This window comes from Primulina huaijiensis, chromosome 7 (assembly GCF_012295235.1).
Source record: "Primulina huaijiensis isolate GDHJ02 chromosome 7, ASM1229523v2, whole genome shotgun sequence".
Lineage (NCBI taxonomy): Eukaryota > Viridiplantae > Streptophyta > Magnoliopsida > Lamiales > Gesneriaceae > Primulina > Primulina huaijiensis.
In genome coordinates, this window is record NC_133312.1 from 15,385,909 (window position 1) to 15,457,997 (window position 72,089).

Consider the following 72,089-nt stretch of genomic DNA (forward strand, 5'->3'; position numbering starts at 1 on the left):
TTCACGAAGACATGGTCGCCGACTGCGAACTCTAGATCTCTCCTCCGCTGATCCGCATAACTCTTCTGTCGACTCTGAGCAGTCCTCATCCTCTCACGGATTTGGGCTACTAAATCGACAGTCTGCTGAATAATTTCTGGACCCAACTCTGCTCTCTCTCCTACTTCATCCCAAGGAACCGGAGATCTACACTTACGGCCATACAATGCTTCATACGGAGCCATACCTATAGACGACTGAAAGCTGTTGTTATAGGTGAACTCTACCAATGGCAAGTTAGACTCCCAACTCCCTGAGAAGTCAATAACACAAGCACGGAGAAGATCCTCCAAGATCTGAATAACTCGCTCTGACTGCCCATCTGTCTGCGGATGGAAAGCTGTACTAAACAGCAACTTCGTACCCATGGTCGAATGCAAACTCTTCCAAAACGTGGAAGTGAATTTGGGGTCTCTGTCAGATACGATAGAAACGGGAATACCATGAAGTCGGAATATCTCCCGGATATACAACTGTGCATACTGAATCATGGTGAAAGTTGTCTTAATAGGCAAGAAGTGTGCTGATTTGGTAAGACGATCTACAATCACCCAGATGGCATTTGATCCTCTGATTGACTTCGGCAACCCAGTCACGAAGTCCATGGTAACATTCTACCACTTCCACTCGGGAATGGGAAGAGGCTTGAGCAAACCTGCTGGTCTCTGATGCTCCGCCTTCATTAACTGACAAGTCAGACATTCGGATACAAAATGTCTGATATCCTTCTTCATTCCCGGCCACCAATACAATAACTGCAGGTCTTTATACATTTTCGTGCTCCCTGGATGAATAGAGTACGGCGACATGTGGGCCTCTGATAGAATATCTGCTCGGATAGAACCACTGCTGGGAACCCACATCCTGTCTCGGTATCTCACAATACCGTCGCTGACTGAATACAAGACACTGTCCTTGGCCTCATATCTCTGCTTCCACTTTGCCAACTGCTCATCTGCTGACTGACCACTGCGAATACGGTCTAGAAGAGAGGACTGAATAGTCAAGGTAGATAGACGGGGAACTCTACCTCGAGGATAAGTCTCTAGCCCAAACCTCTGCATCTCAGTCTGAAGAGGTCTTGAAACTGTCAAATGAGCCATCACTGTGACTTTTCTGCTCAATGCATCCGCAACTACATTAGCTTTACCCGGGTGGTAGCTAATGTCACAGTCATAATCCTTCACAAGTTCCAACCAACGCCTCTGCCGCATATTCAGCTCCTTCTGCATAAAGAAATACTTGAGGATCTTGTGGTCGGTAAAGATCTGGCACTTCTCCCCGTACAAATAATGCCTCCAGATCTTCAAAGCAAAAACAATGGCTGCCAACTCTAGATCATGGGTAGGGTAATTCTTCTCATGAGTCTTCAACTGTCGAGAAGCATACGCTATCACCTTCCCATGCTGCATCAATACTGCGCCCAAACCGAGCTTCGAAGCATCGGTGTACAATATAAAATCTCCGGGCCCTGACGGCATGGCCAAAACTGGTGCTGAGATAAGAGCTTGCTTCAAAGTATCGAAGCTCTTCTGGCACTCATTGCTCCACACAAATTTCACATTCTTCTTGGTCAATGCTGTCAGTGGAACTGCGATAGAGGAGAATCCCTTAATGAACTTCCGATAATATCCTGCTAGCCCAAGAAAATTGCGGATCTCTGATGCATTTCGTGGCACAACCCAATCCCTGACTGCTGCAACCTTCGCTGGGTCTACCTCAATACCACTGCTAGAAACAATGTGGCCTAAGAACGCCAGCTTCTCTAACCAGAATTCGCACTTGCTGAACTTTGCGAATAACTTGTGTTTCTGCAAGGTCTGAAACACTGTGGTCAGATGTCTGCCGTGATCCTCCTGATTCTTCGAGTAGACGAGAATGTCGTCTATGAATACTATCACAAACTGATCAAGGTACGGCTGAAATACACGATTCATGAGATCCATGAAGATCGCAGGCGCATTCGTCAGACCGAACGGCATCACGAGGAACTCGTGGCCGTAACGAGTCCTGCAAACAGTCTTGAAAACATCAGCGTCTTTCACCCTCAACTGGTGATAAGCGGAACGCAGATCTATCTTGGAGAATATCGAAGCTCCCTGCAACTGGTCAAACAAATCCTCAATCCTCGGGAGTGGGTATTTGTTCTTCACTGTAACCCTGTTCAATTCCCGGTAATCAATGCAAAGTCTCATAGAGCGATCCTTCTTCTTCACAAATAAGACTGGCGCGCTCCATGGAGAAAAACTCGGGCGAATGAACTCCTTGTCTAGAAGTTCCTGAATCTGCTTCTTAAGCTCTGCCATCTCTGTCGGTGCTAGTTGGCACGGTGCTTTGGATATCGGAGTCGTACCTGGCATAAGCTCGATAGAAAACTCCACCTCTCTCTCGGGTGGCATACCAGAGACATTCTCAGGAAAAACATCTAAGAAGTCTCTAACAATCGGAACATCTGTGGCTGACTGACTGGGTGCCTCGTGGACATATATAAAAGTTGCTATAAACGCCCGACACCCTCTATGCATGAGCTTCCTAGCCTTGACATAAGGAATAATACGCGGTAAGGGAAAGTACCTATCAGGCTCAAATAAAAACTGCTCCATCCCAGGCGGTCGGACTAGAACAGATCTCCGCTGGAAGTCTATCAATACTCTGTTCCTCAATAACCAGTCCATCCCCAGGATGATGTCAAACTCTGGCATCGGCAACACTATAGGATCCGCATAAACAAGATTTCCATGCAGCTCAAGGTCTATGTCTCGGATCACATTGGTAGTTGCCATCTCCTCGCCCGAAGGCAATACTACTGAAGAGGCTACATCTAGCCCAATGGTCTTGACCTTGAGAAAATTAGCGAAGGTCTCCGAAATGAAGGAATGAGTAGCCCCTGAATCTATCAGGGCTTTCGTAGCCGACCCCACTATAAAAATTCTTCCTGAAAGTTGGAACGTCAAGTTGAACCCAATAATTACGAAAACTATCTTATAGACATGCGAAGGTCAAAGTTCTTCTATCTAAAGTTCCCCAAGTAATACTAAGTAGAGCATGCAATCCTATCGCAATTCTAAGTTCAAAAATATTAACCTAGATTCCCAAAACATCGAATTTCAAATATAACTCAAAGCGTTAAGACACCTGTCATAAGCATGGTTTCTGGGTTCGTCTCCGTAGCATGGAGAGCGAAAACTCTGCCTTGGGTAGGTAGATTCCCCTGAGGGCACTGCAGAAGTAAGTGGTCTGGACTACCACACTTATAACACTTCCCTGAACCAAACATACATGCTCCAGGATGGCGGCGTGAGCATTTAGGGCAAACTGGGTGCTCAAAAGTCCTCGGGGCTGGGCGTCCCCGCTGCTGCTGCTGCTGGTGACCTCTGTTTCTAGGCAGCCCGTGAAAAAGCCTCTTGTTCTGATGCTGATGCTGCTGAGGAGGAGGGCGGTGTGGTACCTGGACTGGGCACTTGCCCTGGCGGTCTCTCTCGATATCATGCTGATCCTGCTCTACGGCTAGAGCTCTAGAGACAGCGACCTCATAAGTAGTAGGGTCACACACCCTAACATCACGACGCAAAATCGGTCGTAGACCCAAAAATAAATGCATCAACTTGGCTTTAGCATCATTTCCGATCAGGGGCACAAAATGACAACACCTCGATGTATCCAATTGAAAGGTAAAAACAAATATTATTGATATTGTTTTATTTAAATTATTATTTTCACTAAATAATACAAAATTTATGTTTTTGATATAAGGTACTTGGGGACATTGAAGTCGTATGTTCGAAATAGAAGTATGCCAGAAGAATCCATTGCTGAGCGGTATTTGGCTGAGGAACATTTGACATTCCGTTCTTTTTATTTAGCTGATTATGTAGAGACAAAATTCAATCAATCAACAAGAAATGATGAGACAACTACCGGCTCAACATTCGCATTGAATGTGATTACGGCCTCTGGTTATGCACTTGGAAAGGCCATTGCAACTAAGTTTGATGATGAGACATTAAAGAATGCACATAAATATGTGTTATTCAACTGTCATCACGTACAATCTTATATAGAGTATGTGATTATATATTTCATTGTGTTTAAATATATAATCATCGATGTTTATCAAATCACCGTTCTTAATTTGCAGTGAACACCGTCAGATTTTGAATCTTACTCATTCCGGTCTTCCACGACACAAAATTGAACGTATGCATAGTGAGTCTTTTCTCTCTTGGTTTGCCAAACATGTAAGTTTTTGTTGTAATTTTCATTAAGGTTATATGTTATGATTTTTATAAATAATTTATCAATTTTTCCTTGTGTGATAGATTGAAAATACAAATCCTTCACAAGATGATCCAGTATCAAATGATTTGAAATCACATGCCAGCGGCCCAAATTTCATAGGGATACGATATGAAAAATTCATTTCCAATGGATTTAGGTTTCATACAAAAGAAGTGGAACGCAAGAGAAAAACTCAGAATTGTGGTGTAATTGTTCGGGCTACCACTTCAAGTTATTCGAGTATAAGGGATCAGAATCCAGTATCAAATGAACTTGATTATTACGGGATTTTGCAAAATGTGATTGAGTTATATTATGAGGGAGGTCGAAGAGTTGTTTTATTTGAATGTGATTGGGTCTCCAAAGGTAAATGACTAAACTGGATGATGTTGGTTTTATGTTGGCCAATTTTACAAATGTGAAGCGTCACAATGAGCCTTATGTATTAGCATCCCAAGCCATGCAAGTTTTTTTTTTATGTGGAAGATCCAGTCGATTGTAATTGGCAAGTAATTATCACCACCGATGCACGAGAAAAGTATAAAATGCAACCTATGGTAGATGTTGATATATATCTTCAAAGTTGTATTTGTAATCCTGAAGACAAGAATGAACATGAAGAAGTCATTTGGGTTCGGGATGATGTTGCAGGAGTTGAAATCGATGTTGATGCATGATGAGATTTAGTTAATGATGAGATTTTTTTTAGCATTTATAATTTTTTATGTTTAGTTAATATGATATAAATTGAAACTAGTAGAGTGGATTTGCTGGATACTAGAATAATAGTAACATTATATATTTTAATTTCATTTTTCACTATGGATCTTTTATTTATCTTATCAAAGGATATAACTAACTTTTTTTTATCTGCAAGTTGTGGCTTTTGCTCTTGATAGGAATGGCTAGTGAGGATAAACTGTTGGAAAACCTCATTTTCAACATTAAGTTAAGGCAAATACACAATCTCAAATTATGATTGCCAATCACGCAGCTCGAAGTTCAAAAAGAGGTAGCATGTAACTCTATACATCAAGGATCTGTTTGCTGCTTTTGTATTGCTCTTATTCGACCTTTTGATTTTGTCTGAATTTTATGTACTTTGTTCAAGTCGGTCTTGCAAGAGAACTCGATAGCATGACAACTAGCGGAAAAGGTTAGAATTTTCTTGTTTATAATTTAAAACTCAACTTACTTATATTTTGGTGGTATCATCAAAACTTGTGCAAAATTTCAAAACATACAAGGTATGTTGAATAACCAAATGGATGGAGTTTCAAAGCACCAACACAATGATTTACAAGGTATTAAATATAAAAATATATGAAACTTATAGTATTTTATTTGAAACCATTAAGTTTGGATATGTATAATGCTTACTTCATGTTTTATTTATTCTATATAAAAGCATTTGTAATTTTTAACCTTTTATTTTGATAAGAATGACTCGTAAGAGTAAAGTTTTTGGAAAATCTCATTTTCAACTTCGAGATGAGAAAGATACACAACCACATATTATATTTGCCAATCATGTAACTCGAAATTCAAAAGAAAGAGGTATCATAGCATTTTACACAAAAACTGTAAGGTCCAAAAATTAAGACGACGTAATCCAACTGCAAGCAAATCTAGGAAATATGGAAAAGGACTAAATAAAAGATTTTAATTGCTTAATTGATTATGTGACATGCATGTTTATATGTTAAATAAGATTTAATTGTCATTATGCATAAAATTCTATTTTTTAAGGGATATTCAAGTTGCGATCGAGGAACGGAGACCGAATGCTGAAAAACGTAAAATGTTTTTATTAAATAATGGTTTTTTTATTTATTTAAAATATGATTGATGCTTTTCCATATTTTTGAAAATAAGGGGTTTTGAGGTGATTTTATACGTCGGGATGTAAATTTTATCGGTGTTGGTTTTTCAACAGAAATACGAACTTTTTGGCAACCCGACTATTAAATTCACAAACTTATTTAAACAAACTTATTTAAAGAAACTTATTTAAATTCACAAACTTATTTAAAGAAATACAAACTTTTTTGGCAACCCGACTATTAAATTCACAAACTTATTTAAAGAAATACGAACTTTTTGACAACACACACAATATGTTTTTATGCATGAAAAATATGGAAAACAAGTGACACTTTGAAGTATTTTCGTTTTTATGCAACACATGAAAGTTTAAGCATGATTTTGGATTGAACTTTTGTTGTTTACATGTATAAAGGGGCTGCCGTGATTAGGGGATGTCTAGAAGATGTTTTTATACGAAAATAAGGGCCCTAGACACGTATCACACACACTGTTGGAACAAAGGAAACAAGCTAGTATGAAGTTCTTGTCACATGATCTTTGGGGGTTCGATGTTGGTCTTGTGTGCTTGGATTGATCACGGCTTGAGTCCAAGGGTTAGCCAGGGTCTGTGAAGGGTCAAGGGTAGAGTCCTAGCCATGCTATGACTCGAGTTAGCGGGCTGGGAGGAGTCCTTGCCAACAAGGACTCCTACCCGAGAGTCTTCAAGTCACGCGTAGGTCCGTTGGCATGCACGGAAGAAGGGGCTCAGTCTGTGGTTCAGGGGCTAGGCTAGGGTGAGTCCTAAGGGTCCTAGGAAGGTGCTGGAGAGGTTGGTTCACGGGATGGGCTTGCTGGTTAGGTCCTAGGCGCACAACAAGAGTCCTTGTAGTAGTGGGGTTCTCGGCCGATTGGTTTGGGGCTTCGGTTTCTTGGTTTGGGATGGTTCCTAACGGTTCCAAGGGTCCAGTAGGGTGCCTTAGGGAGTTGTTCAGGATTTGGTCCAGCATGGCTCGAGGGTGGCTCGAGATAATCGAACTATGGCTCGGGGGCGAACTATATAGGTCAAGTTAGGGTTTTAATGATCAAAATAATCGAAACACGGCTCACGGGGGTCGAGTCATGGTTCACGAGGGCCAAAATAATATAAAAATACTATGTTTTAAATTTAGGAATTTTATATTAAAGTTTGGGATTTTTCGGTATTAAAACGCCTTCATAACGACTAATTACGAATTAATTAACAAGTCTATTATTTAAGCTAAATAAAATTATGATAATTTTAATTTAGGCTTAAATAATTATTTGGGATATGTTAGAGTCAAAGAAATTAAAAAAAAATCAAAAACGTGAAATTTTACGTCTAGGGGTAAAACAGTCATTTTACACCTAGAAATTAGTAAACGTCATGGCAGCGTCCTGAATGCTGTTATATATGCTAATATGATTATTTGGAATGTTTATGAATTTTTAGATGCTAAAATGTTATTTTGAATGTTCATGGATATGTATATGTTAAAATGTTATTTTTAAAACGTTTATGGATTTTATGGTTTAATTATGGACATTTAAAAGACATGTTGCATGTTTGGTTAAAAAAAAACGTTACATGCATGTTTAAATTTTTTTAAGTGATGATAATATGAAACGTTTAAGGAAGTGAAGTAATTGTGACTAATACGATGATATGTTGGAAATTTCGTGAGGGTTATGGTCCTAGTGGGAGCCCGACGATCGTGTTTACTTAGATACGGATATGAATATGTATATGTATACGATGATATGTTAATACGTAAGGCCAAGGCCCAATTGTCCGGTGAGAGTATCGCTGGTGTCCCCGCCGTCCAGTACTGTGGTTATATGTAGATGGATCCATCGCCCAACATGTAGACGTAGATGAACACGAAACTCATAATTAACGATCTTAATTCAACGAAAACGAAAAAAAGAATATGTATATGTTGATGATAATATGTATATGAATATGTTGAAGATGATATGAAAATGTTATGTTTAAAGTTTGTGCATGTCATGAAAATGGTATTTTACGTAAAAGTATTTTTCAATGTTGCTTGTGGTTTTATACGTATTATTTAGTATCAAGAATGTGATGTGTTGAGTCTTTAGACTCACTAAGTGTGATTGATGCATGTGAGTACAATAATAACGTTGATGGAGGCTTGGATGCCCGATTTGACTCGACTGAAGGTGCACACGACCCGAAGACCAGCGCTTCTATTTTACTCATTTACGTTTATGATTATGTTAAAAGATTACGACTATTTATTATTGCGTTTGAGAGAATTTTGAGCGGTTTAGTATTTGTTATACTTTTCAAATTTATTGCTTCTTAGGTTTGGTAAACGTTGGAAGATTTTACGATTGGAACTATTTCTTTGGATTTTCAAATACTAGTTGGCTGGTTTTATTTTAAAAATGGTGCAAAAGTATTTTATGGATATGTATATGCAATGGCCGAATTTTTGGGAACTTTGAGGAAAAAAAATTTCTAGTACTTTTTAAGCAAAACGAATAAGCAGACGTTTCAGTTGGTTTCAGAGCAAAGGTCCTATAAAAGGTTTGTGACACCATCAGCGCCGGAAAGGATCAGTCATCAAGCCTCAAAGTTGTAAGTTTTACATACTTTATATGATTTAATAAGATGCTACCTGCATGATGACATGAATAATATGTTACGTTACATGTTTATCAGCTTTTTGAGTATATATGCTTTTCATGCTTAAATTGCTAAATAAATTATGATATGTCACATGATTAGAAAACTTAGATTTAAATGCATGTTGGTTACGTTAGAATTTGGAAAACGTTCAGATAAAATGCCTCCTAGACGTGTCCCTCTTAATGAGAATCAAGCCGAGAACAATGTAAACCATCATGAGAATGCACCACCCCTACCACCTCTACCAGGGGATGCTGCTACTCGTGCGTTAGAGGGGATGGCTCGTTTCTTCGAGCATCAGTTACAACAGCAATAGTTAGAGCAGCAGCAGTTGCAACAACAGTTACAGCAGGAACCTAGTCCACAACATGACATATATTGTCAGTACCGGAGGCTAGGGCCGAAGGAATTTTCTGGAACCACCGATCTTTTTTCTGCTGAGAGTTGGATTCGTTCACTCGAGGTACAAATTTTTTATCTAGATATGAGGGATTCGGAGCGTGTGAGGTGTACCACTTATCTGTTGAGGGATGACGCTTCTTTCTGGTGGGAGAGAGCCGAGCTTGGTGTTAATCTTGCTACACTTACTTGGGCTCGTTTCAAGGAGATATTTTATGAAAAATAATTTACTGCTGATGTTATAGGGCGACTAAAGAAGGAGTTTATGGGCCTTCGCCAGGGAGACTCGACTGTTGCTAAATTTGTGAAGAAATTTGATAGGGGTTGTCACTTTGTACCCCTTATCTCGGGCGATCCTGCAGAGAAGTTGAGACACTTCATGGATGGACTACGACCTACCATTCGTAATAATGTTATGATGATGCGTCCTTTGGATTATGCTACTGCTACCACCTATGCATTCCAGTCTGAGCAATCCTTGAAGGACATCGAGTTTGAGTTACAGCGCAAGAGGCAGCACTATCAGAATAATAATCAGCCAAATAAAAAGTCATATACGGGTCCTCCCAGACCTCAAGGGCCTTAAAAACCTCAAGGTCAAGTCAAGAAACAAACACCACAAAAACCAAAAAATCCTGGAGCACCAAAGCCTGCTGATAGGCGACCATGCAAGGAGTGCAATCGTTTTAATTTTGGCAAGTGCATGTGGGGATCTTTTAGATGCTTCGTATGCAAGGAGGAAGGGCATAAGACTGTTGATTGGCCGAAGAAGAATGCACCTACTGTTGGAAGAGCATATGTTATGAATGCTGAAGAAGCCGAGGAAGAGACAGACACTACACTCATTACGAGTAACCTAGTCATTTAACATTTTTATATTGCTTATTATTACATGAAATGTTAAATTAGTTATTAGAATTGAATTGAGATCAAGAATAACCTAGTAAATTAGGTTGCATGCTCTACCTTAGTTGGAAACTAAGAGACGATTTTAGAAACCATAGAAATGGTATTTATTTTTTAGCGTTATTTTATGCAAATGATGAATTAATTCCAAATAAAAGATTTAGAACCAAAAATTAAAGAAAATCATAATATAAGGGCGGTTAAGGGTTTCGAAATTTTGGAGGGGTCAATGTGCATTTTTCAAAATTTTGAGGACTAAAATGAAATTTTCAATAATTAAAGGACCAAATTGCAATTAACCAACAGATAAGGGACTGGAATGCAAATTTTGAAAAAAATTGAAAGGCTAAAATGCAATTTTTCAAGAAGTGCTTAAGTTCAACACGTAAATCTTCACATAACTTTGGGAGAATAATGATAGAAATTTCCTTAAGCTTCAACCCAAAAAGATTTAAAAGACGTTTTCACCGCAGGGAATATTATCATTCAAGGGGTAGCCACCTATGCACTACTAGATTCTGGAGCTACACATTCATTCATCTCTGAAACCTTCATCAAAAGACAGAATATTACTCCTCAAGACATGGGTTTGGGTTACAAAGTTTCTATTCCTTCCGGTGATCTAATGCTCACGTCTAAAATTGTCAAGAATCTGGAGCTTCGTTTGTTCAAAGAGATGGTTCGGGCAGATCTTATTGTTCTTCCTATGCCTGAATTTGATATCATACTCGGTATAGATTGGTTATCAGCGAATGGAGATTCGATTGATTTTCATCAGAGATCAGTGTCTATTTGATCGCCTAGTGGTAAATCTTTTGTCTTTGAGGCGGCGAGAAACAAGCAAATGCCGCACATTATCTCTTGTCTATGTGCGAAGAAGCTTTTTAAACGTGGATGCCAAGCTTTTCTAGCATGTGTCACTACCGCACATGCTCAGTCTGAAATTAGAAGATGTTGATATTGTCAGAGATTTTCCCAGCGTCTTTCTCGAAGACGTTTCTAGCATTCCACCCGATCGTGAAGTGGAATTCTCTATTGATATAATGCCGGGCACCGTTCTTATATATAAAGCACTTTATCGTCTAGCACCCGCTGAAAGGAAAGAATTAAAAGATCAAATCCAATAATTGCTAGACAAGGGTTTTATTCGCCATAGTTATTCTCCGTAGGGCGCACCAGTATTATTTGTGAAAAATAAAGATGATAGTATGCGTCTTTGCAATGATTATAGAGGGATTAATAGGGTCACTATCAAGAATAAGTATTCACTGCCAAGAATTGAAGATTTATTTGATCAGTTGCAAGGAGCATCAATATTTTCTAAGATTGATCTTCGATCTGGCTACCATCAGTTGAAAGTGAAAGAATCAGAAGCTCACAATACTGTATTTCGTACTAGATATGGGAACTACGAGTTTATGGTAATGCCATTTGGTCTGACTAATGCGCCAGCGATCTTCATGGATCTCCTGAATCGCGTATTTCAGCCGTATCTATATCAGTTTATTATAGTCTTCATTGAAGATATATTGATCTATTCGAAGAATAAAGAGGAGCATAGTCGTCATTTAAGGACAACACTGCAAGTACTACAAGACAGAAAGATTTATGAAAAATTAAGCAAGTGTGAGTTTTGGATTGATAGAGTGGCATTCTTAGGCCACATCATTTCTAGTGATGGCGTTGAAGTTGATCCAAGCAAAGTTGAGTCAGTGAAAGAGTGGCCAGTACCGAAGAGTGTTACCGAGATTCGCAGTTTCTTGGGACTAGCTGGCTATTATCGCAAGTTTATCCAGGGGTTCTCATCTATAGCGGTACCCATGACCGCATTGACAAAGAAAAATGCAAAGTTTGTATGGGGACTCGAGTGTCAAGACAATTTTGACAAGTTGAATCAAGCCTTGATTTCAGCGCCAGTGTTATCTATGCCATCAGGGCAAGGGGAGTACGTTCTATATACCGACGCTTCTAAACTTGGTTTGGGCGCAGTGCTGATGCAAAATGACCGAGTTATAGCTTATGCCTCGAGATAGTTGAAAATTCACGAGAAAAACTACCCTACTTATGATCTCGAGCTTGCAGCAGTAGTTTTTGCTTTGAAGATTTGGAGACATTAACTTTATGGGGAGAAGTGCAAAAGATTCACCGATCATAAAAGTTTGAAATACTTCTTCACCCAAAATGAACTGAATATGAGACATGGTAGATGGCTTGAGTTAGTAATGGACTACGACTTTGAGATTAACTATCATCCAGGGAAAGCTAATGTTGTGGCAGACACATTGAGTAGGAAAGCAACATTTATCACTCAATTATCACTCCAAAGACCGTTGCAGTCCGAGATACAACGGTTTCAGCTTACAGTTTATAATAGGGGCGAGGCTCCTAATCTTGCCACATTATCAGTACAGTCAACTTTGAGAAATAAAATCCGTGATGGGCAGTCTACAGATGAGCAGTTGCAGAAATGGAAAGCAAGAGATGAAGCCAAGGGCCGGAAGTTGTATTCCGAGGTGGATGGTATAGTTCGTTTCGAGATCTTTTATGGGTTTCTAGTAATGATTCTTTGAAAGATCTTATTATGAAGGAAGCTCATGACACACCATATTTCATTCACCCGGGAAGCACGAAAATGTACAAAGATTTGCAGTTGTTATATTGGTGGCTAGGCATGAAGAGATATATTCTGAGATTTTTATCCGAGTGTTTGAATTGTCATAAAGTCAAAGCAGAGCATCAGAGGCCAGTGGAAAAACTTAAGCCACTCCCTATCCCCGAGTGGAAATTGGAAAACGTTACGATGGACTTTGTTGTGGATTACCAAAGACCATTAAGGGATTCAATGCTATATGGGTGATAGTGGATCGTCTTACGAAATCAGCGCATTTTCTACATATTAATACGACCTTCACCATGATTCAGTATGCAGAGTTATATATTCGAGAGATAGTTCGTCTACATGGGATTCCTGAATCTATTGTTTCTGACAGAGATTCGAGATTCACATCATCTTTTTAGAAGAGCCTGCATGCAGCGATGGGGACTAAGTTATTATTCAGTACAACATTCCATCCTCAAACCGATGGTCAGTCCGAAATAGTTATTCAAATGTTGGAAGATCTACTACGAGCGTTATTGATTTCCAATGCACTTGGGAACCAAAATTACCTCTTGTGGAGTTCACCTACAATAATAGTTTTCAATCATCAATCGGGATGGCTCTTTTTGAAGAACTTTATGGAAGGAAATGTAGATCTCCTATTTATTGGGACGAGATTGGTAAACGAAGAGAGACTGGTCCAGATGTGATTGAAGAGACTACCGAGCTTGTAGTCAAAATTCGTGATAGAATGAAGACCGCGCAAAGCCGACAAAAGAGTTGTGCTGACAAAAGACAAAGAGAATTAGAGTTTGCAGTGGGAGATCACGTATTTGTGAAAATAGCACCCATGAAGGGTGTTATGCGCTTTGGCAAGAAAGAAAAGCTTAGTTCAAGATTTATTTTTCCGATTGAGATTTTAGAAAGGGTTGAGACACTAGCTTATAAAGTGGCATTGCCACCAATGCTTTATGGAGTTCACAATGTGTTCTATATTTCGATGCTGCGGAAGTACATGTCGAACCCATCACATGTGCTAAATTATGAACCTCTACAATTGACTCCAAACATAACTTATGAAGAAAGACCTGTCCGAATCTTGGCAAGACAGGAAAGAAGACTCTGAAACAAAGTCATTCCAATGGTCAAGGTCAAGTGGCTTAATCACTCGGAAGAAGAAGCTACTTGGGAAACCGAGAGGGACTTGACGAGTTGCTATCCAGAGCTATTCGGTAAGTTTTAATTTCGAGGATGAAATTTTATTTAAGGGGGGAGGAATTGTAAGGTCCAAAAATTAAGACGACGTAATCGAATTGCATGCAAATCTAGGAAATATGGAAAATGACTAATTAAAAGATTTTAATTGCTTAATTGATTATGTGACATGCATGTTTGTATGTTAAATAGGATTTAATTGTCATTATGCATAAAATTGTATTTTTAAGGGATATTCAAGTTGCGATTGAGGAACGTAGACCGAGGGCTAAAAAACGTAAAATGTTTTTATTAAATAATTTTTTTTATTTGAAATATGATTGATTCTTTTCCATATTTTGGAAAATAAGAGGTTTTGAGGTGATTTTATACGCGGAGACGTAAATTTTATCGGTGTTGGTTTTTTAACAAAAATACGAACTTTTTGACAACCCGGCTATTAACTTCACAAACTTATTTAAACAAAACTATTTTATTATTTTAATTAAAGACTAATGGGCCTAATTAAACCTTTAATAGGCCTAAGCCTTGTTAGTAAAATAATTAACTATATAATATGTTAAATCTTCCCCATTAGGAGCACAACACATGCCTCTTTTCTAAATTTCTCTCCCAAAAAACTCCACCATATCCACGACAACACACACACAATATTTTAAAAGAAAAAGTTCGGGTGATTGAAAGGGAGTTTCAAGCCTAGGTTCTTGTCGCCGTTCTTAGCAATCGTTAACGAGAATTTGTGCGTTAAATACAAAAAGGAACGCATATTTCTTTCATTCAAAACATCATCACACTATAATATGTTTTTATGCATGAAAAGTATGGAAAACAAGTGACACTTTGAAATATTTTCGTTTTTATGCAACACATGAAAGTTTAAGCATGATTTTGGATTCAACTTTTGTTCTTTACATGTATAAAGGGGATGCCATGATTAGGGGGTGTCTAGGAGATGTTTTTATTCGAAATAAGGGCCCTAGACACGCACCACACACACTGTTGGAACAAAGTAAACAAGCTAGTATGAAGTCCTTGTCACGTGATCTTAGGGGGTTCGGTGTGGGTCTTGTGGGCTTGGCTTGATCACGACTTGAGTCCAGAGGTTAGCCAGGGTCTGTGAAGAGTCAAGGGTAGAGTCCTAGCCATGCTAGGGCTCGAGTTAAGCGGGCTGGGAAGGGTCCTTGCCAACAAGGACTTCTACCCGAGAGTCTTCAAGTCACGCGCAGGTGTGTTGGCATGCACGGAAGAAGGGGCTCGGTCTGTGGTTCAGGGGCTAGGCTGGGGTGACTCCTAAGGGTCCTAGGAAGGTGCTGGAGAGGTTGGTTCAGTGGATGGGCTTGCTGGTTAGGTCCTAGGCGCACAACAAGAGTCCTTGTTGTATTGGGGTTCTCGGCCAGCTGGTAGGGTTGGTTGGGCGCTTCGGTTTCTTGGTTTGGGATGGTTCCTAAGGATTCCAAGGGTCCATTAGGGTGCCTTAGGGAATTGATCAGGGTTTGGTCCAGCATGGCTCGAGGGTGGCTCGAGAAAATCGAACCATGGCTCGGGGGCGAACTATATAGGTCAAGTTAGGGTTTTAATGATCAAAATAATCAAAACACGGCTCACGGGTGTCGAGTCGTGGTTCACGAGGGCCAAAATAATATAAAAATACTAAGTTTTAAATTTAGGAATTTTATATTAAAGTTTGGGATTTTTCGTGATTAAAACGTCTTCAAAACGACTAATTACGAATTAATTAACAATTCTATTATTTAAGCTAAATAAAATTGTGGGAATTTTAATTTAGGCTTAAATAATTATTTTGGGACATGTTAGAGTCAAAAAATTAAAAAAAAAAAATCAAAAACGTGAAATTTTACGTCTAGGGGTAAAACGGTCATTTTACACATAGAAATTAGTAAACGTCATGACAGCGTCCTGAATGCTGTTTTATACGCTAATATGATTATTTGGAATGTTTATGAATTTTTAGATGTTAAAATGTTATTTTTAATGTTCATGGATATGTATATGTTAAAATGTTATTTTTAAAACGTTTATGGAATTTTTGGTTTAATTATGGACATTTAAAAGACATGTTGCATGTTTGGTTCAAAAGAAAAACATTACATGCATGTTTGAATTTTTTTAAGTGATGATAATATGAAACGTTGAAAGAAGTAAAGTAATTGTGACTAATACGATGATATGTTGGAAATTTCGTAAGGGTTATGGTCCCAGTGGGAGCTCGATGATCGTGTTTCCTTTGATACGGATATGAATATATATATGTATACGATGATATGTTAATATGTAAGGCCAAGGCCAAGTTGGCCAGTGAGAGTGTTGCTGGTGTCCCCGCCGCCCAGTACTGTGGTTACATGTAGATGGATCCATCGCCCAATACGAAGACGTAGATGAACACGAAAGTCACAATTAACGATCTGAATTCAACGAAAAGGAAAAAGGAATACATATATGTTGATGATAATATGCATACGAATATGTTGAAGATGATATGAAAATGTTTATGTTTAAAGTTTGTGCATGTCATGAAAATGGTATTTTACGTAAAAGTATTTTTCACTGTTTCTTGTGGTTTTATAAGTATTATTTGGTATCAAGAATATGATGTGTTGAGTCTTTAGACTAATTAGGTGTGATTGATGTATGTGAGTATGATAATAATGTTGAAGGAGGCTTGGATGCCTGAGATTTGACTGGACTGAAGGTGTACACGACCCGAGGACCAGCGCTTCTATTTTTCGCATTTACGTATATGATTATGTTAAAAGATTTTACGACTATTTATTATTGCTTTTGAGAGATTTTTGAGAGTTTATGTAAGGGATATACTGTTAAAATTTATTGCTTCTTAAGTTTTGTAATCGTTGGAAGATTTTATGATTGAACTATTTATTTGGATTTTCAAATACTAGTTGGCTGGTTTTATTTTAAAAAAGGTGCAAAAGTATTTTATGTATACGTATATTCAGTGGCCGAATTTTGAGAGCTTCGAGAAAAAAAAATTTCTAGTACTTTTTAAGCAAAACGAATAAGCAGACGTTTAAAAAATAATCTTTTTGTTGCTTGTGTATAACTCTTATTTGACCTTTTGCATTTGTATGAATGTTGTACACTTTGTTCAAGTCAGTCTTGCAAGAGAACTTGGTAACATGGTAGCTAGCGAAAAATGTTAGAACTTTGTTGCTTATAATTATAACTTAACTTGCTTATGTTTTGGTGGAATCAATACTTGTGCTGAATGTCAAAACTAAAGGCCCTACATTTATGAAAGAAATTTGGTGTAGACCTAGCACGCTGCCACGTATTAAGATTCGATGTGATGATATGGGACGTCCTATTGGATCAAGAAGAAATAAATTTAATGATTTTTTGGGTACTTTGGCAAGAAATGGCAAATTTTGTCTGATTGACGTGGAAGATTGGCATAAAATGCCCCTGGATAGTAAGAAAAAAATGCTAGATGTTATAAATGTAATTGAAATGTTATTGAATAATTTTAGTATTAAATAATTTTTTACTATGATCAGGGTAAATTGTCTAATGCCTTAGGAAAAGTACGACCTTCTTCTTGGAACAGAAAGTTGGACGCTACGTTCAATATTAGCAAAAAAATGAAGAAAATGGAAGTCAGAATTACTAAAAAATAAGTATTATGATCCTGAGTTGCCAATCCAAGTTCTTCTTCAAGAAAGAGATAAAAAAAGCTTTTTTAGAACAATATGTGAAACTAGTTGCTCCGTGGAACTCAGAAAAATCAACGGTATACAATATTTTATATGTTTATAAAAATGTTCATATAAACTTTTTTCTTGTGTACCAAGTTGAATTTAATGTATCAAGAGAGAAGTGAAAAAAATAAGATTGCTCGAAACTAAAAGATAATGAATCAGACAACTGGAAGAAGATCTTTCGCTCAAGTGCAACAAAAATTGGTAATTTATCTCATTAATCTTATAATTCTACATGCATTAGAATCTACAAATTTTTAACCAATTACATATTAGAAAAAAGAAAAAGGGCGACCTCCATCACGAGTTGAATTATTTCATGCTTGTTTCACTCATGCTAATGGAAGTCCCTCAGGCAACATTGTGGCAGAAAAATTGGTAAGTTGTTTTTATAAACTTCAACAAGATTACTTTCAAAGATATTAGTTTTCATAATCACTATGAATAAATTATGGGTTTTGATTTTTTTGTTGAAGGCTGCAATGAAAGAACTAGAAAATCAACCTCCAGAAAATGATGATTATCAAATTGGTCAAAATGACGTATTTGCTCAAATCATTGGACCAGATAGACCAGGCCAAGTGTGTATGCTTGGTGATGGTGTTAACCTGTTGGAAACTTAATTTCGGATGTTTTACAAACCGATTATTTATTGGAACTAACTGATCAAATATTCGATCTATACAGCTTGCCTAACTAAAGAGTATCGCGCACATTATCTAAGGCAACCGAACCCAGCTGAACTGAACTTTCGAAGAAAACCAACTGATCAGTTGAACTTAATTGAATTCTCAAAGATAGCTGACTGATCAGTTGGAAACCGATCAGTTGATATATTCAGCCATATGCTTCCTTCAACTAAACATATCTCGGGAAAGAACGATCAACCGAGAAAGAGACATAGAAGATTGCAACGCCGCACTTAAATCAATACAGCTTAGAACAACGCATTTCGGCGAAAGCAGTTAAGACGCCGCATCACAATAAATGAAGGAAACAATATCCAAGGAATAATCAAGTAAAAAATCAACGGATACAAAGATTCAAATTCATCTCAAGTTGCCGTTGGAAAGGAAGCATATAAATAAGTGAACAAAGCAGATGAGAAGAACAACCATCAACGCATTATTGAAGCTTGCTGTTACGCTGCTAAAATCACAATTCACAGCTCACATATATCAGATATATCAGTAGCATCTAAAGCTACACTTTGAGCGTGTAAGCACTTTGTAATTCAATCAAGAATATATCAGTTGTGTTAAGACCAGTCACGAACTGATAAAAGCTGTTGTATGCTAAGAGTTTCAGTTTTGGCAGTGTTAAGTCCAAACTGAAGTGGGTCAGTACAAGTCTTGTATTCGATCAAAGTCTTTTAGTGGAAATCCTATCCTTGAGATAGAAGGGGTGACGTAGGAGTGATTGAAATCTCCTAACATCCAGAAACAATCCTTGCATACTTTATTTCAGTTTTGTATTCTATCTTTCAGTCAGTTATTTTCCGCAACTACTTTTAGTTTAACTGATTGTCATTGACTAACAAGATTCTGAGAATCAGTTTGTCACCAAATTGAATTCAAAATTCGAAAAGATTCATTTTGATTGTGAGTGTTTATTCAACTCCCCTTCTAAACACTGTTGATACGTTAATCGATCCTATCAAGTGGTATTAGAGCAGTTGAATCTTGTTCTTGAATACTTTTGATCTATAAATTTGCTAGCATGACTTCATTCAACAAAATCCCTATGTTCTCCAGAGAAGAAGTTGATGATTGGAAAATCATAATGCAGGCTCATTTAGCTGCACAAGAAGATGACATGTGGTATGTCATAACTGATGGACCCATGAAGATTCTGAAAACTAATACAGCAGTTGCCATAACAGAAGGGGCACCACAAAGAATAGAAAAGCCCAGAGAAGAATGGACAACTGAAGATAAAAGAAAATCCAATCTTGATAATGTGGCTAAAGACATTCTGTACAAGACGCTGGACAAAATAACTTTTAGCAAAATAAAGATGAGTAAGACAGCCAAAGAAATTTGGGAAAAGCTGATCCAGCTTAGTGAAGGAAATGATCAAACCAAGAAAAATAAACTTTCAGTTGCAGTTCAGAAGTTTGATAATATCAAAATGAAAGCAGGAGAATCCATGCACGAGTATGATGAATGAGTAAGCAGTATCATCAATGAGTTAAATGCACTTGGAAAAGTATATACAAACAAAGAGGTTGCATTGAAGGTAACGAGAGGTCTTCCCAAAGAATGGAATGTCAAAACTATGGCAATGAGATAATCCAAAGACCTGAACCAGATTAAACTTCATGATCTATTTGCTGATCTTAAAGCTTATGAGTTCGAACTACAAACCAGAGAAGGAGAACCATCCACACCAGCAGCCACAACTGCTCTAGCTGCTGTCAGAACAGAACCAACTAGTTCAGTTGAGAAATATCCTGATCAGTTAAGCAATGATGCTATGTCACTATTCATCAAAAAGTTTGGAAGGTTCATGAGAAAGAATCAAGGAAACTTTCAGAAGTCATACGAAAAAAACAACTCCAAAGATTAAACAAATGCTTGTTACAATTGTGGAAAATCAGGTCACTTCATTGCTGACTGTCCTAAACCCAAAAAGGACAGTCAAGGCTCAACTGATAGAAGAAAGAAATCATATGAGAACAAAAGAAAACCCAAGGATGATAAGAAGTCCTTCAGAAAGAAACATGAGGTACTCTTAGCCGAAGAAAGCAAATCTAAATGGGCAGAAACTGTCACGTCCCGAAACTTGGGATTTGACACCGGCGTCGTTTAACAATCACACAACTGAAACGACCAGCCTCGTAGCATAGTATACACCGAAAACCAGTTTATTATTCATAATTTCTGAAAAACCATTGTCTTTACAACTGAAATAAAATAAATTCGCGGAAAAGTCTAACATCAAATTTAAATTTCTAAAATTTAAAAAAATAATCCTGTCTACCAAATTCAAAAATAAATTAATCACCATCCCCAAAACTGTTCCGATTCTTGTTCTTCTACATGTTCTTCGGATTTATCTGGGAAAGGTTGTAAGGGGTGAGTATTTTCGAAATACTCAGTAAATGGGGGAATTATCGAACACCACATAAAAAAATTCCATGTTTTCGAAAATAACATATATTTACAGCATGTTTTTCATAGTTTTAACACTGCAAGTTTTCACCTTTCATGGTTTACTGACGTTAGTCCCTAAGTTTTAATCCTCTGAGGGGACGAGGCCGTAAAACAGTTCTATCCCACTGTTAAGGGCCATATGTTGGAATTCCACCCATTTTCAGGGAAATTCTCACAGTGTCTCACAAAACGTAACAAGATTTAAAAAACGTAGACGGTGTTCGACCGCATTTTTTTTTCTTTAAAAAGAAAACACATAACCCAAAAATTGAAAATTTAAAATTTAAAATTTGCCCACTTACCTTAAATTCTTGATGCAAAATTACGTGAATAATTAGGGTTGCTTGCACAGGAATTTTCGAAAATTCCTCTTCAACGGCTAGACGGCGGCAGCGCTTCGCTGTGCTCGAAAATTCCTATGGAGACTAGAGGGGAGTCTCGAAATTTTTGAGAGAATTTGGGTGTAATTTTCGAAAACTAGGGCCCTCCTATATATAGGGGTTGGCTGCTATCGTGATCGAGAGTTACAGTGCGTTTGAACTGTGAATCAAATCTAAAATCATGATATATCCGTGATCTAGGTAGATATTCGAAATCTCTTTCTTCCTTCCCCACCTAATTTTCGAAAATGGCCTAGTGTATATTGTTAGATTTCGAATTCTAGGGATTTTATTATCTCTTGCTTGATCTTTTATCCCGGTATCTCAATATCAACTTAAATCTTAGACATTTATCTGCTTATTTTCAAAATTCCTTCTTTAATTCCTTAGATTGAGATAAATTTATTCCTACCAAATTTTCAAGTTTAAAAATAAATAATACTATCTTAATTTCGAGCTTCAAAATTTTGTACACGATAAAATTATCTACACAACTTAGATAACCTTAAAACAAATCTTATATTCTGAATGATTTAAATATTAATATCCAAGATTACACCATCAAATTATTAACCTGATATTAAACTGATATGATCATGATATTACAAAATCCTGGGTTTTACATCTCTCCCTCCTTATGGGAAGTTTCGTCCTCGAAACTTGGGTTGGCTTGGTCTATGAAGAGGTATGGGTATTGGTCCCTCATCTTTTGTTCTAGCTCCCACGTGGCTTCTCTTTCTGTGTGGTTAGACCATTTCACCTTGACGTAGGGAATGATTCGTCGTCTTACTACTTGATCCTTGGTGTCCACAATTCTAATGGGAACTTCTTCGTATTTCAGCTCTTCTCCCAAGTTACTTTCGATCATGAGCGGTTCTGCTTCCAACACGTGGCTTGGGTCCGAGATGTATTTCCGTAGTTGAGACACGTGGAACATGTTGTGAATTCTAAACATGTTTGGTGGCAGTGCCAATCTGTATGCTAGCGTGCCCATTTTTTCCAAAATTTCGAAGGGTCCCACATAACGAGGGTTCAGCTTCCCAGCTTTACTGAATCGGACCACTCCTTTCATAAGCGAGACTTTTACGTAGGCCTTTTCACCAATATTGAATTCTACTGGCCTTCTTTTCAGGTCTGCCCAACTCTTTTGTCGATCTTGAGCTGCCTTGAGTTTCTCTCGGACTACTGTAACCTTGTCTATCGTTGTCTGTACGAGGTCGGGTCCTACTATTCCTTTTTCTCCCACTTCATCCCAATATAATGGTGATCGGCATTTCGTCCCATACAGTGCTTCATATGGAGCCATCCCAATACTGCTGTGATAGCTGTTATTATAAGCAAACTCGATCAATGGTAGGTGATTGCTCCAATTGCTACTGAATTCTAGAGCGCAGGCTCGCAGCATATCTTCCAAAGTTTGAATGGTCCTCTCGGTTTGGCCATCGGTCTGTGGATGATAGGCCGTACTAAGTGTCACTTTTGTTCCCATGGCTCCTTGGAAGCTCTTCCAAAATCGCGAGACGAATCTTGGGTCTCTGTCAGACAGGATGCTCACTGGTACTCCATGAAGTCGTACAATATTATCCTTATACAGTGCAGCCAACTTGTCCAGATTGTAGTTCATACGGACGGGTAGGAAGTGTGCATTTTGTAAGTCTATCTACGATTACCCATATTCCGTCCTGCCCTTGCCTTGACTTTGGTAACCCTACCACAAAGTCCATGGAGATATGTTCCCATTTCCATTCAGGTATTTCTAGAGGTTGCAATAATCCTCCAGGTCGTTGGTGCTCTGCTTTGACCTGTTGACACACTTGGCATTTAGCGAGAAATTCTGCCACGTCTCTTTTCATTCCATTCCACCAAAAATTGCTCTTAAGATCTCTGTACATTTTTGTACTCCTTGGATGGACTGAAAATTTAGACTTGTGTGCTTCTGATAGTATTTCCTGGCGAAGGTTATCGCTGTCTGGTACACACAGCCGTCCTTTCATCCATAAGACTCCTTTGTCATCGATTTGTAGATCTTGCGACTTCCCACTTTCTACTTGTCTCTTAAGTTTCTTTAGCTCAGGGTCTCGGTCTTGGTTTAGCTTGACGGTCTTTTGCAGACATGGTCGAGCGGAGAGTGAAGCTAGAGTGGTCTTGTTTCCACTTTTCCGACTCAGAGCATCGGCCACTTTGTTCGCTTTACCTGGATGGTAACTTATAGTCAAGTCATAATCCTTCAGTAGTTCGATCCACCGCCTTTGCCGCATGTTAAGTTCCTTTTGGGTGAACAGGTATTTGAGGCTCTGGTGATCTGTGAAAATTTCGCACTTGGCGCCATAGAGATAGTGTCTCAAGATTTTTAAGGCAAAAACAACTGTTGCTATCTCCAGATCATGCGTAGGGTAGTTTTGCTCGTGCTGTTTCAACTGCCTCGCTGCGTAGGCGATCACTCTTCCCTCTTGCATGAGCACGCATCCTAGACCTTCCTTAGATGCGTCACTGTAGATGTTGAATTCTTTACCTTCCGTGGGTAAGATTAGTACTGGCGTGGATGCGAGCTTTTCTTTTAATGTCTGAAAACTTTTCTCGCAACCTTCGTCCCAGACGAACTTGGAATTCTTCTGAGTGAGTTTCGTCAGTGGTATGGCGGTCGAAGAAAAACCTTCGACGAACTTCCTGTAATAACCTGCAAGTCCAAGAAAGCTCCTGATGTCTGTGGCGTTCTTAGGTTTTGGCCATTTTGTAATTGCCTCGACTTTCCTGGGATCCACTGATACTCCTGCTTCAGAGATTACGTGTCCTAAGAAGGATACAATCTTTAGCCAGAACTCACATTTCTTAAACTTAGCATAGAGCTCCTTTTCTCTCAAAGTCTGAAGTGCAATGCGCAGATGCTCTTCGTGATCTCTTTCGTTGGAAGAATAGACGAGGATGTTGTCAATAAATACCACTATGAACTGATCCAGGAATGGTTTGAAAACTCTGTGCATTAGGTCCATGAAGGCTGCAGGCGCGTTGGTCAGCCCGAAAGGCATCACTGTGAACTCATAATGTCCATATCTTGTCCGAAAAGCTGTTCTGGGGATATCTTCTGCCCTAACCATCAGTTGGTGGTATCCCGTCCTCAGATCCAGTTTAGAAAAGACTGCGGCTCCTTTAAGCTGATCAAATAGGTCGTCAATCCTCGGGAGGGGGTATTTGTTCTTGACAGTGATCTTGTTTAGTTCTCTATAGTCGATGCACAACCTCATACTCCCATCTTTCTTCTTTACAAAAAGTACTGGAGCTCCCCATGAGGACACACTGGGTCGGACTTGCTTTTTGTCCAGTAATTCTTGGAGTTGTTCCTTTAACTCCTTGAGTTCAGCTGGCGCCATCCTGTAAGGTGCTTTAGAAATTGGAGCTGCACCAGGAACCAGATTAATTTCGAACTCAACTTCGCGGTCCAGGACTATCCCTGGGAGTTCTTCTGGAAAAACATCCGGGAACTCACATATTATTGGGATGTCTTCTATCTTTTGTTCGGCTTCTCCTTGCACTTCGCTAACCATTGCTAGGTAGATATCTTCTCCGGATTTCATTGCCTTCTATGCTTGGGAGGCGGAAAGGAGTGATTTCCGTTCCTTGGATTTACCATAATACACGATCTCTTCCTGATTCGGGGTTCGGAGTTTAACTCTTTTCCCTTTACAGTCCACTATTGCATTGTTTTGGCTAACCAATCCATTCCTAGAATGATGTCAAAGTCGGCCATGACTATTTGTATTAGGTCTGTGCTGAATTTTTGATTACCGATACTGATCAAACAGTCTCTGTGAATCTCGTGAGTTTCGATGGCCTTATTTGTAGGTGTGGCTATTCGAAAAGGTTCAGGTAATAATTCGGGCTTAAGTCCTAGTTTCTTAGCGAGTCTCTTAGATACAAATGAATGCGTGGCACCACAATCAAATAACGCATAAGCAGGCACTTTTTGAATAAAAATGGTACCTGACACGACTTCAGTGGCGTCGTCGGCATCTTCTTGAGTCATAGCAAAGACCCTGGCGTTAGGCTTGCTTTCCTTTGGCTTGTTAGGGTTAGTTCCTGAATTTGGCCCAGTCCCCTTATTGGGTCCGGCTGCTTGGTTGGCAGCAGTAGGACATTTAGCAATTCGGTGTCCCGCTTTTCCACATCCGAAGCATACACCACTGTTTCTTCGGCATTCTCCTAGGTGTCGTAAGTGGCAAGTTGGGCAAGGCTTAAGTTGACTGCAGGCGGGGGTCCATTCCCTTGCTCGTTCTCTTGTCTAACCTCACGGTCAGTGTTAGCATAACGCGGGTTGTGATTCTGTCTCGGGGGTCTGCCGGCTATTTCCTACAATCGCATCGCAAGTTCTAAGAGTTTGTACGAGTAAAGTTCATACTATAGATTGTGCTGAAATAAATTGAAATCAATGAATCAAATAAAACAAATTTTTATTGATTTCTCAAAAGAACTAAAATGAACATGACCAATCTAAAAGAAATAAAAGTCATACTGAATGAAATAGCAACAATGGAAAAATAATAAACTCATAGAACAAAATCACTAAGACATCCTAGTCTAATCCTCTATCTCTCCATCCCCAATGGCTGCTATAGGCTCCTCAATCTCTATAGGCTCTTTCTCTTCCGGCTCATCCTCCGGATCTCCTTCCTGAAGTAGCTCTACCATATGAGTGAGCTGGGCATTCTCTGCATTAAGTTGGGCCACTTGTGTCTTCCATACCTGAACGTCTGCCTCTGCCTCGTCCAACATATCAATGGTAAGCTGGTGGCGCAGTTCGTAATCCCTCTTATTCTGATCTTGTTCTTCAGGACCTCACCCTGTTGAGCCAGATGATGGTTCACCTTTGAAATGCTGTTTATAGCCTCACTTAAATTCTCCAGTCTCTTCTTGCTCCTGGCATTTTGCTGTTTTTCTTCTTCCAATTCTTTTCGGTATCGGTCGATGTCTTCATGCAGCTTTCTCTCTTGATACAAGCCGTGTTCTATACCGTCCCTCAAATCCATGTTATCTCCTCTTACCAATTCTCTCTGATAGATTGCATTGTTAAGTTGGGTCCGAATTTCCTCTTTCTATGTGGCTAAGGTCGCATTCTCCCGTCTTCTCTCACCTAGTTTGGCTCTAAGGCGCTTTATTAAGCGCGACTGATTATCAATGGCAAGCTGCTTCATGTGGATTGCAGCTTGGGCACGAGTGCGAAATTGGGGAGACATTTCCTGAAAAAAGAAAAGAAAATGCTCAAAATATTATAAATATGATAAAATATCAGGATAGAGTAAAGTACTGAAAATTAAAAGATTTTCGAAATTCCCAAAATGGAAAGTTTTAAGATAGACATATGGATTCGAAGAGTATATCGAGAGGATTTCAGATCAGTTGACGGAACCGAATTCGGAGTTTCCTACGAAAAAATCGAAGGACGTATGCTGGTGGGTTGACTCACTGACTCGGCCGAGTTGACTCGCCGGGTTGACTCGCCGGAGTATGACCGGAGCAAAGGCTTAGGACGGCGAAGGGGTGAGGGTCACGGAACCGGTGGTGGCACGGCCAGAATCGGTCGGGAAACTACCCAATTTAACCGGAAACTCGCTCAAAATCGGTTAACTCACTTGAAATTGGGCGTTTCAGATTAGCTCATCCGAACTCAAAATTGATGGTTGAGAAATGTTACCCATGGATTGTATATTGTTTGGGTAAAATTAATTGAAAATCGGAGTAGGATTGGTAGGGTAATTGGACGAAATAATATTCGAGTTAGGGTTCATACGCCAATTTCGTAGATCTGAAATTCCGGTTTCACACGAACATGAAATCTGAAATTGTTTGAGGGCTTTTTTTCGTCTTGTCGAGGCGATTCGGAGAATGGTCGCCGATCGGAAAGAAGATGCCGGAAGAGGCCGGAATCGGCGAAGAACGCGGCGACGCGCTACGGCGCTGTTTGGCCGAAAATTTCTCGAATTTTTTTTTTTTTTGAAAAGTCGATTTTTTCCTCTCGGATTATGAACCTGGCGGCTCTGATACCACTAAAATGTCACGCCCCGAAACTCGGGATTTGACACCGGCGTCGTTTAACAATCACACAACTGAAACGACCAGCCTCGTAGCATAGTATACACTGAAAACCAGTTTATTATTCATAATTTCTCAAAAATCATTGTCTTTACAACTGAAATAAAATAAATTCGCGGAAAAGTCTAACATCAAATTTAAATTTCTAAAATTTAAAAAAATAATCCTGTCTACCAAATTCAAAAATAAATTAATCACCATCCCCAAAACTGTTCCAATTCTTCTTCTTCTACCTGTTCTTCGGATTTATCTGGGGAAGGTTGTAAGAGGTGAGTATTTTGGGAATACTCAGTAAATAGGAGAATTATTGAACACCACATAAAAAAATTCCTTATTTTCGAAAATAACATATATTTACAGCATGCTTTTCATAGTTTTAACACTGCAATTTTTCACCTTTCATGGTTTACTGACGTCAGTCCCTAAGTTTTAATCCTCTAAGGGGGCGAGGCCGTAAAACAGTTCTATCCCACTGTTAAGGGCCATATGTTGGAATTCCACCCATTTTCAGGGAAATTCTCACAGTGTCTCACAAAACGTAACAAGATTTAAAAAACGTAGACGGTGTTCGACCGCATTTTTTTTTCTTTAAAAAAAAAACAAATAACCCAAAAATTTTAAAATTAAAATTTGCCCACTTACCTTAAATTCTTGATGCAAAATTACGTGAATAATTAGGGTTGCTTGCATAGGAATTTTCGAAAATTCCTCTTTAACGGCTAGACGGCGGCAGCGCTTCGCTGTGCTCGAAAATTCCTATGGAGACTAGAGGGGAGTCTCGAAATTTTTGATAGAATTTGAGTGTAATTTTTGAAAACTAGGGCCCTCCTATTTATAGGGTTTGGCTGCTATCGTGATCGAGAGTTACAGTGCGTTTGAACTGTGAATCAAATCTAAAATCATGATATATCCGTGATCTAGGTAGATATTCGAAATCTCTTTCTTCCTTCCCCACCTAATTTTCGAAAATGTCCTAGTGTATATTGTTAGATTTCGAATTCTAGGGATTTTATTATCTCTTGCTTGATCTTTTATCCCGGTATCTCAATATCAACTTAAATCTTAGACATTTATCTGCTTATTTTCAAAATTCCTTCTTAAATTCCTTAGATTGAGATAAATTTATTCCTACCAAATTTTCAAGTTTAAAAATAAATAATACTATCTTAATTTCGAGCTTCAAAATTTTGTACACGATAAAATTATCTACACAACTTAGATAACCTTAAAACAAATCTTATATTCTGAATGATTTAAATATTAATATCCAAGATTACACCATCAAATTATTAACCTGATATTAAACTGATATGATCACGATATTACAAAATCCCGGGTTTTACAGAAACTGACAGTGAGGAGTCAGAACCAGAAAGCTCATGCAGCTCTAGTGATGATGAGGAAGACAAGTGCCTGATGGCTAATGATGCAGAAGAAGAATTATCTAGTCAACAGGTATTTGATTTCAGCTCAACTGATTTTACACGAGAAGAACTCATTCTAACACTCCATGATATGGTAAATGAATATCAAAAGCTTGCATCATTATTCGAAAAAAACAAAGCAAAGCAAACTGATCCCACAGACAATAAAACCAAAACTGATGAATAATTTGACGGGTTGAGTCTGAAAAGGGAAATTGCTGAGTTAAAAGCAGAAAGAAACAAAGATCAGTTATTAATCCAAAAGTTGATTCTTGAAAACTCAAAACAGACTGAGCTCGTTCAATCTTGGAACAAGTCATCTACTGCAATTCACAAAAATCAGTTTCTGATAAAACTGGTTTAGGGTTCAACACTCAAGGAGAAAAGTGTCCAAATGACACTCAACCATAGCTAAAAATAGACAAGGGGAAATATATTCACTTTGTTAAATCAGCAGTAGTACAAGAACAAATTGAGCCTAGTAAGCTGATTGAGCAACCTGCTGTAAATATGAACAAGGCTAGAAGATATGGGATTGGTTATAGTCACAAATCCTCCACTGATTCACAACGTCAGTCATCAAAGAGGTTTCACAAAAACTATTCAAATAGCTACTTCAATTACTATAACTGCAAGCCAGTTCAGAAGAGATACAGACTAAACAATCAGTTGAATAAATCTAAAATACATAATGTATCATCTGTACACTACACACCATGCACACAAAAGCCGAGAAAAACAATTTGGAGTACAACTACTGGAAAGTCTTTTAGACTAATCCAAGTGTGGGTTTCTAAGGGACTAATCAGCTCAGGACCCAAATAAGTATGGGTACCAAGTTTTATTATGTGTGTGATTGCAGATAACAGGTACAAATAAGAACTCAATATGGTATTTGGACAGTGGATGTTCGCGACACATGACAGGAGATGCAAGTGTGCTATCTCAACTGACCAAATACAGTGGTCCAAACATCAGTTTCGGGGACAATTCCAAAGGTAGAACTGTGGGTAAGGGTAAGCTTATCCATGGTAACTTTACTTTTAAAGATGTTCTATTAGTAGAAAACCTGAAGTATAACTTGATTAGTATCAGTCAGTTATGCGACAGTGGATTCTCAGTACAATTTGACAAAAATTCATGTTCAGTCAAAACTTCAACTGATGAAATCATACTAACTGGCAAACGTTGTGGAAACACATATAAAGTCAGTTGGAATGATCAAACTTATGCACCAGTTTGTTTTATTGCTTCCAAGTCATCTAAAAACTGGTTGTGGCATAAGAGACTAAATCATTTAAACTTTAAAACCATTGCCTATCTGAGTAAACATGAACTTGTAACTGGTTTGCCCAAAATAGATTTTTCAAAAGAAAAACTTTGCTCAGCATGTCAGTATGGTAAACAAGTACGATCCTCTTTTAACAACAAGGGTTGTAAATCTTCATCCTGATGCTTAGAACTGTTGCACATGGATCTTTTTGGTCCTATACCAGTCATGAGCTTAGGGGGAATGAAATACACCTTGGTGGTCGTAGATGACTTTTCAAGATTTACTTGGGTTATTTTTCTCAAATCTAAGGACCATACTGCTTCACAACTGATAAAGCTCTTCAAAAGACTTTTAAATGAAAAATCAGTTGGAATTGATCGAATCAGATCTGATCGAGGAACTGAATTCATCAATCAAACTCTTTTAAATTTTCTAGAAAACGCTGGAATTAAGCATGAGCTCTCAGCAGCAAGAACTCCTCAGCAAAATGGTGTAGCTGAGAGAAGAAATCGGAGCCTTAAAGAAGCTGCTAAAACAATGCTTCCTGATTCTGGCATTTCTCAAAGGTTTTGGGCAGAGGCAGTAAACACTGCGTGTGATAATCAGAACAGATCAATGATTAATAAGAATCATATGAAAACACCATATGAGATCTGGCATGGAAGAAAAAGTATAATTACTTACTTCAAAATATTCGGCTGCAGATGTTTTATCCTTGATAATGGTAAAAATTATTTAAAAGCGTTTGATGCTAAATCTGCAGAGGGAATATTTTTTGGATACTCATCAGTTAGTATAGCCTATAGTGTCTTCAACAAGAAAACCCTAAATGTTGAAGAATCAGCTCATGTTGAATTCGAAGAAACTGAACTAACTGATCAAGTTGAGCTAGCTGATCGATTTACAGATATCAGTTTGGACGATGATAACAAAAATGAAAGTCACAGCAATCAAAACAGATTTCAAACACCTGAACCAGAAGTACTGGACCAATCAAATGTACATAAAGTCGTTGCTGATGATCAGTTGATAGAGCATATTGATAACACTCAAATACCAGTTGACGAAGCACCAACTGAGACTGAAAATTGTGTCCAGTTACCAACTGAAGAAATTGTTGATACAACAAATACTGAGTACAGATAGAAAAAATCACACCCACCTGAACTGGTAATAGGAAACCCATCAGATCCAGTAAGAACTCGAAATCAAATGCTAAATTTTTTATCCATTCAGCTTTTGTTTCACAACTAGAACTCAAGAAAACTGATGAAGCTCTTGCTGATCCTAACTGGGTAAATGCAATGCAAGAAGAGCTAAATCAGTTCACTCATAACAATGTCTGGAACTTAGTTCCAAGACCAATTTCAAAAACTATTATAGGTACAAAATGGGTGTACAGGAACAAACTGAATGAAGACGGCTCAGTTGTACGCAACAAAGCAAGACTTGTGCCACAAGGATATAGGCAAGAAGAAGGAATTGACTATGATGAAACTTATGCACCAGTTGCAAGACTTGAGGCAATAAGAATCATTCTTGCTTATGCATCACACAAGAACTTCAAAGTATACCAGATGGATGTGAAGAGTGCTTTCTTAAATGGTCAACTGCAGGAAGAAGTATATGTTGAACAACCTCCAGGTTTTGTAAATCATAGCTTATCTGATTATGTTTATAATTTGAACAAAGCCCTGTATGGTCTTAAACAAGCTCCCAGAGCTTGGTATGAAACCCTTTCAAAATTTCTAACTGATCATGATTTTTCAGTAGGATCAGTTTATAAGACTTTGTTTAAATTTTCTAAAAATAATCATATCTTACTTGTTCAAATTTATGTTGATGACATTATATTTGGGTCAACTAAACCCAAATTGTGATAAAAGTTTGCTAAGTTAATGCAGGACAAGTTTGAAATGAGCATGATGGGTGAACTAACATTCTTTCTTGGACTGCAAGTGAAGCAACTGGAGAGTGGTATATTCATCAGTCAGACTAAATATACAAAGGAATTGCTAAAGAAATTTGGAATGGAATTATGTTCAGCTGCAACCACTCCCATGAACTCATCAGTTAAAATGGACACTGATCAAGGGGGAATATCAGTTGAGGCGACGTTGTACCGAGGTTTAATAGGTTCATTATTATACCTAACTGCTAGTTGTCCTGATATTGTTTTTGCAGTTTGTATGTGTGCCAGATTTCAAGCAAATCCTAAAAAATCACATTTCTCAGCTGCCAAAAGAATTTTGAAATATCTTAAGGGCACACAAAATGTCGGATTATGGTATCCTAAAGATTCTTCTTTAAATTTAGTTGGATATTCAGATGCAGATTATGCAGGATGTAAGCTAGATCGTAAAATCACAAGTGGATCATGTCAGTTTCTTGGAGACCGACTGATTTCTTGGTTCAACAAGAAGCAGAAATCTATAGCTACCTCAACAACTGAAGCAGAATATCTAGCTGCTGGTAGTTGATGAGCACAACTGATCTAGATCCAGCAACAACTGAGAGATTATGGAGTAATTACAAATGAATCGCCCATATTTTGTGACAATACGAGCACAATTGTCATTACCTATAATCTAGTTCTTCACTCAAGGACAAAGCATATAGATGTCAGACACTACTTCATTAGAGATCATGCTTTGAAGAAGGACATTCGACTGGAGTATATATCAACTGGGCAACAAGCAGCTGACATCTTCACCAAACCATTACCCGAGACTAAGTTTTCTTAATTTCGCAATATTCTTGGTTTAATTGATTTATCATAAGAAAACTGTTAATGCTTCTTTACTAATGAAATTGTCTGCAGAAAATAAGGACACAACAATAAACTGAAAATGATATGTTATTAAGAATAAAAACGATTCCATCTTACAGTAGACAATTCAGAACCAACTGAATCCTGCCATTCTGTAATAAAATTGTTCAATTCATAAATTCGGATTTTAGAGAATGATTTAGTTATAGAAATCTTCTTAATCACATGCCACTCCTTCCACAACATTGCTTGTAACAGAACCTTGTCATCGACAAGCTCTGTAACATGTCTGACTTCAAATCGTTTCAAGTATCTTCTAGCTGTTGCTGCTTGAACTCGAGAAGGAGTCGCACCACTACTACTTATTCTCTGCAACTCATGAATTTTGAACCATGTTGACATCACCTTTTTCAAGACATATTCTTCCATCTTCTTCTTCAACTCTTCTAAATAAGCACTTGTTTCTTTAGTAACGTGAACATGCGTACTACTACAAGCATCGGAAATATCTGAATCAGCCATGTTTAAATGATATTATCTCACAACTCACTGCTATTATCGTATTTATAGACAGGTGACATTTAATGTCAAAGAAGTTGAAGAGTCTCAAGCCAACAAAGCGTTTTCTCAATTACTCAGGCTTCTTATCTATCAGTTGCTTATTTGATATCAGTTTGTTAATTACCAGTTGATTCATTTTTTTTAACTGATATCAGTCTGGTTTTTAAATCTTAACTGATTTCAGTTTACACTCAACTAATATCAGTTCTTTAACAGTTCATTTGTTCAGTTAGTAATTCATTTACAACAACTAATGAAACTGCCAATTTGCATGAAAGAAAAAGACAAAATTAACTCAGATAAATAGTTTATTCAAGCATAAACATTAGCTCGCATTACAGCATAATATTTTTCCTCTACATCAATTATCCACTTCTTCAACCAAGTGGATAAAGGTGGAGTGGACGTCCTGGCAAAGCTGTGTGAATAAGCTATGCGCCTCAGGATCTTCAATTCCTTCCGGAGCATCAGCTGATGAATATGACCTTCCTTAAAGACGTCAATCCACTCAGCTATGTGCAAGTGCTCCCGCACCTTCCTCAGCTCTGCCACCCATTCAGGAGTGGTAGTCTCTCCAGTGTTATACCAGAACTCAAGTTCTTGTAACTTCTCCCAGTACTGAAGATTCTCATAGAAGACTTCATCTTCTATCTCAGCCTTCCTGGCCTCCAGAGAAAACGGCGAAGCACTCGAGCTACTCGCACCAGCCATTTCTTTTATCTTAAATATTTCACTAATATGACTGAAACTAACTGTGTTACTTCTATTTATAGACGAGAGTTATGGAAGCTAAAGGGCCGTGCACGTTCAAGCAAACAATAAATTCCTTAAATTTTAAATTTATTTTTATTGTCATTTTTAATTATTTTGCGCACCCATTAAGGGGGAATATTAGTTTTTAAGAGGTTAACTGAGAAGACAATTGTTTGTAAATTCTCAACTGAAACGGATCAGTTTCACAACTGATTGTTCAGTTGGTTGTTTTACAAATCTTCTCACATAAGTTAACAAATTAAAAAAACTTATTATATTCCAAATCAATTGACGTGACTGCAGTTTCATAACGTGGCCTATTTTAAAACCACTCACTTTTTGCACACACGCTTATAGCACACGTACACATATTTTTATTCAAATGTTTTGGACTGACACATGTCCTATAATTCGAACAGTCACGAATATAAGTACTTTACCCGCCCCATTTCAGTTATTCTTCTTTACGCTTATCCAAATTTCTCAGAGCAAAAACAAATTCAAGCATTCTCTTTCGCAGGAAATCATTCAGTTCAAATGGCAAACCAGATCCCAGCTCATATGTTGAATGCTATGGCCATTGATTTTTACTCAATTTTATCAGTTCAGGAAGCTGATGTTAAGAACATTTTTCTGAAGATTGAATTTGCTGGTCTCAGAATGTTTTTGGGACAATCTTTCCAGGAGATCTATCCGAAGTAACTTCTTGATTTCTACTCCAATGGTTCTGTCAATCCTGATGGTATCATCACCTCTACTGTTAATGGTCAATTGTTGACCTCATCTGAAAACTCTTTCGGAGAAACATTTTTGTTGCCGTCTGATGGATTGGCACACCTTGCTGAAGTCAAAGTATCAGATATTGAAGCTATGCAAACTCTTCTTTCTGCTGATGGACGGAAAATCAAGGTCTCTAATCCAAAGAAAGAACTGAAACATGAAGTTCAGTTACGGGCTGATATTGTAGCCAAAGGGCTATTGGCAAAGGCAGGATCCTTTGCTGCTTTACCCTTGGAAAAATTTCAGGCCCTTGCTGTTATTATGGCCGACCGACGACTCAACTGGAAGCACCTCATCTTCAACACTTTGAAGAACATGTTTCAATCCAACAAGCAGTCCAAGGGATTCGCTATTCAGTTAAGCTACCTGATGAAAGTTAAAGGATTGGCGGCTGATGATTCGGAGAGATCATCCAAATTCAAAATTTTCAATGCCAAAAATGTGTTGCCACCCAAGGCCAAACTGGATCTCAATCCTGATCAGTTCATTAAGATCAAAAAGGAAATTGGAGCTCAACAGGTTGCTCCCAAGTCTGTAAAAAGGGCAAAAGCGCTGACTCAACTGAAGATTACAAAGAGAAAGTTGATTAAAAGTGAATCAGAATCGGAGAAAACTCTGTCTCCCCAGGTTGTCAAGAAGCCTAGAAATAAGAAGACAAAACCAATAGCTTCCCTGGAATCTATTCCTACTGAAAGGTTGAAATCATCGGACGCTCAACAACCTATTCAGGCTATTCCATTAACAACCGTTTCAGCTAAAGCCTCAGCAAAAGATCAGTTGCCTCGAACAACTGACCCATCTAAGAAGGAGTCAGTTAGGATCATGTCCTCTCTGAAAACAGTTAATTGCCCTATTTTCTTTGCTCCTGCTCGACCAAAGGGCATCTCTATTCGGGAGACAGTGGAAACTACTCGTTCAAGATTGAACATTCCACACATTCTCACCGACAAGAAAGGGAAGGGCAAGTTGATTGAAGAGCTCAGGCCAACAAATGCAGTTCAAACCCATATCGACCTCATTTGGGAATAGGTAAATGCATTTGCCACAACCAAAATGAAAACTTATGACGCCTGGACTATGTACAGAACTCATACTTTTGCAAAACAATTAAAGAGAAAGTCCCAGCTGAAGAAGTTTATCAGGCTGGAAGAAATTGTCTTGAGGATAGTCAAAGCTGCCACTATCGTGCAGGCCTTGCAAAGAAAAAATTATTTCTTTAATCTAATGAGAGCCAAAAAGTTGGCACAACTGGTTGAAGACCTGAAGACCAACTACATTATTACGAATCCAACTGCCTACAATGATCGAGCAGTGCTTACTCAATTGGATTCAGATCTTACCTCTTTGCACTTACAGATAAAATTCCGGGAAAGAGATCAGGAATTGGTCATTCATGGAGGGCCTTCCGAAGAAGAATAGAAGAATCCACATCACCGAATAAAGAACAAGCTCAGGATATGCCTCGATCCTCTGTTGCTGATCCTCAAATGTACTCAGAAGCTGACTTGACACTCGTCAATATTGATGAAATTATTCAGTCAGTGATTCAAGAATCTCAAACAGAGGAACTTGTTTCTGTTGATCGCTCAACTGATCGAGCAGTTCTAGAGGATCCCGTCTTACCTGAAGAGCTTGTTCAGCCTACTGATGTGCCAGCTTAGTCACCTGGTCAAGAAACTACTGAAAATGTGGAGGCTCAGTTGCTACATTCTGAAAATATTCCAACTGACGAGCCAGTCCTCGTTTCAGCTGAATCTCCAGCAGAAGCACCAGTTCTTGATGCTCTGACTGAAGATACCACAAATTTGCCTATTCAACCGGACAATTCAGTTGCTACTCAGGATCTATCTTCTCCTCCCCCAGATCAAATTGGAGTTGCTGAAAAAATTGTTCCAGAACAGACCATTGCAGAGACAGTTATAACTGACAGGACCTTAGTGGTCTTTGATCCAGTCTCCGAAGAACAAGCACCTGGAACTTCTGGACATTCACCACCTCATTCATCTAATGATCTTGAATTAGTTCTTGAAGAAATTCAGGATATTCCGAATAATATGCATAAAATTCTCTCTGCCATCTCTAACATTCAGCATACTCGACTCGCCCATTCTCTGAAACTGGAACATGCAGAAGTATCTAACTCAGAGAAACTGAAGGCAGTTCAAGCTACCGTGACCTCTCTTTCTTTTGCAATTGCTGAAATCAAAAAGAATAGAGGTATAACAGAAAGTCTCTCAGCGACTCAAGACACTATCAGCAAAAGAGTTGATGCGGTGGAGACACTCGTAACAAGAAAGATAGACTTCATGCAAACCACTGTGCTCAATGTAGTCGCAGACGTAGCCACTTCTGTCAAGATTCTTTCAACCGATGTTAAGAGATTATCTGTCATAATGGAGGCGTTTGACAAAAAAGGGGAATAGATCATCAGATCAGCAGTTCAATGGAGATCAGCTCAATAGATTTGATACAATGAAGCTACAGATTATTTCATTCTTTCATTGTACGAATCTGTACACAACAGTTGATTATTTTATCTACAACGAACTTCAAGATCATATAAGCTTCATTGATCAGTTATTAGTTGCTTAGTTTTGTCAAACACCAAAAAGGGAGAAATTGTTGGAAACTTAATTTCGGAAGTTTGACAAACCGATTATTTATTGGAACTAACTGATCAAATATTAGATCTATACAGCTTGCCTAACTGAAGAGTATCGCGCATATTATCTAAGGCAACCGAACCCAGCTGAACTGAAATTTCGAAGAAAACCAACTGATCAGTTGGAAACTGATCAGTTGAACTTAATTGAATTCTCAAAGACAGCTGACTGATCAGTTGGAAACCGATCAGTTGATATATTCAGCCGTATGCTTCCTTCAACTAAACATGTCTCGGGAAAGAACGATCAACCGACAAAGAGACATAGAAGATTGCAACGCCGCACTTAAATCAATACAGCTTAGAACAACGCATTTCGGCAAAAGCAGTTAAGACGCCGCATCACAATAAATGAAGGAAACAATATCCAAGGAATAATCAAGTAAAAAATCAACGGATACAAAGATTCAAATTCATCTCAAGTTACCGTTGGAAAGGAAGCATATAAATAAGTGAACAAAGCAGCTGAGAAGAACAACCATCAACGCATTATTGAAGCTTGCTGTTACGCTGCTAAAATCACAATTCACAGCTCATGTATATCATATATATCAGTAGCATCTAAAGCTACACTTTGAGCGTGTAAGCACTTTGTAATTCAATCAAGAATATATCAGTTGTGCTAAGATCAGTCACGAACTGATAAAAGCTGTTGTATGCTAAGAGTTTCAGTTTTGGCAGTGTTAAGTCCAAACTGAAGTGGGTCAGTACAAGTCTTGTGTTCGATCAAAGTCTTTTAGTGGAAATCCTATCCTTGAGATAGAAGGGGTGACGTAGGAGTGATTGAAATCTCCAAACATCCAGAAACAATCCTTGCGTACTTTATTTCAGTTTTGTATTCTATCTTTCAGTCAGTTATTTTCCGCAACTACTTTTAGTTTAACTGATTGTCATTGACCAACAAGATTCCGAGAATCAGTTTGTCACCAAATTGAATTCAAAATTCGAAAAGATTCATTTTGATTATGAGTGTTTATTCAACCCCCCCTTCTAAACACTCTTGATACGTTAATCGATCCTATCATAACCCATCTGATTTATGGGGAGAAGTTCCAAGTCGTAGCACATGTAATCGAATAGTGATGGAGAAAAAGACAAAGTTAGAAAAAATGGCTGAGCAAATTAGAAAACAAGGACAACACATTGCAATTTTAGAATCAAGGATTTGCAATCAACCAAACCAAAACCTTGGTTCAAATTACAACAATATACAACACACAACATCCTCTAGTAGTCCATTATCTCCAAAGGTAAAGTCTTTTTTCTAGTTTTATTACTTTCTTATTATATTGAGTTAGTACTTTATTGATTCAACATTGGCTTTTCGGTTTAAGAATATACGTTAGATGTGTAAATGGTTTTTATTTTGTTTATTTTGATATTATTTATTATTTGATGTGGCATAATGAGTTGGAGTTTGCTTTTTTGTAAGCTATGTTTTGTGTGAGCTTATGATTATCTCGAGTGAGCCATTTATTGATTTAGATAGTATATTTTGGTTGAGAATATATATTACATGCATAATCGATGTTTTATTATTTATTGTTTGACATGATATAATTATTTAATATTTAACATTATAATGCTACACAAAAAACTCAAAGTTGTGTATACATATTTTGCATCTCTCTAGTTATAATGTGTTTACTTAGACCTGATGGAAGATTAGTCCAATCTTTACGCTTTTAACCTCCAGACTGTCATTCTTTTCCGAATTTTTCTTTTGCTGTGATTGTTGAAGAAATTCTATTTTCTGATTATTTTAATGAGATCTGAATGTCTTATTCTATTAATTTATCCCCTCTTTTTCTACTGTTGTAATTATATTTTCTTGGACCTTTACTTGCATGTCTTGCAACTTGTTCTTGTGATAATATTTGTCCGATCAATACTGAATGAGATGCTCATTTCAATCTTTACTCATTTTGAAACTGACAGTTTATTTAATATATGCAATTAAATTAATAGATTCTCTTATGCTCTTATTTTCCCAAATTTTGATGGGTTTAATTTATCTATTATCTCGATAGAAGCATTCTTGATTGATGTTGGGCAGTGTTTCACTGTTTCAAAGAGTTGCACATGTTGACTATTTTTTCTAAATGAAATTTTCTATATGATATGTGTACTGTTAAGTAAAATCTCTTGTTTTTTGTTGTCATGAGTTAACTAATTTGAATGATGTTTCTTTATGCTTTTTTGATTTCTGGCTAGCTAGACATACTCATTAGCATAATGGTTGTTGATGATTGTACTTTATAATTATTTTTATGGAAACCTTCTCTTTTGCAGTTTCACGTAGATTGGATGTTCTGTCTCAATAAAAAGTCTATTTGATTCGACGAAAATTGTGGCGAAAGGAGTGGTTCGTAGCATGGATCAAAATACCGAAGTAGGAAGACAGACGTTGGGACCAAATTGGTGTGAAATACAAGTTCTAGTTGTCCTAGAACGAGAAGAGAGTTTGATTAGGTCATTACACTTGGAGGAATGATAGCTTGGCCTTGTCATTTGGTATGATATTCAACTTTTCAATTAACTAGTATTTATTGTTATGTCCGTCACGTTAATATCGTTTTAAACCAATATCAATTATATTTGCAGTTGACAGTTAATGAGGAAGATTTCTACTAGGTGCATTTGGATAAATAATAATTTTCCAGTTTATCATTTGGTATGATATTCACTAGTTTGAATTAAATTTTAATTTCTTTATTTTGTGCTTCTTTAATTTTATTTCATTCATACAAATATATGAATTTTTATTGTAGGTGACAAGATTATTGGATTTTGATTAAGATGAGATGGTTGAAGAATGAAGATGCGTCACAAGTTTGCTTATGTTTTGCTTTACAAGACTTAATTGTTTGCTAGTTCTTAAACTAAATACATTTGGTACATTTGTTGGGGTATAGATGTTTTTCGAGGTAACAAATTTGTCAGTCTTATACATTAATGATTGCAAAATTAATGACAATTATTAGCAATTTAATTTATATTTTAATATTTTATTTGTATTTATGTTAATTTGTTATATCCTTGAATATTGTATCATGAAAATATTTAAAATCGATGATATTTAATAAAATATGACATTTTTTATGTCATAATAGAACATTAAATCGTGTACATAAAAAAAGTCATTGTAAAACTCATATGGAGACATTTCAAAAAGTCATTATAAACAACTATTAATGACAATTTTCAATGTCCTTATAGCTAGTATAGAAGACATTTGTAAGTACCATTACAGATTACATAATGAGACATTTTAAATTAACCTTATAACCTATCATTAGTGACATTTTTTATTGTCACTATAAATAAAATACACGACACTTTTAGCTGTCATTATAAATGATTTTAAATGACATATAAATTTGTCATTATTATTATAATAACAAGGCATGTATAAATGTCTTTAAAACATGAGTTTTCCTGACATTTAAAATTGTCATTATATGAATAATTAGTAACGCGTATGAAATTGTCATTAACATCTTATAATGACATTAAAAAAAATATCAAGAAGTTTAAGATGACATTGGAATAGAGGACATTTGTTGGAGGTGTCACTAAAACTTAAATGTCACTCAATATTGAATATGATGACATTTATGAATGTCACCATAAGCATTTATTCTTGTAGTTGAAATTTCTTACTCCATGTCAAGATTGTTTCGGGGTTTGAGGCATGGTTTAGTATGCTGATTAAATGTGGTCAAGTCTTGAGGGGTCTAGAAAGTCATAAGTCATTTAATTACTTCAGTGGTAAGTTGGTTTAGTATGGTTAAGTATTGAAATTTTAAGTTGTTGGAATAATGTACTAGTATGTATGTGCAGTAGTAGCCCCAAGTGAGATCCAACGCTATGTAAGTATGTTCGACGTGCAAAAGAAAATATTTTACGTTTTTGAGGTATGATAATTGTCTTGTGACCAATTATGAACAGGTTTGGAAGCCGGAGAACGTGTCCGGGGACCTCTCCAACTCGCTAAAGTATGGAAGGGTTTCGATCAGGATTGAAAAGCTGTAAAGTATGATCAGTGACTAATCCACACGGTAAAGTATGACGGGGATCTTATGCATGTGGTAGAGTACATCACTGCCAGCCCAGTATTGTGGTTTTAGACTGATCAGTCGCAATATGTATGAGTCACTTGCTTTGAAACATATCTCTTCGCAAAATGATGATGATATGCATGTTTAAGTATGTATGATGCAAGTATGTTTATGAAAATGTTTATGAATCGATGGCACGTCTATGGTTATGTAAATATGTTCAAGTTATGTTATGGATGTGTTACTTAAAGATGCATGTGATTTTATTATACGTTACTTGCTATTCCCAGTTTATTCATGTTTAGTTTTTAGACTCACTAAACTTGATCAATGCAGGTGATGACGGGTATGAGGAGACGAGGGGCGGGGATCAGTGAGCTGGCTCGGACTATGCGGTGGACTAACCCGAGGACCGCCTAGTTTTCAAGGATTTTATTTTTTGCATGATAAAATTGTTTACTCTAATTTTAACGAATTATTTCATGTTGTTTACAATAAGAACTTTTGCAAGCTCGTTACATTCCAAATATTTTGTCAAACATTTTATTTGTAATGCATTTTGAAAGATGATTACTTATTTAAGAAAATTTTTATATTTCCGCAAATTTTAAGTATGTTTAAAAAGTACGGTAAGTTACAGTTCGTATCAGAGCGGTGTTCTTGTAAAGGATTATACCTACTGCCGGTTGCGGGAAGATCACGAAGTCACATCTCAAGTCTGTAAGTTTTAAAGTTTCTAAAATTCTTTAATGTAATAAGCATCTAAGTCATGATTTCAGCATGTACATGTTTAAATTCGATTTATGTGCATCTTATGTTATTAATATCATGTTATTGCATGTTGGTTTACGTGTTGGGTAAATATTGGAACAATATGCCTCCTAGACATATGGTTGCACGTGGATCAGGTGATGAGAATAGAGAGGCTCGTGATTGGGAGAGGGCCACTCTTCCTCGCCCACCGCCAGATATGCAGGCACAGATGCTTGTAGGGATGACTCAATTCTTCGCATAGTTTGCGGGGAACAATGCTGGAATAGATACAGGGGCGAGGCCCAGGCTAGAGGCAGTGTATGAGAGGTTCAGGAAGATGGACCCAAAGGAGTTCTCGGGGACTACTAACCCGAAGATAGCTGAGGGATGGATCAAGTCCATCGAGGTGATATTCGCTTTCATGGAACTTCAGGATGCGGACAGGGTTAGATGTGCAACTTTCCTGTTGACAGGAGATGCCGGAATGTGGTGGGAGAATGCGTCTGTGTCAGTGAACTTGCAGACTCTGTCTTGGGATGGTTTTAAGGAGGTCTTCTACTCCAAGTACTTCACTGAAGAAGTACGCTCCCGTCTGACTAGGGAGTTTATGACCTTGCGACAGGGAGACAGCAATGTAGCCGAATTTGTGAGAAAGTTTGAGAGGGGTGTCACTTCGTGCCCTTGATTGCAAATGATGTCCGGAAGAAGCTGAGGCATTTCATTGATGGTTTACGGCCGATCTTGCGCCGTGATGTTAGAGTTGCTGGTCATACCACCTATACTATTGTCGTGTCGAGGGCCGTGGCGCCTCATCAGCAGCAGTTCAAGAGGCCTTTCCAGGGACATCAGGAAAGAGTTCATTTCAGGAACCGCCAAAAGGCAAAGGTCCTATGCCACAAAAGAAAGTTCATTTCAGGAACCGCCAAAAGGCAAAGGTCCTATGCCACAAAAGAAGGCTTCTCAGAAGCCTTTGTACCCAGTGTGCTCGAAGTACAACCGTCAGCACATGGGCCAGTGTTTATGGGGTTCTGGCAAATGCTTCAAGTGCAAAGCCAGTGATCATATGTTGAGGGATTGCCCGTAGAGGAGGCAGCTAGCCGAGGGGAGAGTGTTCGCCATGCATGCTGAGGAGGCGAACCCAAACACGACTCTACTGATTGGTAACCTATTTAATTCAGCACAATATTCATTTTTGGTCATGCATGCTTTGAATTTTACTTGGGAATATTAGTATGTTGCTTTTGTATTTTGAGACTTTGGTTAAGGATTTCCAACTATGCTTGAGGTTAAGATTAGTATTTTGGGGTATACGTTATGTGTTGTGCTAACGTCTTTCAGGAAATATTTTCATAAAGAAAGTGGCCACGAAGGCTTTGTTAGATTCCAGGGCCACTCACTCTTTTATCTCGAAGACATTCACTAACTATTTGGGCGTCAAGTCCATTGGACTCGACGTGAGCTACTCCGTGACAGTCCCATCAGGGGAAGAGTTATCAGATACTAGCGTGGTCAGAGATATCGATCTTGAACTATAGGGCCACCTATTTTATACAGACCTGATTGTGTTGCCAATGCCAGAGTTTGATGTCATTTTTGGGATGGACTGGTTGACGAAGAACTGACTTCTGATCGACTTTCAGAAAAGATCAGTTTTGGTAAGACTGTTGGGCATGGAGCAATTCTCTTTGAGCCAGACAGGTGTAGAAATTTCCCTCGCATGATCACTTGCATGCAGGCACAAAAACTTATGCAGAAGGGGTGTCAGGCATTCTTGGCCAGTGTTATTTCAATACTTGATGCACCCACCGCATCGATATCTGATGTACCAGTTGTCAGATATTTTCCTGTCGTTTTTTCAGATGACGTCACAGGCCTTCAACCAGAGAGAGAGGTGGAGTTCGCCATTGACCTTGTGCCAGGAACTGTGCCAATCTCTAAGGCACCATACCGTTTGGCCCCAGCAGAGATGTTAGAGCTCAAGCAGCAAATCCAGGAGCTCCTAGACAAAGAATTTATCCATCATAGTTTCTCACCATGGGGCGAACAAGTATTCTTTGTGAAGAAGAAAGATGAGAGCATGAGGTTGTGTATCGATTACCAAGAATTGAACAAGGAAACGATCAAGAACAAATACCCATTACCAAGGATCGAGGACTTATTTGATTAGTTGCAGGGAGCTACAGTTTTCTCTAAGATAGATCTACGTTCTGGGTATCATCAAATGAAGGTAAATGATGCAGATGTTCATAAGACATCCTTCAGAACTAGATATGGGCATTACGAGTTGTTAGTGATGCCATTCGGAGTGATGAATGCTCCAGAAATTTTTATGGACTTAATGAATCGAGTATTAAAGCTCTACCTAGATCAGTTCGTCATAGTATTCATTGACGACATTCTTATATACTCGAAGAGCCATGAAGAGCACAGTCAGCATTTGGGTACAGTTTTGCAAGTCTTGCAGACTCGCAAGTTGTTTGCAAAATTCAGTAAATGTGAATTCTGGTTGGAGAAAGTATCATTTTTGGGGCATATCATTTCTAGCAGTGGCATTGAGGTGGATCCAGCTAAAGTGGCAGCAATAAAAGAATGGGTTGAATTGGAGAACGCGTCAGAGATCCGTAGTTACCTAGGCTTGGCAGGTTACTACAGGAAATTTATTCAGGGGTTTTCCTCTATTACAGTGATACTCACTTCACTGACTAAGAAAAATGCTAAATTTGTAATGAATGATGATTGCCAGAAAAGCTTCGATACTTTGAAGCAAGTTCTTATTACAACACCAGTTTTAGCCATGCCGTCAGGGCAAGGAAATTTTGTGTTGCACACCGATTCATCTAAGCTCGGTTTAGGCGCAATATTTATGTAGCATGGTCGGGTTATAGCTTATGCCTCCAGAAATTTAAAGGTGCATGAGAAAAACTAACAGACTCATGATCTCGAGTTAGCTGTTGTTATCTTTGCATTGAAGATATGGAGACATTATTTGTACGGCGAGAAATGCCAGATATTCACTGATCACAAGAGTCTCAAGTACTTCTTCACGCAGAAAGAGCTGAATATGAGACAAAGACGGTGGTGGGAGTTGGTAAAAACTATGATTGCGAAATTAGCTACCATCCAGGGAAAGCTAATGTTGCGGTAGATGCTTTGATCAGGAAAGTAGCAGTCGTAGCACAGCTATCAACACAGAGATCTCTTCAGTCAGAGATTCGGAAGTTTGGTTTAGAAGTTTATCTTAAGGGCAGAGCTCCCAAACTATCTTTTAGAACCCGAAAATCAGATTACGTATAAGTCATGCATAATTTCTTTTATTTAATTAAAATGAATTTTTATTTAAATATGAAGTGATTTAATTATTTTAAAAGAAGATGTTTAGTTTTATCTTTACAGGGTAACTACGCGAGGTCGGACCGGAGTTTGGAGATTTAAGATAAAATTAATAATAGGAAAGATATTCCTAAATTTAATCTAAGTCAAAGTAAAACTTAATTTAAAGAAAAAGAATGTCCATGGGATTTAATAAATTAATTAGAGCTAAGTTGGTAAATAAGTTCTTTAGGTTAATATTTAATTAAAGCTTAAATTAAAATATTTAAACATATGGGGATGAATTAATCTAGGTATAAAATATTCAAGAAATTAATCATAGCATTTGAATATGGCCTTTTGAGGCCATGCATGCCATGCAAGATTCTAAACAAGATTCTAAACTAAATTAATTTGTCAATGTATTAAAATATAGATAATGGAGGTTTAAAATCTTAAACAATTAAAATACAAGATTTAAATAACATTGTATCATACAAATTAGTAACAATATTGGTCAATTCAAAAAGGTAGTAAAATTATTCAAACCATCTCTAATTGCACTTCAAGGTGAATTCAATCCCCCATCTTAATTCACTAGTTAGTAGTAAATTCAAATACTATAATACCCATCATTGTTCCTCAAACCATTATCTTAGCAAACTATTATCATACACATACAGTAGGAATAAAAAAAAAAAAATTAACGGCAGCTAGGGGAGGAAGTATTTCAAATGCTATTCAACACCTTCACTTGTAACCTCCCACCTTAATGCATATTATTACACCTTTAATACCCCTAATAACACTCATATTCATTGTCTAGCAAATCAACACTCTCACCTTTGAAAAATATCAGAAATAGGCTACTGAGATCGTGAGTTGGCAGCAAGAATGAATGAATAAGAACAGCTATAGCAAGGGTGAAGAAACATTTCAAATTCCCACTTGTAACTCTCAACTAAATGCAATTCAAGACTCACTTAACACCTCCTACATCATTCACCTTCCACTTTAACATTACCTACACCCATATGCTCGAAAATATCAGCAGGAATCAGCTGGAAAAATCTTGAAAACAGTAGCCGAAAAACAAGAGGAAAACTAACTCCGACTCCGCCGCTCGTATTCATCGTATTGATTTGTTTTTGTCAAAACAAATTTCAGGCATGTATATGTTGCTTCTTTGCTCTTAAATCAAGTCCTATAGATATTTTAAAACATTATATACTCAGGATTTGTGAGGAAAAAACGAAATTTTGACAGCATGTATGTAAAAATCTGTACAGCTTTTTGGGCCTTGGCTTGTTGCTTCATGGTTGTTGTGTTTTCTGTTTGTTTCAGGATGATGTTTGGTTTCAGGATTCCATGGCTACTTCTAGGCATTAAGTAGAATGTGTTAGAGTGTTTTTGGATCAATTGTTTCGGTCCATACACCCAAGAACAAAGAAATGATAGCAAGTTCTTCTTATGTGCAGAAATGAACCTTGGTTGCTGTCATTGAGTTGTTTAAGTGGGGATTTCGAACCTTGGCTGTCCTAGGACCGTAGCCATGGTTAGAACCCTTCCTTAACATGTCTAGGATGTGATCAAATCATTTTTTTAAAGATGAGTTCACGGATCCATAAAAATTTTACCAAAACAATACAAGTTCAATTAGGCTATCTTCTATTGCTGTGTGAGTACACTTCGGTTTTGGTGTGTTGTATGGATGATGGTTGGCTCCCAGCCCATAACCATGGTTCATACCACACTTTATCATGTCAATATTGAGCCATGGTTAATGATATAACAGTGGAACGAAGATTGACAGCAAAACAAGTCAATATCTACACCACTGCACAGATTTGGCCCTCTCGGTTGATACTTTCTGTTGTCCTAGGTGTTTGCTTGGGTTGTAGTTGGCTTTTAGCCCTTAGCCATGGTCCAAGCCATGCCTTAGGATGTTATTAAGAGTCCTTCGACGGTGGTTCAAGCCTATGGTCATTTATTTCAGGATTTTCACTACAAACACACAAGCTGCTGTTTCTGGTTTTTGACAGCAACTTGAGCTTCAGTTTTGGAGGTGGTTTGAGTTCTTGGTTGGCTTTTAGCCTATGACCTTGAACTGGACACTACCTTAATGAGTTAGGAAAGTTTTCTTTTTGGCCGTTTGTGATTTGGTCGAGCTTAGGGGTCGTACGAGAATTTACGGTGAAAGTGCAAAAATGACTCTCGAAAGAGTGTTTTACGTTTTTGGATTCACTTCACCTATTTTCGTGTTTTACAGTTCTTATGCATATTTTTCAGTATATTTGGGGTATTTTTAATCATGGTTAAATGTCAGTTTAATGTTGGGTCGGGTTGGTACGATACCATGATTAAAAATCAAGTGGTTGGTCCTAATAGTCTCATTTTATGTTCTATTGTTGAGTTTTGGTTCTATTGTCAAGTTTAAGTCAAGATAATATTATTTTCATGTGTCACATATTAGAGTTAAGTCGCAGCAAGCCTGGGAGCGATCCAACTCATCCGGTAAAATAAGGGTATAATTATATTACGTGCATAAAATATAAAATGTTTATTTTTGAGATATATGCTATATGTCTTGTGGCCACCTTATGCTTATGGGTTTGGAAGTCGGTAGGAACAACCGAGGACCTCTCCACCCGGTGACTTACGACCGGTTTATGATTATGTATGGGTACGGACATCCAGTCCAAGGGCTGTGATTGATCTCTACCGCCCAGTATACTGTGGTTTAGTCTGATCAGGCGCTCACGTTATGTTATGGGCCACTAGCTTAGAAATATTATCTCTACCACAAAATTATGATATGTTATGATAGAGCTCTATTGAGCAACGCTTTTACGTATGATTTTCAGATATGCACGTAGTTATAATTATTCATGATATGATTTTCACCGTACGCTTTACGATACTTTATTTTTACGTTGCATGCGATTTTATGATATATTTACTTGTTATTCACGATATATACATGTTGAGTTTTTAGACTCACTAGACTTGATTGTTGTAGGTATTGATGAGGTCGAGACCGCGGGCGGAGACCAGTGAGCGATCTTGGGACAGCAGTAGTAAACCCGAGCACCTCATGATTTAATTTATGCACCTTTTATCATTCAAACTCGATTTTAACATGTTGGATTATTTTTAAATTGTTGTTTGAATTACAATGTTGACTTCCGCTGTTATTTTAAAGTTAAAATTATTTACATGTTTATTTTATAAATTTGGGCAAGTTATTTATTTATTTAAAAAAAATTTAATAATTTCAAAAAAATTATGAATACGAAATACGGGCCTTTACAGTTGGTATCAGAGCCTATGTTCTTGTAAAGGGTTGTACTACTATGGACCTCAAGAAGCTCATGAAGTCACGTCTTCGATCTGTAAGTTTACATTTACGCATTTTATTTAAAGCATGAATTATTTTAATAGCATGTTTTCATGAAATGTTTTTACGTTCAGATTTTTAATTATTTCAGTATTTATTTAAATTTAAGATAAATTATGGAATTATGCGTGTTAGTTGCGTATGGGCTATATCCGTATGCCTCCTAGACGCCAGGTTGGACGCCCGAGAGATGGTGGTGAACACCGTCATGAGGACGGTGAGGGTCAGAGGCAAGAGAGGCAGGGACCTCCACCCCCTCCACCAGACATGAACGCCCAGATGTTAGCTGGGATGACTCAGTTCTGCGCGCAGTTTGCGGGGAACAACGCTGTGGCAGCCAGACAGACGGGGCCTGAAGCTGTCTGTGAGCGGTTCATGAAGATGAGGCCGAAAGAGTTCTCAGGGACGACAGATCCTTTGGTTTCAGAGGGCTGGATTAAATCCCTTGAGGTTATTTTCGAGTTCATGGGGCTTGAAGATGGAGACAGGGTTCGTTGTTCGACTTATCTGTTTGGAAGAGACGCTCGTCTATGGTGGAAAGGAGCAACGGTAGCTTTGGATATGGCTACTTTGAGCTGGGCGCGCTTCACAGAGGTATTCTACGCTAAATATTTTACTGACGAGGTGCGTTCCAGGTTGACCAGGGAGATTATGACCCTGAGACAGGGAGACACGACTGTTACGGAGTTTATCCGTAAATTTGAGAGGGGTTGTCACTTTGTACCCCTAATTGCAAATGACGCTGGTGCAAAACTGAGGCATTTTATGGATGGTCTGCAGCCGATCTTGCGCCGTGATCTTAGGGTGGCTGGCCCTACTACCTATGATGTTGCTGTTTCCAGAGCTCTAGCGGCAGAGCAAGACCAGAATGATATTGAGCGCGATCGCCAGGGTAAACGACCATTTCAGGCAACACACTGTCCTCCCCAGCAGTAGCATCAGAATAAGAGACCTTTCCACGGTCCACCCAGGAACAGAGGGCAGCAGCAGCAGCAACAGGGACGGGCAGTCCCGAGGACAGTGGAGTATCCAGTCTGTGCCAAGTGCTCACGTCGTCATGCTGGGACTTGTACGTATGGTTCGGGAAAGTGTTACAAATGTGGTAGTACTGACCACATATTGAAGAATTGTCCTCAGAAGAATCTGCCTACCCAAGGTAAAGTTTTTGCTCTCCATGCTGCGGAGACTAACCCAGAGACGATGCTCATGACAGGTATCCTAAATCTTTAAATTGTATTTGAAGTTTAATGTTTTGGGTTAAGATTTTGAACTTAGAATTTATGATAGGATTGCATGTTCTAATCAGTGTTATTTACGGAAATTTAGGTTAGGAGAACTTTGACCTTTGCATGTCTATAAGCATAGTTCTTGTAAAACTATTGGGTTTAGCATGATATTCCAATCTTTCAGGGAGAATCTTTATAGCCGGTTCAGCTACGAAAGCCTTGATAGATTCAGGGGCTACTCATTCATTCATTTCAAAAACCTTTGCAAATTCTCTCAAGATCAAGACAATTGGGCTAGACATAGCGTATTCAGTAGCATTGCATTCTGGAGAGGAGATGACAGCTACTAATGTGATCCGAGACATAGACCTCGAACTTCATGGTAATCTTGTTTATGCGGATCTTATCGTGCTACCAATGCCCGAGTTTGATATCATTCTGGGTATGGACTGGCTTTTGAGGAACAGAGTTTTGATTGACTTCCAGCGGAGATCTGTTCTAGTTCGACCGCCTGGGATGGAACAATTCTTATTCAAACCAGACAGGTACTTCCATTTACCGCGTATGATATCTTGTGTCCAGGCTAGGAAGCTCATTCATAGAGGGTGCCGAGCATTTTTAGCTACTCTTGTATCTGTTCCTGAGACGCCCAAACAGTTAGCATCCGATGTTCCTATAGTCAAAGACTTTCTAGATGTTTTCCTTGATGACGTCACTGGTTTACCACCTGTGCGAGAGGTGAAATTCTCTATTGAGCTTATGCCAGGTACCGCGCCGATCTCAAAGGCACCGTACCGATTTGCACCGACAGAGATAGCAAAACTCAAGAAGCAGATTCAGGAACTTCTTGACAAGGAGTTCATTCGCCCAAGTTTTTCTCCATGGGACGCGCCAGTCTTATTTGTGAAGAAGAAGGATGGGTCGATGAGGCTTTGCATTGATTATCGGGAGTTGAACAGAGTTACAGTGAAGAACAAATACCCACTTCCGAGGATTGAAGATTTATTTGATCAATTGCAAGGAGCTTCAGTATTCTCCAAGATAGATCTGCGTTCCGGTTATAATCAGTTGCGGGTGAAAGACGCTGATGTTCTCAAGACTGCTTTTAGGACTCGTTATGGCCACTTCGAGGTCCTTGTGATGCCGTTCGGTTTGACGAATGCGCCAGCGATCTTCATGGATCTCATGAATCGTGTATTTCAGCTGTATCTTGGTCAGTTTGTGATAGTATTCATAGACAATATTCTCGTTTACTCAAAGAATCAAGAGGATCACAGCAGACATTTGACCACAGTATTGCAGACCTTACAAAAGCACAAGCTATTCGCGAAGTTCAGCAACTGCGAGTTCTGGTTAGAGAAGGTGGCGTTCTTAGGCCACGTAGTTTCTAACAGCGTTATTGAGGTAGACCCGGCGAAAGTTGCAGCAGTCAGAGATTGGGTTGTGCCGCAAAATGCATCAAAGATCCGTAGTTTCCTTGGGCTAGCAGGATTCTATCGGAAGTTTATTCGGGGATTCTCCTCCATCGCAGTTCCACTCACGTCATTGACGAAGAAAAATGTTAAGTATGTATGGAGCGGGGAATGTCAGAAGAGCTTCGATACATTGAAGCAAGCTCTGATTTCAGCACCAGTATTGGCCATGCCTTCAGGACTCGGAGATTTTGTTTTGTATACCGATGCTTCGAAACTCGGTTTAGGCGCAGTATTGATGCAGCATGGGAAGGTGATAGCATATGCTTGTCGTCAGTTGAAGATTCATGAGAAGAATTATCCTACCCATGATCTAGAGTTGGCAGCCGTAGTATTTGCATTGAAGATTTGGAGACATTATTTGTACGGGGAAAGTGCCAGATCTTTACCGACCACAAGAGTCTCAAATACTTCTTTACATAGAAAGAGTTGAATATGCGGAAGAGGCGTTGGTTGGAGCTAGTGAAGGACTATGACTGTGACATTAGCTATCATCCTGGCAAAGCTAATGTAGTTGCGGATGCGTTGAGCAGGAAGGTCGCAGGGATGGCTCATTTGGTGGTTTTGAGATCTCTTCAGTTTGAGATGCAGAGGTTTGATCTAGAGACGTATCCTCGAGGTAGAGTTCCTCGTCTATCTACTTTGACGATCCAGTCTTCTTTTCTAGACCGTATTCGCAGTGGACAGTTAGCAGACGAGCAGTTGGCAAAGTGGAGACAGAGAGATGAGGCCAAGGGCAGTATTTTGTACACAGTTAGAGACGGTATTGTGAGATATCGAGAAAGAATATGGGTTCCTAGCGGTGATTCTATTCGAGAGGATATCTTATCTGAGGCCCATATGTCGTCATACTCTATTCATCCGGGGAGTACGAAAATGTACAAAGATCTGCAGTTATTATATTGGTGGCCCGGAATGAAGAGGGATATCAGACGTTTTGTGTCCGAATGTCTGACATGTCAACTAGTGAAAGCGGAGCATCAAAGATTAGCAGGCATGCTCAAGCCTCTTCCTATTCCCGAGTGGAAGTGGGAGAATGTTACCATGGACTTCGTTGTCGGATTGCAAAAGTCAGTCAGAGGGTCAAATGCTATATGGGTGATTGTTGATCGTCTTACGAAATCAGCCCATTTTTGCCTATTAAGACGACTTTCTCCATGATCCAGTATGCGGAGTTATATATCCCGGAGATCGTTAGACTTCATGGTATTCCCATTTCTATCGTGTCTGACCGAGATCCTAGATTCACTTCTTCATTTTGGAAGAGTCTACATTCAGCTATGGGTACGAAGTTGTTGTTTAGCACAGCTTTTCACCCACAGACAGATGGTCAGTCCGACAGAGTCATTCAGATTTTGGAGGATCTTCTTCGTGCATGTGTCCTTGATTTCTCCGGGAGTTGGGAATCAAAGCTACTGTTGGTGGAGTTTACCTATAACAATAGTTTTCAGTCGTCTATATGTATGGCTCCATATGAAGCACTGTATGGTCCTAAGTGTAGATCTCCTATACATTGGGATGAAGTAGGGGAGAGATTAGAGTTGGGTCCGGAGATTGTGCAGCAGGCTGCTGATACAGTAGTCAAGATCCGTGACAGGATGGGGACTGCTCAGAGTAGACAGAAGAGTTATGCGGATAAGAGGAGGAGAGATCTAGAGTTTGCATTTGGTGACCATGTTTTCGTGAAGATTGCACCGATGAAAGGTGTCATGCTGTTCGGGAAGAAATTAAAGCTCAGTCCGAGATTCATTGGACCATTTGAGATCCTCGACAGAGTTGGGACATTAGCTTATCGTGTTGCTGTTCCGTCGAATCTGTCCGGAGTACACAACGTGTTTCACGTCTCCATGTTGAGGAAGTATATGGCGAATCCAACACATGTCTTGAACTTTGAACCGTTGCAGCTCACTCCGAACTTGTCTTACGAGGAAAGGCCAGTGAAAATTTTAGACAGACAGGAGAAAAAGCTTCGGAACAAAATGGTCAAGCTAGTGAAAGTCAAATGGCTCAATTATTCGGATGAGGAAGTTACGTGGGAATCTGAGCAGGAGATGAGGAGTCGTTATCCCGAGTTATTCGGTAAGTTTTAATTTTGGGGACGAAATTCCTTTAAGGGGGGTAGAGTTGTAGAACCCGAATATCAGATTACGTATAAACCATGCATAATTTCTATTATTTAATTAAAATGAATTTTTATTTAAATATGAAGTGATTTAATTATTTTAAAAGAAGATGTTTAGTTTTATCTTCACAGGGTAACTACGCGAGGTCGGACCGGAGTTTGGAGATTTAAGATAAAATTAATAATATGAAAGATATTCCTAAATTTAATCTAAGTCAAAGAATAACTTAATTTAAAGAAAAAGAATGTCCATGGGATTTAATAAATTAATTAGAGCTAAGTTGGTAATATAAATTCTTTAGGTTAATATTTAATTAAAGCTTAAATTAAAATATTTAAACATATGGGGATGAATTAATCTAGGTATAAAATATTCAAGAAATTAATCATATCATTTGAATATGGCCTTTTGAGGCCATGCATGCCATGCAAGATTCTAAACAAGATTCTAAACTAAATTAATTTGTCAATGTATTAAAATATAGATAATGGAGGTTTAAAATCTTAAACAATTAAAATACAAGATTTAAATAACATTGTATCATACAAATTAGTAACAATATCGGTCAATTCAAAAAGGTAGTAAAATTATTCAAACTATCTCTAATTGCACTTCAAGGTGAATTCAATCACCCATTTTAATTCACTAGTTAGTAGTAAATTCAAATACTATAATACCCATCATTGTGCCTCAAACCATTATCTTAGCAAACTATCATACACATACAGTAGGAATTAAAAAAAAAAATTAACGGCAGCTAGGGGAGGAAGTATTTCAAATGCTATTCAACACCTTCACTTGTAACCTCCCACCTTAATGCATATTATTACACCTTTAACACCCCTGATAACACTCATATTCATTGTATAGCAAATCCACACTCTCACCTTGAAAAATATCAGAAATAAACTACTATGATCGTGAGTTGGCAGCAAGAATGAATGAATAAGAACAGCTATAGCAAGGGTGAAGAAACATTTCAAATTCCCACTTGTAACTCTCAACTAAATGCAATTCAAGACTCACTTAGCACCTCCTACATCATTCACCTTCCACTTTAACATTACCTACACCCATATGCTCAAAAATATCAGCAGGAATCAGCTGGAAAAATCTTGAAAACAGTAGCTGAAAAACAAGAGGAGAACTAACTCCGACTCCGCCACTCGTATTCGTTGTATTGATTTGTTTTTGTCAAAACAAATTTCAGACATGTATATGTTGCTTCTTTGCTCTTCAATCAAGTCCTATAGATATTTTAAAACATTATATACTCAGGATTTGTGAGGAAAAAACGAAATTTTGACAGCATGTATGTAAAAATCTGTACAGCTTTTTGGGCCTTGGCTTGTTGATTCACGGTTGTTGTGTTTTCTGTTGGTTTCAGGATGATGTTCAGTTCCAGGCTTCCATGGCTGCTTCTAGGCATTAATTAGAATCTGTTAGAGTGTTTTTGGCTCAATTTTTTCGGTCCATACACCCAAGAACAAAGAAATGACAGCAAGTTCTTCTTATGTGCAGAAATGAACCTTGGTTGCTGTCATTGAGTTGTTTAAGTGGGGAGTTCGAACCTTGGCTGTCCTAGGACCGTAACCATGGTTAGAACCCTTCCTTAACATGTCTAGGATGTGATCAAATCATTTTTTTAAAGCTGGGTTCACGGATCCATAAAAAGTTTACAAAAACAACACAAGTTCAATTAGGCTATCTTCTATTACTGTGTGAGTACACTTCGGTTTTGGTGTGTTGTATGGATGATGGTTGGCTCCCAGCCCATAGCCATGGTTCATACCACACTTTATCATGTCAAGATTGAGCCAAGGTTAATGATATAACACTGGAACGAAGATTGACAGTAAAACAAGTCAATATCTACACCACTGCACAGATTTGGTGCTCTCGGTTGATCCTTTCTGTTGTCCTAGGTGTTTTCTTAGGTTGTGGTTGGCTTTTAGCCCTTAGCCATGGTCCAAGCCATGCCTTAGGATGTTAGTAAGAGTCCTTGGGGGGTGGTTCAAGCCCATGGTCATTTATTTCAGGAGTTTCACTACAAACACACAAGCTGCTATTTCTGGTTTTTGACAGCAACTTGAGCTTCGGTTTTGGAGGTGGTTTGAGTTCTTGGTTGGCTTTTAGCCTATGGCCTTGAACTGGACACTACCTTAATGGGTACGGACATCCAGTCCAAGGGCTGTGATTGATCTCTACCGCCTAGTATATTGTGGTTTAGTCTGATCAGGCGCTCACGTTATGTTATGGGCCACTAGCTTAGAAACATTATCTCTACCAGAAAATTATGATATGTTACGATAGAGCTCTATTGAGCAACGCTTTTACGTATGATTTTCAGATATGCACGTAGTTATAATTATTCATGATACGATTTTCACCGTACGCTTTACGATACTTTATTTTTACGTTGCTTGCGATTTTATTATATATTTACTTGTTATTCACGATATATACATGTTGAGTCTTTAGACTCACTAGACTTGATTGTTGTAGGTATTGATGAGGTCGAGACCGCGGGCGGAGACCAGTGAGCGATCTTGGGACAGCAGTAGTAAACCCTAGGACCTCATGATTTAATTTATGCACCTTTTATCATTCAAACTCGATTTTAACATGTTGGATTATTTTTAAATTGTTGTTTGAATTACAATGTCGACTTCCGCTGTTATTTTAAAGTTGAAATTATTTACATGTTTATTTTATAAATTTGGGCAAGTTATTTATTTATTTAGAAAAATTTTATTAATTCCAAAAAAACTATGAATACGAAATACGGGCCTTTACATATCTAATTTGACAGTCCAGTCTTCTTTGCTAGACCGAATCCGCAGAGGTCAGTCTTCAGATGAACAGTTACAGAAATGGATACTGAAGGATGAAGCCAAGGTCAGCGTACTGTACGCAGTGTCTGATGGTATTGTGAAGTACAGAGGAAGGATATGGGTGCCTGGTGTAGATTCGATCAGCGAGGATATTTTGACAAAGGCACATACATCTCCGTATTTCATCCATCCAAGAGGTATCAAAATGTACAAGGACTTACAGATATTATATTGGTGGCCAGGGAAGAAGCGGGACATTCGTCGATTTGTATCCAAGTGTCTCACTTGCCAGCAAGTGAAAGCAGAGCATTAGAGACCTGCAAGGATGCTTAAGCCACTCCGTATTCCCAAGTTGAAATGGGAGAACATCGGCATAGATTTCGTTGTTGGATTGCCGAGGTCAGGCAGAGGATCTAATGTCATTTGGGTCATAGTGGATCGACTTACTAAATCGGCACATTCTTACCGGTGAAGACGACTTTCTCCATGACTCAGTATACAGAGCTATATATCCGGGAGATAGTCTGATTGCACGGGATCCTAGTTTCTATTGTGTCTGACAGAGACCCAAGGTTCACATCGTCCTTTTGGAAGAGTTTGCATTCAGCTATGGGGACGAAGTTGCTATTCAGTACGGCATTTCACCCTCAGACAGATGGCCAGTCTGAGAGAGTGATTCAGATATTGGAAGATTTGCTGCGAGCTTGTGTGATCGATTTCCATGGGAATTGGGAATCGAAGCTACCTCTAGTGGAGTTTACCTACAACAATAGTTTCCAATCATCCATAAGTATGGCTCCCTACGAAGCACTATATCGAAGAAAGTTCAGATCGCCGATTCATTGGGACGAATTCGGTGAGAGATCAGAACTTGGCCCAAAGATTTTTCAGCAGACTTCAGACGTGGTGGCCAAGATCCGAGACAGGATGAAGACCTCCCAGAGTCGCCAAAAGAGTTATGCTGACAAGAGGAGAAGGGATCTCGAATTCGCCGTCGGAGATCATGTTTTCGTGGAGATAGCGCTTATGAAGGGTGTTATGAGGTTTGGAAAGAGAGGCAAGCTGAGTCCGATATTCATTGGACCATTCGAAATTCTTGACAGAGTTGGGACACTTGGTTATCGTGTAGCTCTACCGCCTAATCTGGCTGGGGTACACAATGTGTTCCACGTCTCGATGCTGATGAATTATATGGCAAATCCTTTGCATGTTTTGAGTTATGAGTCGTTGCAGCTTGTTACAGATCTGTCATATGAGGAAAGACCTGTCCGAATACTAGACAGACAGGAGCGGAGACTTCGGAACAAAGTGACCAAGTTGGTCAAAGTTCAGTGGCTGAATCAATTAGTGGAGGAGGCCAAAGCGGATATGAAAAGTCGTTGCCCGGAGTGGTTTGGTAAGATTTAATTTCGAGGACGAAATTTATTTAAGTGGGGGAGGAATTGTAGAACCCAAAATCAGTATACGTAAAACACATGCATTCATTTAAATTGTTAAATTATTTATTTACTTTTCAAAATAATGTTAGCGATGCATGATTTATGATTAGCAATATTTTAAATTATTATATGTTTTATTGATGCACGTTAAAATGTTTTCTTGAGTTTTATGTTTCAGACGAATATTCAATGCGGGATCGGGAAAAAGAGACCGACGGCGATTTTGAGAAAATGTGGTATTTTATTTCAAATCAAGAAATTTGGTATTTTAAAAGATTTATGAAATTTTAAGAATTTTTTAATCCTACTTTAATTTATTATGTGATTTTAAGATTTTAAACTTTTAAAATTTTCACATGTATATTTTATTTTTAATTAGAAGATTTTAGTAAATTTAGTATTAGGCTAGTATGTTAATTAATTTATTAAGGAATATTTCCCCTAATTAACCACACACACACATGTTACACACACTCACATGCTTTTTACACACACCATCAGGACACACACAATTCACACACCTTGCATTCACTCTTTTTGGAGGAGAAACCCTAGGGTTCTTAGGTTATTTCAACAGCCATTTCTCCCTTGCAAAATTCTTGTAGATTTCGTTGGTTTTTTGAGCAAAAATCGTGCCACAAGTCGTCCCGGATCGAGTCTCGCATTCCCTCGCGTCGTTATCCGTCGTATCGTGAGTTTTAAAGATTAAAGGCATGTATATACTTTTTTTTTGCATCGATCTTGTCATTGTATATGTGTTGATGTTTATTGTATGTAAAAATCCATGTTTGTTATGCAAAAGTTTGAGCAAAAACATTTGAAATGATTTTGGATAAAAAATTTTAGATCTCAAAACCGAGTCTTTCAACATATAAAACATAGTACTTTTTGATACCTTCGATTTGACAGTAAATTCGTAATTTTTGAACACGAAACGAATGAGTTATGATCATTTTTGTGGAACTGCTCAAATTGTGTTGTTATAAAAATGTGTTCTTTATGTGTTCTTGAGAATTATTTGTTTCAAGCTTCGTTGGGAATCACCGGTCGATCACTGCTGCGTCTAGGTATGTTGAGTGTAGTGTTCAGACGTTATTTGGTGCTCTGTTTCTTGTCGTTAAGCACTCAGTTGCATTAGAAGGTATAGGGAAGTGAATGGGTAGAAGGTGACATTTTTGGGACGAGTTTGAGCAGGGTTAGAGCCGCAACGCTGCACTAGGAGCACTGCAGCTTGGCATTGCATTGCAGGGTAGCGCTGGACAGGCGCTGCAACGCTACCCTGTGGCGCCTAGGCGTTGGTCCTGACATCTTCAGGCTTCGAGTTTAGGTGATATTGCTTCCTTTGGGTAATAATACGTCGTTATGTCCAAGCTTAGTGAGGGTTAGATTAGACGTTATGAAGTTTGAATAAGGAACGTTGAACTATGGTTTGAGCGAGGTCTGTGTCTTCCATTGCTCGGGAAATTTCATACTTCATGTCAATATTTTTTCGGGGTTTGAGGCGTGGTTTAGTATGCTGATTAAACGTGGTCAAGTCTCAAGGGGTCTAGAGAGACATAAGTTATTTAATTACTTCGGTAGTAAGTTTATTTGGTACGGTTAAGCTATGAAATTTTAAGTTGTAATAATGTACTAGTATGTATGTGCAGCAGTAGCCCAAAATGAGATCCAACGAATCCCTCAAATTATTTCATGTTTTTGAGGTATGCTAATTGTCTTGTGACCAATTATGAACGGGTTTGGAAGCCAGAGAACGTGTCCGGGGACCTCTCCACCCTGATAAAGTATGACCGAGTTTCGATCAAGATTGGAAAGCGGTAAAGTATGACCAGGGACCAATCCACCCAGTAAAGTATGACCGGAGATCTTATGTATGTGGTAGTGGACATCCCTGCCATCCCAGTACTGTGGTTTTAGTCTGATCAGGCGCAATATGTATGGGTCACTTGCTTTGAAACATATCTCTACACAAAATGATGATGATATGCATGTTTAAGTATGTATGATGCAAGTATGTTTATGAAAATGTTTATGAATCGATGGCACGTCTATGGTTATGTAAGTATGTTCAAAGTTAAGTTATGTATGTGTTACTCTAAAATGCATGTGGTTTTATTATATGTTACTTGCTATTCCCAGTTTATTCATGTTGAGTCTTTAGACTCACTAGACTTGATCGATGCAGGTGAAGACGAGTATGAGGAGACGAGGGGTTGGGATCGGTGAGCTGGCTCAGACTGTGCGGTGGACTAACCCAAGGACCGCCTAGTTTCAAGGATTTTATTTTATGCATGATAAAATATCTGAATTTAACGAATTATTTCATGTTGTTTAAAACAAGTATTTTTGCAAGCTCGTTACATTCCAAATATTTTGTCAAACATTTTATTTGTAATGCATTTTGAAAGATGATTATTTATTTAAGCGCAAATTTTAAGTATGTTTAAAAAGTACGGTACGTTACATGGACAAAAGGCATGTAGGAGCCGCATGTTCTATGGGTTTAAAGGGGATTAGGGTTTGCGTTTTTGGTCCTAGGAGGGAGCGGCTGCTAGCTACTATTTGAGATGTGTTCAAGGATCCTAAGGGGGTCTAATCATGGTCCTAGATCGGCTGTGCTAAGGCTGGAAAGGCAGGATAAAGGTTGATCGTTCTGGTCGTTTAAGGCATGTAAGGGCGCGGCATAGGGCTGTGTTGCATGGGCTGTAGAGCTGGCCTAGGAAGTGTCTAAAGGGCTTGGTTAGGGTCCCAGCAGGGTCAGCTAGGGCTTGGTTGGGTCGGCCAAGGGCTAGGGTCGAAGGGGGTGCAAGATTATTAAGCTAGGGTTTCGAATTATGGCAATGGAATTTCCATAGGCATCCTAGGCTTGTTCACGGGTTTTAATTTTCTTTATTTTTTATGTAAAAGGGTTATTAAGGTGTTAATAAGCTATGGTTCAAGTTTGGTTAAGTTTCGAGTCGATTCGGGCTAAAACCGGGGCGTAGGTTTATGTTTTAAAACGAATTGGGAAATTAGTCGAGTAGCTTAAGTTAATGTCTAAGAAATGCTTATGGGTGTATTTTAAGGTGTTTTGCTAAGCTTAGATGGATTCGGGTCGTCGTTTTAAGGTCCAATGATAAATTGGGAAAGTTAGGGTTTCAGGGGTAAAACGATCATTTTACATTTGAAAAATGTTAGACGTCCGGCAATGCCCTGAATGCTGTAATGAATGATAAAATGTTTTTTTAAAAAAGATTATGGAATTTTATGACTAAAAACGATAATGCTAAAAGACTTGTTGCATGATTGGTTTGATAAGAAAAATGATAAATTTGCTTGAACTTTTGTAAGTGATGAAAATAATGAAAGGTTGAAGGAGATGACTTGATTGTGACTAATACGATGATATGTAAGGCCAAGGCTCAGTTGACAGGTGAGAGTGTTGCTGATGTCCCTGCCGCCTGGTATAATGGTTATATGTAGATGGATTCATCGACCTACAACTGATACGAAAGTCAAAATAAGGATCTAAATTCAATAAAAGGGAAACATATACATATATGATTAAAGGAAAAAGGATATGATGAAAGGAAAAAGGATTTAAAGTTGTGCATGTTCATGATAAAGATATTTTATTAAAAGTATTTTCAGTGTTGCATGTGAGTGTATATGTATTAGTTGCTATCAAGGTTAAGGTTTCCTGAGTCATTAGACTCATTAGGTGTGATCGAAGTAGGTGAGAATAATTTTGATGATGACGGAGGACTTGATGGTTGAACTGGCTGACCTGATGGTGAACATAACCCGATGACTTTTGCTAGTTTTCCGAATTATTATGATTTTAAAAGATTTTATGAAGTTTATTACATTAAAACCGTAAACCGTCAAACCAGACCTAAAACTAACATTTTTTTCAAAAATAGCATAAACATCTTAAATCCTCTGAAAACAACTCAAAAGCACATTTATATATATATATATATATATATATATATATATACACACACACACAAGTATATTTGGCCGAAAGCATGGAAAAAAAATTCTCTAGTATATTTTATAGATAAACGAGTCGTAGCCGTTTTAGTTGGTATCAGAGCAATAATCTTGTAAAGGATTGTGCCACCACCAGTTTCGAAAAGCTTAGTCGTCAAGCCTCAAGTCTGTAAGTTTTTAAATGATTTTAATGATGGTACCTGCATGTTTACATGCATAAGTTACATGTTTAAATGCTTTTTGAAGTTAATTGATATTTATGCTTAAGTTGCTCGATAAAAGACTTTTATATGTTGCATGGTTAGAAGCTTAGATTTAAATGCATGTTGATTACATTTAGAATTTGGAAAATGATCAGATTTAATGCCTCATGGACGCGCACCTAATACTGATAGGCAAGCTGAGACCACTACAATAAAAAACACATTCAACAACACATCAAAGACAACAGTTTTTATTAACACCGTTGTCTTTTTACTTTTAACAACGGTTTTAACAAAAACCGTTGTCGTAGCTTAAAAAAATCTGCTCATAGACAACAGTTTCTTTAAAACCGTTGTCTTTGATATATCTACGACAACGGTTTTTAAAAACCGTTGTCTATTAGCGTTTTTCTTAAAGCTACGACAACGATTTTTAACAAATTGTTGCCTTTCAACTGGTTTTTTTATAAAATTTGTTGTCAATATTAAATTTTGCGACGGTTGTAAGCAAAATCTATCGCTAAAATTAGCGACGGTTGTACCACACCGTCGCTAATTTAAAAATTGCGACGGTTCACGTATAACCGTCGCTAATTTTAGCCACGGTGTTAAGCAAAACTGTCTCCGATTTAAATTTAGCGACGGTTTGAATAAAACCGTCGCCGATTTAAAATTAGCGACAGTTTGGCCAGAACCGTTGCTATATTTAGCGACGGTTCTCTAACAACTGTCGCTAAATATAGCGAGAGTTCTTGTCAAAACGTCGCTAATTTTAAATCGGCGACGGTTAGAAAAATAACCGATTAGCGACAGTTGAAGCAAAAACTGTCTCAAACTACCTATAAATATCCCGATCCTCGGTCTATTTTCTACCACACCACTTAAATTTTTCTCCCTTGCACAATTTTAATTTCGATTTTGGATAAAGTTTTTCTCTTTAAATTTTAGTAAATTTTTAAAATCAAGAATATAGTTAGCATAGTAAGATTGTGAGTTTTTTTTATATTTATTAAAATTTTAAAAGTGATTTTTTTATTTTACTGAAAAAATTAGCGACGGAAACCATCCCAAACCGTCGCTAGTAGCGACGGTTTGGTAAACCGTCACTATTTAGCGACAGTTTAACATAAATACCGTCGCTACATTTAGCGATGGTTTGGGATGATTTCTGTCGCTAATAAATTTGCTACGGTTTTTCAAAAACCGTCGCAAATTGTAGCTCCCACTTCACTTCAAAATCATTGTCTTTGAGTGAATGCTTTAACCACAGGACCTTTAACAACGGTTTTACATACCTACGACAACGGTTTTTCACCGTCGTCTTTAGACGTCTACGACAACGATTTTTCACTGTTGTCTTTGGGCACACCCTTTAACCATAGGACTTTTAACAACGGTTTTATTTGACCTACGACAACGGTTTAACCGTTGTCTTTTGCCTTTTTTTTAGTGGACTCATGAGGATCGTAGAGAGAATGCACCCCCACCCCCCAATGGGGATGCTGCTACTAAAGTGCTGGAGGGCACGCTTCTTTGAGCAGCAGGCTCCGAGGCCACAACAAGACATGTATGATCAGTTCCTGAGACTAGGTCCGAAGGAGTTTTCTAGCACCACAGACCCATTTGCTACCGAGGGTTGGATTGATCACTTGAGGTGCACTTCTATTACCTGAATATTGTAGATACTGACCGAGTTAGCTGTTCTACTTATATGCGACAGCTGATGTTTCTCTTTGGTGGGAAGGAACTGAACATGGTTTTAATTTAGCCACCCTCACTTGGGTGCAATTCAAGAACATTTTCTATGAGAAGTATTTTACTGCTTACGTCCTAGGACACTTGAAGAAAGATTTTATGAGTCTCCGTCAAGGAGACATATATGTGGCTGAATTCATTAGGAGGTTTGATAGAGGTTGTCACTTTTTGCCCTCATTGCTAGAGACGTTGTTGAGAAACTAAGGCACTTCTTGGATGGCCTTCGACCTACTATACGTCGTGATGTGATGTTGATGCGACCGGCAGATTATGCAGCTGCCACTGCTTGGGCTTTCCATGCGGAACAAGCCTTGAAAGATATTGATTTTGAGATGCAGCGCAAGAGACAGTAGCACCAGCAGAATTCACAGTCGAATAAGCGACAATTTACGGGACCTCTCGAAGCTCAAAGGCGGCAAAGGCCCCAAGGACAACTGAAGAAACCAGGGCAACAGAAGCTAACACAGTTTGGAGCATCAAAACATGAAGAGAGGCCACTGTGCCAAGAATATAATCGCCCACACTTTGGAAAGTGAATGTGGGGAACATACAAATGTTTTATTTGCATGGAGGAAGGACATAAAGCCATGGATTTCCCAAAGAAGAAGAGACCAACTGTTGGCAAAGCTTATGTCATGCATGTTGAGGAGACTGAAACAGAGCCAGAACACGACTCTGATTACTGGTAACTGAGTTGTTTAACATTTTTATATTGCTTTTAGTGCATGAAATGTTAAATTAGTTATTAGAATTGATTGGGATAATGAACAACTTAGAGGAAAATATTTTGCATGCTCTACTTTAGTGGAAATTAAGAGATGACATTGAAAATTATAGAAATTTGGGCATATAATATATAAGATTTAATAATGTAAACGATAGAGTTGAACCAAATTAAGAATTTTTGGGCTTAAAAATGGAAGAACGGAATTTGGGGCGTTGATTGTAAAAATAAAAAATTTTATGGGTAAATATGCAAAAATTGCAATTTTTAAGGAGTCCAAGGGCTGAAATTGAGATGACCGAAAATTCTAAGGAGAAATCTAGAATTTTCAAAAACTCAGGGACTAAATTGAAATTTGAAGAAATTTAGGGGTTGTTTTGAGAATTCTAGAAAAACAAGGGACTGTTCTCGTAATTTCTGGAATTCAGGGACCAAAACAGTAAATTTTAAGAGGATAGGGCTTGAATTGATTGAGCTTAGAATTTATTTGTGATAGAAATGCAATTTTCGAGATTTTAAGGACTAAAATGAAGAATTTCGAAATTTTGAGGGTTTGAAATGCTATTTTCAAAAATTATTTGGGGTAAAATTGTGTATTTTTCAAGTATTAATAAGGATAATATGATAATTTTCGAAAATTTTGGGGAAAAGTGCAAGAATTTTACTGATCATAAAAGCTTGAAATACTTCTTCACCCAAAAAGAGTTGAATATGAGGCAGCGAAGATGGTTAGAGTTGGTGAAGGATTACGACTGCGATATTAGCTACCACCCGAGAAAGGCTAACATGGTAGCGGACAGCTTGAGTAGAAAGATAGCAGTTATCGCTCAATTGACAGTTCAAAGACCATTGCAAGCAGAGAGTCAGTGATTCGAGCTTGTAGCGTATGCTAGGAGCGAGACTCCTAATATTTATACTATGGTAGTACAATCAACTCTGATGGATAGAATCCGTGAAGGTCGGTCTTCTGATGAGCAGTTGCAAAAATAGAGAGTGATATATGAATCTAAACGACGGAAGCTGTATTCCGAGGAGGATGGCATAGTCCGATATCGAGATAGACTATGGGTTCTTATTGCGATTCACCGAGAGAGGTTATTATGAAAGAAACTCATAATACTACGTATTCCACTCATCCAAAAAGTACGAGGATGTATAAGGATTTGCAGACATTGTATTGGTGTCCGGACATGAAACGAGACATCTTATGTTATGTGTCTAAGTGTTTGACATGCCAGCAAGTTAAGGCAGAGCATCAGAGAGGCCAACTTTGGTTAATATTACTATGAATCTTGTAGTGGGATTGCCAAGGACTATCAAGGGATTTAAAGCCATTTGGGTGATAGTTGATCGTCTTACAAAATCAGCACACTTTCTACATATTAAGACGACATTCACCATGACACAGTGTTGGAACATTTCATGTTCGCAATCTTTATTTCGAAGTTAACATAACTTGTTATTTTGTTCCTAATGAATTTACCTAAGTGCGCAGAAGCTGAAACTGATCAGGATTTGAACTGATCAGTTATCAAGCCAAAACTGAAGCTATCGAGATGCAAACTGAAAGAGCCAACTGATTGCCTAAACTGAATCTATTACAAATGATATATCAAACATCAGTTCAACTGATTGTGCACCTGAAAGGCAGTTCAGCAAAAGACCTTCAGAAGCCCGACCAACTGATGAAGAGCTCAACTCTGAAGCAGCGAAATCAGTTCTACTGACGAGCCACTGATTTCACCAAACCAGTTCAAGATCAGTTCAACTGACCAGTTCAGAACATCAATTAGGAATCAATCAGTTTGCAGAACACGCCAAGATTATTCCATAGAATCCAGCTGTGCGCATCAAGGAAAAAGCTTTTGTCCAATCAAAGGATAATAATGGACATTGCAGCAGAGCTTAAAGCCAAAATGTTTCAGAATGGCTGTGATGGCCTATGAATCGTTGCTTGAAAATTTGCGAAAAATTAAAAATTTTCTCTTTAAATAATCAAAATGCCTCATTCATAAATAAACCGATAAACAAAGTTTGATATTCAAAATGGCAGCGGAAGAAAATATTTGTATGCGAAATAACAATTTAAGAATATCCCACAACTGATAAAAATTGTTTGAGAAATAAAATAATAAATGCTGAACTGAGGTCCTCGGGTGCCACTACTGCTGACCCAAGCTGGCTCACTGGTCCCCGCCCTCGGCCCTGACCTCATCAGTACCTACAACAATCAAGTCTAGTGAGCCTAAAGACTCAGCATGCATATATCGTAGGTAACGAGTAAATACTAGTAAAATTTTGCATGGGATAAAATATCATGTCATGGGGCATACTGAAAATAACCTGTACTGAGCAATTATAATACGTGCATGACTGAATTAAAATCGTAGTAAAAATGTTGCTCCTTGGAGCCCTGTACTGAAATAACTGGTAATAATTTTCTGTTGAGATTATGGTCTACGCATGTGGCCCCTGCACTGAACTGAACTGATCGGTAACTGGCTACCGGGGGAGTATCAAACTGAACTGAACTGACCGGTCACTGGCGACCGGGTGGTACCAAACTGAACTGATCGGTCACTGGCGACCGAGTAAATAGTGCTCCCAAAATAGTGAATTGACCACAAGCAATATCGCATAAATCTCAAAATAAGTATTTTCTATTTTCATGCACGTAATATAATTAAATTGTATAATGAAATATCCTGTATTATTTTTACCAACTGGATTGGATCGTTCCCAGGCTCGCTGCAACCTAAATATGCCATGAAAAATATGCAATAGCTTCTACTTGACCAACTATGCAATTTAAGTAAAAAAAATGCGACAATGACGCTCGACGACTTCGTATTTAATCATGACTCCGAGCCAACCCGAACCAACACTGAACCAACGTATAGTCATGATTAAAATACACTTAAAATTATGAATTTATGCTCCTAAAATGGTGAGGGCCGAAATCTAGGTGAATGGAGGCCAAAACATGAAACGCTCTTTCGAGAGTCAATTTGGCACATCGCACCGTAAATTCTCGTACGACCTCAAAAATGATCCGAATCACGAACGGCCAAAAACGTGGCCTTCCTAACTCGATGAGGCACTGTCCAGTCCAAGGCCATAGGCTAAAAGCCAACCAAGAACTCAAACGAGCCTCCGAACCGACACAGCAAGTTGCTGTCAAATTCCAGCAGCAGCAACTTCGCTTGCATCGCGTCGTTTGCGAGACTTTTGGCCATTGGGGCTTGAACCACCGACCAGAGCCTCTCAACAACATCCCAAGGAATGATTTGAACCATGGCTAAGGGCCCTAGGCCAGCCACCATTCGAATTATTCCAGCAACATCAGAAAAGTTCCACCCGATAGCACCCTTGCGCGCGTGAGGGGTGTTTTGCTTTGTTCGTTGTCTCGTGTCGTTCCAGTGGCCATTTCATTGACCATGGCACGACCTAGACATCTTGGGGTATGGTATGAACCGTGGCTAAGGGCCATAGGCCAACCAAGATCCATCCCATACCATCAAAAACCGAGGGACACATGCAGAATTAAAAAGGGGCGAAGGGGCTGTTCTTGCTTTGTGTTTAAAAACCGATGCACCATGGACCAAGCCGCCAAAAGGGCGACTTAGTCACTTCTTAGGCATGCTAGGGAAGCGATCTAACCATGGCTATAGGCCCCTGGGGCAGCCATGATCAGAAACTTTTCCCTTTGACAGCAACCTGCAATTTTCGAAACACACTTGGACACAAATGGGAAGTTGCTGTCATATGCGCGTTCCAGCGTGTATGGAACTGAAACCCACGATCTATCATGGCCCTAACATGTCCTAGTACATGTCTATATGTAGCCTCGAGCCCCTGGAACGAGCCATTCCTGAAATCGAAAGGAACATACCCAAACGTGAAGCATGAAGGGAAATAGAAAATCTGCACAGAATTTTATTGGTTCTTGATTGATGAAAATTTCGGTTTTCATGATTAAAATCGTGCACATGTGATGTTAAAAATAATATTAAGGCTTGATTGAAGAGCAAGAAAGATATACACATGCCTTGATGTCGTTTGAATGAAAAACGAAAGAATACGGCGACGCGGCGCGGAGGAGACGGAGTGCTCTTCTTTCGTTTCAACTTTTCTCTCTTATTTTCTCTAGGTGGAAATCACGATTTTTGAGAGGTTTTTTTTCTGAAGCTTCGAGTATGGTGATGGGGAGATGACTAGGGAGAAATAATATGGGAAGTTGCAAGATTGTTGGAGTTTAAATGGCAAGATAATATATATTTTTTTTTTAATATCTTAGAGTTTGATAAATGATTTGATAACAAAGATTTGAAGGATATTTTGAGTGTATTTGGTCGATGGTTAGGTCTAGGATCAATGGAGGAATATTGCTTAATTAATTTATTTGTTAGAGATAAAAAAAAATGGAGAGAATATTTACCTAGAAAAAAGATTAAGGGAAGGGAAATAAAGGATGAGTTGAAAAAATCAAATCTTTGAAAATAAGGCATGACCAATTTTTGCCAGCAAGGTGGGGTGGAAAAATGTTTAAATTAATAATTATTGGAGAATTAAAAGGTGAGGGATTTATCTACTAAAAATGGATAAGGAAAGAAGTCAATTAAATTGTGAGTTGTCAAACTAATCAAGATTGGGTTGGATAATGAGGGGGCCGAAATTTTGAATGCTAAATTAGGTAGAAATATTGCTTAATTCATGTATTTTAAATATTTAAAGTTTTATCTACCCATTAAGTATTAATTAATTAGTTAAGGAATAACATTATCTTGCATACATGGTTAGATATTTAAATCTTAAAGGTAAATTTACTATCATGATAAATTATAATTTCTTAACTAAAATAAGTCTAGATTAACTTATCTCAATTGGTCACATATTTAAATTTAGGCTATTAATTAAATTATTGGACATAAAGAATTTATTTGCTACTTATCTCAAGTTAATTAAATAAATCCCTAAACCTTCTTTTATTTTAAAATGATTTATTATTTATCTTAAATAAATTCTAAGAATATTTTCTTAATATTAAAATTTATTTCTTTACTCCAACTCCGGTCCGGCCTCACTTAATGAACTGAAAAGAATAAAATTTAAACTACTGAATAAAATACTTAGCTTCAAAGAATGCATTTAAATACTCATGCAATGAAGTCAATTTAATTAAAAAAAATTAGAATTATGCATGGCTTATACGCAGTCTAATTACGGGTTCTACAACTCTCCCCCCCTTAAAAGAAATTTCGTCCTCGAAATTAGAACTCACCAAATAACTCGGGGTACCGACTCCTCATTTCTGGCTCAGACTCCCACGTAGCTTCCTCCTCTGAATGGTTGAGCCATTTGACTTTGACTCGCTTAACCAACTTGTTCCGCAGCTTCTTCTCCTGTCTGTCTAAGATCTGCACTGGTCTCTCCTCATAAGACAGGTTCGGGGTAAGCTGCAACGGCTCAAAGTTCAGCACATGCGAAGGATTCGCCATGTACTTTCTCAGCATGGAGACGTGGAACACATTGTGTACTCCGGCCAGATTCGGCGGGAGAGCAACACGATAAGCTAGCGTCCCAACTCTGTCAAGGATTTCAAAGGGTCCAATGAATCTCGGACTGAGCTTCCCTTACTTCCCAAATCTCATGACACCCTTCATAGGTGCCACCTTCACGAAAACATGGTCGCCGACTGCGCACTCTAGATCTCTCCTCCTCTGATCTGCATAACTCTTCTGTCGACTCTGAGCAGTCCTCATTCTATCGCGGATCTGGGCTACTACATCAACAGTCTGCTGAATAATCTCTGGACCCAATTCTGCTCTCTCTCCTACTTCATCCCAATGAACAGGAGATCTACACTTGCGGCCATACAGAGCTTCATACGAAGCCATACCAATAGATGACTGGAAGCTGTTGTTATAGGTGAACTCCACCAATGGCAACTTCGACTCCCAACTCCCTGAGAAGTCAATCACACAAGCACGGAGAAGATCCTCTAAAATCTGAATAACTCGTTCTGACTGACCATCTGTCTGAGGATGGAAAGCTGTGCTAAACAGCAACTTCGTACCCATAGTCGAATGCAAACTCTTCCAAAAAGAGGAAGTGAATCTGGGGTCTCTGTCAGATACTATCGAAACTGGAATACCATAGAGTCGGACTATCTCCCGGATGTACAACTCCGCATACTGCATCATGGTGAAAGTCGTCTTAATAGGCAAGAAGTGCGCTGATTTGGTAAGACGATCTACAATCACCCAGATGGCATTTGATCCTCTGACTGACTTCGGCAAACCGGTCACGAAGTCCATGGTAACATTCTCCCACTTCCACTCGGGAATGGGAAGAGGCTTGAGCAACCCTGCTGGTCTCTGATGCTCTGCTTTCACTAACTGACAAGTCAGACACTCAGATACAAAACGTCTGATGTCTTTCTTCATCCCTGGCCACCAATACAATAGCTGCAGATCCTTGTACATCTTCGTACTCCCAGGGTGAATGGAGTACGGCGACATATGGGCCTCTGATAAGATGTCTGCTCGGATAGAATCACTGCTAGGAACCCATATCCTGTCTCGGTATCTCACAATACCGTCGCTGACTGTATACAAGACACTGCCCTTGGCTTCATCCCTCTTCTTCCACTGTGCCAATTGCTCATCTGCTGACTGACCATTGCGAATACGGTCAAGAAGAGAGGACTGAATGGTCAAGGTAGATAGACGGGGAACTCTACCTTGAGGATATGACTCTAGATTAAACCTCTGCATCTCAAGCTGAAGAGGTCTCTGAATCGTCAAATGAGCCATTACTGCGACTTTTCTGCTCAATGCATCTGCAACTACATTAGCTTTACCCGGGTGGTAGCTAATGTCACAGTCGTAATCCTTCACAAGCTCCAACCAACGCCTCTGACGCATGTTCAGCTCCTTCTGCGTAAAGAAATACTTGAGGCTCTTATGGTCGGTAAAGATCTGGCACTTCTCTCCATACAGATAATGCCTCCAAATCTTCAAGGCAAAAACTACTGCGGCCAACTCTAGATCATGGGTAGGGTAATTCTTCTCGTGGATTTTCAACTGTCGAGAAGCATACGCTATCACTTTCCCATGCTGCATCAATACTGCGCCTAAACCGAGCTTCGAAGCATCGGTATAAAGGACAAACTCGCCGGGCCCTGACGGCATGGCCAACACTGGTGCTGAGATAAGAGCTTGCTTCAAGGTATCGAAGCTCTTCTGACACTCCTCGCTCCACAAGAATTTAGCATTCTTCTTGGTCAAAGATGTGAGTGGGACGGCAATAGAGGAGAATCCC

The 72,089-nt window shown here is 38.5% G+C and overlaps 1 protein-coding gene and 1 long non-coding RNA gene across 4 annotated transcripts; both read left to right on the plus strand.

The window, feature by feature from the left end:
• The first annotated feature begins 3,882 nt into the window (after positions 1–3,882).
• Positions 3,883–4,678, plus strand: LOC140980315 (uncharacterized). Its single transcript, XR_012175923.1, has 3 exons — positions 3,883–4,101; positions 4,178–4,277; positions 4,359–4,678. It is a non-coding gene; the product is annotated as an uncharacterized lncRNA (long non-coding RNA).
• Positions 4,679–17,174: 12,496 nt separating this feature from the next.
• On the plus strand, positions 17,175–40,409 carry LOC140980411 (uncharacterized). Of its 3 annotated transcripts, XM_073446209.1 has the most exons (5): positions 17,763–17,857; positions 17,930–18,031; positions 18,130–18,195; positions 40,100–40,169; positions 40,267–40,409. In XM_073446209.1, exons 1-4 carry the CDS (start codon positions 17,807–17,809, stop codon positions 40,127–40,129), a joined length of 249 nt encoding a protein of 82 aa, XP_073302310.1. In that variant the 5' UTR covers positions 17,763–17,806; the 3' UTR covers positions 40,130–40,169; positions 40,267–40,409. The 3 variants fall into 3 exon arrangements, 1 of the variants encoding a protein (XP_073302310.1); XR_012175944.1 differs by lacking the exons at positions 17,763–17,857; positions 17,930–18,031; positions 18,130–18,195 and adding exons at positions 17,175–17,396; positions 39,798–40,009; XR_012175945.1 differs by lacking the exon at positions 18,130–18,195 and adding an exon at positions 39,798–40,009 and having other exon boundaries at positions 17,795–18,031.
• Positions 40,410–72,089: the final 31,680 nt, after the last annotated feature.

Coding starts and splice junctions, on each gene's coding strand:
- LOC140980411 (XM_073446209.1), top strand. CDS start 17,807: ATGAATCAGACAACTGGAAGAAGATCTTTCGCTCAAGTGCAACAAAAA. Junction 17,858..17,929: donor CTCAAGTGCAACAAAAATTG/GTAATTTATCTC, acceptor ATTACATATTAG/AAAAAAGAAAAAGGGCGACC. Junction 18,032..18,129: donor ACATTGTGGCAGAAAAATTG/GTAAGTTGTTTT, acceptor TTTTTGTTGAAG/GCTGCAATGAAAGAACTAGA.